A 72,089-nucleotide genomic window follows, 5' to 3' on the forward strand; every position below is an offset into this window, starting at 1 on the left:
ATCCATATAAATTGTGCCGGTGAAGTGCAACCCAAATGGACCATGTCGGGTCGGGTCAAGTACATACCAAATATAGTTATGGACTTAGACATTAATCCAACAGTCTCCCACTTGGATAAGTCTAAAACTATTATTGAGTATGACTTCAAAACCTAACTGGCAATCGTAGCTCTTAAAGCCACTGTCGAACTCTGACCTTGTCAATGACTTGTCCATTAGATAAGGGATCATATATTCCTCCATTCTAGATATCATATAGACTGAGACATGGATTATAATCATTCTCTCTGTCCATTTGTTGTTTCCCGATTTTCGATTTATGATGACCGACTGATTGAACAAATCAAATCAGTCCTGGCTTGGCCAAGCACTCACATGTGTCATCGCTAAATCATCGAGGGGCCCACAGATATCGCTTTTATCCCGAAGGTAAAAGGAATGGATAAACTTCGACTCATATGGCTTGTTCAACTACTTGTTGAATCATACACAAAGGCACGTTTTATAACATCGAGTTACCAAATGCGTTTTCGTGCAATCAATGTATAACCAACTCATAGTAACAACTCATATCTCTAGGTTTGAAGAATATAAGATATTATCGTCTCATGATCACTCGTGATAAAATCCATGAAGTGATTCAAATGAGCGCGGGTTGAATCCAACACTCAGAACTTATGAGCACTCATGAGTGTTGTAGCACCACTTTGCCCACCAACTTGGACCTCTACAAACCAACCCATGACAGTCTTGATTCATATCTACTTCCAACATATGACCGACTGTGGATGGTTTGAATAACTTAATCATTCAGGAAGAGCGACTTAGTTATTCTGGAAGTCAAAACATGCAAAGTGAAACACAAGAATAAATGAATCAAATATGGTATCAAACCCTATGAATATAAATAAACACTTTTATTTATCACCATATTAATTACTCATTATTCATTGTTTCGGTTTTATCAACTTTATACTTGAATTAAAAACACTAGTTGTCCCATGCTCCAAGCATGTACACTATGTTTTTCTTAAACAATAGCTTTGCCATACACCAAGTATGCACTCTATGTTTGTGTATGATCCTTACTTTGTGAAATAAACTAATTGAACATAATTTCAATGATTCTAATTTCACACTTCCAAATCCTTATCGAGAAATGTGAGAATTTCAAATTCCTATCATTTATCGAAACCTGTTTAGAATTTAAACTTATATGCACTGACCCTCCTGTAATGAATATGTACAAAGTCATGAAGACTTGTCAACAATCATTATAAGGTATTCCAATGGAGATCAACTCCATGGAAACTAAGTCTCATATTCAAAGTACATTGCATTGGACATGCTTCTTGCATTAAGTTTTCTAATCTTACATAGATAACTTCCACCTATGGAGACAACTCCATATTCTCATTTTGACTATCACTTCTGAATAAGAGATGCCTCTTTTCAGAATATGTCAATATGGTCCTTCCAAAATTAGCACTATACTTCCAACTGTCCCTGAGCAACCAATCTTTGGTAAACCTCAGATTGTCCTCGACAATTGCTTAATCATTTTAGTCATATCCAATTCTAGACCTTTTCCCTTCTTAATGCCTCTGGGCATTTGGAAAAATTTAGAAATGACAAATATTATAGCACATGCAATCGATCCTGTACCCAAAGAAAATGGTACACGATTCATGATGTCTCACATAAAGACATGATTCTAGACCAGTCTTTTGCTATAATATTTTTATTTGCCATGTTTTCAAAATTTGACTATGAAGAGGGATGCCGTAATCATAATCGAATTTTGAGAACGCAATATATAGAATTTCCTTAAGTTGAACCAATCCAACATGAAATTCATATATATATTCTTGACTAAAGATGATTAAGGTCTCAATCTAAGCCTTTAGAACTGAAATGAAGTATATCCTCTCCCTTAATTATAGCAAAACAACTTTTTCAATCCCTGTAGCCTCACGAATTGAAACTTTTGTTTTCTATAATTAACATTGCTAACTTGCAACACTAACAATAATTATCATGCTCCCACTAACATGATGATTATTAGCATAACACTTATGCTCCCACTAGCTTTGACATGTACTCAGAAATCAGCTGGACTTCTAAAATAAATGCTTTATTGACTTTCTTACCAAAGTTCAGATTTCTGATACGAGATGCTTTGATAAAACTTTATCAAAATCATACACCTTTCCTTAGATAGCATACATGTGTGTCTAAACAATTTCAGAACTATGAAAAGGGATGTCGTAATCATAGTCTCAATTGTTTAGACCTTTTGCCATCTGCTTCAAATCTACTTGGTGGAAGTGTTTCCTCACCATCATTTTCATGAATCAGAGAGAAACCTTATGACCCTTAGATTTTATGGTGTATGTGTTCTTATCCATGTGAATCGTCAAAACCATAGTCATAAGACAAGGATAATGACAAATCCAAACTCATATGGACTGAACTTATGCAATCTTAACTTCTTGCCACCTGGCAGTACAGGGCCTGCCATTGCTTCCAAGTTGTTATGCAACCAATTGAGAACTTTCAGAACTCCTATGCAAATCCAACTTTAACTGGAATGGGCACAGAATATGTCAACACGATAGGTTATAAACCTCAAGTCGTGTGCTAGTGAAGAACCTCAGGTTTTATTCTTGATTAGTTCTTGAAATTCTTTTTAGGATCTTTAAGACTCCCACTATCCTCTTGACATATAAGACTATCTTGCCAAATATTCAAGAGATAGTGCGAATTCTTTATCAAGACAAACACTTCACACAATTGGCCTTAGTTGGTCTTTTTTTTATCCAAAACATCACAACTTACCAATTTCAAATGTACAAGAGTAGGACACTTTTACTCTTACATTTGACAAGTGTTTAAACCTTTGTTTAAGATATATCACTCAAGTTACAATCTTGGAGTATGACTCTAAGAATTGTTTTGGAACGAAGTATGACTCATCTTCCCGATCTAACCATTTCAACAATTCATGACTCCTCTTCTTAGTCATAAGAATGCACTAAGATGACCTTTAGAGGACTAATTGTGATATGATTTCTAAATCATTAAGATGATCACAAACATGATACTAAAGTACTCTCCCATCTTTTCAGATTTGAGAAACTTTTATCTTTCTGCCTAATTTGATTCTTCCCATTCGTTCTGCCATACATTGAGACTTTTCCAATGTTTCAAAATTATACTTAAACTTGTAAGTATAACCATATTTACTAAACTTTAGTAAATCAAATAGTCTTAACGAGCTTTGTGGTGGACATGACCAGTGCACAAGAATGTGTACTCGATCCCTTTAGTCCTTCACTTGACTCACACATCCATGTGAACAAGTAATTAGTCTTGATTTTCCAATGCTTGAAAGTTCTCATTCATCATACTATTCAACTTGCATGATTCCAAGTTTCGGTCCAATTGAAACTTGGGTGATGAGGAACTATCCTGATTTGGTAAATTTAGACACTACCACAAATGAAAGAATCAAATCCATTTTCCAATATTGTTGTTAGTGGAATCATATAAGCAACAATTTTCCACAAATGCCATTGTAAGGATACTTCAAATAAATAAAATTAAACAATTTTCTTTTATTTTAAAACTTTGCGGAAAAACTTATCCTTACAATCCACATGGAAAATTGTTGTTATCTATTCCTTAGCAATATATCATAACTTCTTAAGCAACTGCTCAAAATTCTGATGCGATCGAAATCCACCTTCGCGATCAGAATCAACATATACTTCCTTTAAGATTTCTCTCTATTCTTTGATTCTTAAAACATCAACATGTGACCCAGTCACATCATGTAATGAGGATCTCATAATAAAACTTAACAGAGTTAGATAATGGGCTCTACCTGATGTAGAGTCAAACTTATTGACTTTAACATCCTTAGGTAAATTTGGAAGCTTTGCAATCAACGCCCCTTCCTTTGGCAAAATAAACATATGGACCCTTTGGTAATGGGACTATCTCAGACTTAGCCTTTCTCTTTACCATTTGGTCAACCGGGTTGACTATGGCCAATCCCTTTCCATTGGGAAGAGAATGCTTTTTCTGGATTTCCAGTGTCACCATTGTCACTGTCCATAAAGTTTTTGGGAAGTTGATCTTCTAATCAAATTTGCTTTACTATCGTTCCAAATCATTGCTGATTCAGCAGCACCAAGCAAATAGATATGATCATTAAGGTTCATGTCATAGTCTGTTTCATAGTAGTCCCAAAGGAACTCACTATGTGACTTAGAAAGTGATTGAACATCCAACTTTCTCAAGACTTTGACACCCAACTCTCCCGGCTTGTCAATATGTGACTTCATCTCTAAGATGTGATCACACATAGACCTTGCTTGCCATTAGGGCTTGAGTGACCTTGAACTTGTGGGTTAGGGAGAATAATTGGAGGAGGTGGAGGAAGAGAAGTATGACTTCCATGAGCCAAACTCGGGAAGTCATATTCATTAGGAAAGCTTGGTTTGGGAAGATCATTGTTGTCTAAACCAGACATCAACAATGGGAGAAATTCACGTAAAGTTGATTTAAGTCCTTAATATAACTCCCAATATGATATATTAAGGCTAGGACCCAACAAACTATTTTATAACTTGGAAGAGGGATGCCGTAATCCAAGCTATAAAATATTTGAAGGTAGGTGAATGACGATTCACTAATTTCCACCAAGATAAACGAAATGTATTATTAGGTTTTAATTGGTTTTGAAACTCCTAGATTCTTTTGAGATTCATTGAACTTTTCAATGGCATGTTTCAATCTCGAGTGTGCCCTTCAGGTTTTGTGACTGGGATGCCGAGGATCACAAAACAAGGTGTGAAGTAACCATGCAAATATACTTGGTACCCTTAATATTTACCCCTCAATCGATGTGCCGGTTAACCACACACGTTCCAACGATACTATGATAAACATTAAGTTACCCTTTGCCTACCTTGTTAAGTCCAGGTTAGTGTGCCGGTTAACCACACACGCTCCACTAACAGCTTAAATAAAGTGCAAAGTGTAATTTCATGGATTAGCACCTTATTCACATTTTCCTAAGTAACTAAGATTGGGAATTTATACGTGTTTAGTTACTTAGTATTTATCATTATACTTATAATGAAGTGAGAATTATAGTCCTTGTCCTACCTGTTCGGCTAACGACCATCCACCGGTCAAGGAAGCGGTGAGTGAGAGTGGACACCCATTAAACTGCCATTTTATAGGCAGTAACCTTATACCCCCCTTATAGACCGGCTTCGTGAATGAGGCCTACTAATCGTAAGACGACTTGCTCTTATACATATAATATATTAAACTTTTAATATTATAATAATATAAGGGTGTATTTTAGACATTTAAAATACTTGGTGGTTTAATCTATTAATTAAACTAGACTTTTAATTTAATTAAACTCAAACCATATATTTATGGATTTAATAATACTCTTTTAATTAAACGCTTTAATTAACTATTAATAAAGTCCATAAGAGTTAATTTGAACTATTCAACAAAACATCATAATTCCAATTATTAAACTCAAAATTAAAACCATTTAATTAATTGTTTAAGTTATGAACCCAAGAGTTTTAGAATTCAATTCTTTTTTCATAAAAAACTTTTCTCAAATTCCAAAACTTGAGGGCAAGTTTTTTAATTCTTGAAAACCTTTGGATTCCATAACTTATGGAATTAATGGTGTTTTATGATGACACTTTCCATGTTCCATAACTTAAGAACAAGTTATGGATTTCTTTAAAACATTAACACCAAATTTTGTAACTCCATAAAAACTTTGAGTCAATTTTTTTTTAAAAAAAAAACTTTCATATCCATAACTTATGGAAGTTTCAAAAACCCTTAAGATCACAACTTAAAAAAAAACTTTTGAGCTCAAAAATTTTATGACAAAATATGTAACTCCTTAAAACATTTAGATCAAACTTTTAAAACTAATAAAATAATCATATCATTTTATCTTTTACTAAATTTGACCTAATTCAACTCATATAACAAATGATTCAAATTTTACAAATAATTCGTTTTTCACAAAACAAGTAATTATCTTAAAATTTGACAAACGTCATGTTTTTTTTTCTTTTTTTTTTCAACTTGAAAATAAAACATTTGCATCAATATAACAGAAAACAACCCATGGCTCTGATACCACTGTTGGGTTTTGAGCATTCTAACACTCCTATGGTGTACATGCAACCCTATAAACCTTGGATCTATGTTTTCTCTATTATACATGCAAATATTAACTATTCCAAGGTTTCATCCTAACTAGCATATTATGAAGCACCTATACTACAACGTTCTAGTTAGATGACATACCTTTTGATGTAGCTTGATGTCTTCAAGCTTTAAGAGCTTAGCCCCAATAGTGTGGAAGCCTCAAATGGAATCACAAATCACCAAAACACCTTGGAAGAACTTGAGAGAATATGTATGCACACTAAAATCGGCCCACTCTTATTTTCACATACTTGTGCCAATTTTGTGAGCCAAGGACCCCTTTATATATTATGGAGGATTAGGGTTACATCCATGTAAACCCTAATACCCATGACCTTTCATTTACATAGGATCCATGGGTTAAAAGCTCCATGGACCATCCATGAAAGCTTAGCCCAACCTAAATGAACTTGGCCCATTCCATATATATAAGAGTCCATATTTAATTAGTTCTTTTTGATCACTTAATTAATTCTAAATTAATTCTTGATCAATACTAATTAAATAATATGATTCCATATTAATATATTAGAACTTATAATATATTAATATAAATCATAAATATACTATTCTCAAAAGACTATCCATATAAATTGTGTCGGTGAAGTGCAACCCAAATGGACCATGTCGGGTCGGGTCAAGTACATACCAAATATAGTTATGGACTTAGACATTAATCCAACAGTTATATGATGTGATTATGAGAACTGCATGCTAGACTAGGGCTAAGGATCTAGGGAGGATTCCTTGTATGTCTCTTATGTGATTATGAGAACTGCATGCTAGATTAGGGCTAAGGATCTAGGAAGGATGCCTTATATGCCTGTTGTATGAGTTTATTGAGCTATATGCTAGGGCTAGTTAGTCAGCAGTACGATAGCATGATTAGGTTATGCTTGGTAATGGTTACTCAATGCACGAATGTTGCTTGCTTTGTACTTATAGGGGTTCCAGCTGGCTTTAACTAACTAGTAAGCGAATATGTAATAGTATTCGCAAGCTAGTTAGGGAAAGATGGTAGGGAATCCTTGTGCAGATGATGGCAGAGAGTAGGTTGGAGAGTGCCCTAGGACAAGCCTAGGATGAGATTAGTTGGAAAGTTGTATTAGTAACCAGGGACTTAGGGAAGTCAAGACAATTCTTGAGGAAAGTACGGATAGATGTGGAAGGTAGTATGGGCCCGTACTACTGGAAGCAAAGGATCCGTACTCGAATCAAGGAAGGATGAGATAGAACGAGGAAACTTGGAGAGTGTGTGTGAGACCTCTTGAGAGTATGTGTGACCATGATGTTTATGTGTTTATTTCAGTATGGCGATTACGCGACATGGAGCAGGAGGTTCAGGGTCTGGATCAGGATCAGGATCAGGCTCGGGTGCGGGATCCAAGCAGGTTGATGACGGGCTACACGAGTTTATCGCGTCTGAGATCACGAGAGGTATCTTTGGACACCTCGTTAACCAGGAGGGGATTTTGGTCGATCCGGCTAAAATCGAGGCGGTTATGCAGTGGGAGGTTCCGAAATCTCCCTTGGATATCAGGAGTTTCTTGGGATTGGCTGGGTACTACTGGAGATTCATACATGATTTCTCCAAGATTGCAGTACCCCTCACTCGTCTGATGAGGAACGGGTGGATTTCTGGTGGGGCCCTGAGCAACAGAGGGCATTTGAGACACTCCGACAGCGACTTTGTGAGGCTCCAGTTTTGACTCTCCCAGAAGGAGTTGAGGATTTTGTGGTGTTCCGTGATGCATCTATCATGGGACTGGGAGTGGTCCTCATGCAGAGAGGACGGGTGATAGCCTATGCATCTCGGCAGCTGAAGCCGCACAAGACGAGATACCCTACTCATGATCTGGAGTTTGGAGCAGTGGTATTCGGTCTCAAGATTTAGAGACATTACCTCTATGGGGTCCGTTGTACCATATACACAGACCACAAGAGCATAAGATACATCATGGATCAGCTGAACCTGAACATGAGACAACGCAGGTGGCTGGATGTAGTCAAGGTCTACGACTGTGAGATCCTTTACCACCCTGGTAAAGCGAACGTGGTTGCGGACGCTCTAAGCCGCAAGTCACCTGGATCTTCTACCCTAGTGACATGTATGAGGATATCAGTGGATTACTCACTTGTGAGCTTGATCAGGGAAACTCGGGCAGAGGGTATGCATCAAGAGAACTGGAAGCTTGAGACGATTAGGGGTGAGAACACCCGGTTTGTGCAGGATAGCCAAGGATTATTGACCCGTTGCGGTCGAGTTTGGGTTTCGATGTCTGGTGGGGTCAGACAAATTGTTCTGGAGGAGGCTCATAAGTCTCTCTTCTCTATTCACCCGGGGGCCACCAAGATGTACCGGGACTTGCGATTGAGCTACTGGTGGCTGTGCATGAAGCGATAAATTGATTGGTACGTGGAGAGGTGCCCGACCTGCAGGATGGTCAAGGCCGAGCACTAGAGGCCGCATGGAAAGCTGCAGCCTCTCGAGGTTCCCATGTGGAAATGGGAGCAGATCACGATGGATTTTATCACCAAATTGTCGAAGACGGCTAAGGGCTTCGACACTATTTGGGTCATCGTGGATCGACTGACCAAGAGCGCTCACTTTCTAGCGATACGGGAGAGTTCATCGGCCGAGAAGTTGGCCGAGGTATATATCTGCGAGATCGTTGCTCACCATGGGGTGCCGGTCTCTATCGTTTGAGACCGTGATGTTCGGTTCACCTATCGTTTCTGGCAGAAGTTCCACGAGGAACTGGGCACGCGACTGCATTTCAGTATAACCTACCATCTGCAGACTGACGGCCAGATTGAGCGAACCATACATACTCTTGAGGATATGCTAAGAGCCTGCGTTATCGACTTCGGTGGGAGTTGGTACTCCTACCTACCGCTTGCAGAGTTCTCCTCAACAACAGCTTTCATTACAGCATTGGGGGCTCCGCCTTATGAGTTGTTATATGGACGAAGATGTCGCACCCAGTCTGTTGGGGCGAGGTCAGTCACAGGGTGATGGGTCGGACCGAGGTAGTTCTACAGACTACCGAGAGGATTCAGCAGATCAGACAGCAGTTGCAGACCACACAGAGTCGGCAGAAGAGTTACACTGACAGAAGCCGATCTGAGTTGGAGTTTTTAGGTCGGTGACATGGTACTCCTGAAGGTATCTCCCTGGAAGGGTGTGATCCGCTTCAGGAAGAGGGGGAAATTGGGTCCCTGATACATCGGGCCGTTCAGGATCATTGCCAGGGTTGGCAAGGTGGCGTATAGACTAGAGCTACCAGAGGAGCTTAGTAAGATCCACAACACTTTCCATGTGTCACAGTTACGAAAGTGCGTATTAGATGAGGAGGCAGTGGTGTCATTGGATGACATACATGTCGACGACCGCCTGAATTATGTAGAGAGGCCAGTGGCCGTTCTGGAGAGGAAAGTGAAGGTTCTATGGAACAAGGAAGTGCCTTTGGTAAAGGTACAATGGGAGCACCGGAGGGGATCTGAGTGGACTTGGGAGCCGGGGGCTGAGATGCGGGAGCATTACCCGAAGTTGTTCACCGCAGCTGACTTTGAGGACGAAGTCTAGTTCAAGTGGGGGAGAATTGTAACATCCCGACTCTCAGGTATAAACTTTACAACCATATATTCATTTTGAAAGGTCTACTCGACGAGTTGGATGCCCTGACTCGTCGAGTAGGAACGAACTTGGCCGTGTGTCTTAAGTGACCAACTCGACGAGTTGGAGCTGGAGAATAAAACCCTAATTTCCAGGGTTTTGCAACCTATTTAAAGGGTCATTAGCCTCCCTTAGCCTCCCTTACAGCCCCCTTGAGCTCAGAAACCCTAAATCGTATTTACTCTCCATATTTGTGTGTTATTAAGCTTGGAAGGTGGATTTTGGTGAGAAGAGCTTGAAGTCCAAGGAGCTTGGAGCAAGGAGAAGTTGTGGATCCGAATTCTACTCCATCTTAGCATCACTTTGAAGGTAACAAGTCATTACCTTGGATCTCCCTTAGCTAGATCTCTTCATACATGGGTTTAGAACCCTTTCTAGTGTATTGTTGTGGTATTTCCGGATTTAGGGCAAGATATGAGGTTGTAACTTCAGATCTGGACTCCTTTAGCCCCTTATTGTCACAAAGTTCTAGTCTTTGTCAAGCTATGGCCTTCTCCTTGCCTTAAACTTCTTCTTTAGCCTAGTTTTGGCTCTTAAGACCTTGCATGCACGTAAAGTTTGCAACTTTACGTGGTAACTAGGCCCTAGGAGGCTAGATCTACCAATTGGAGCTTTGGAGTAGCTTAATATCATCTGGACAAGAAATGGACTGCATGAACTCGACGAGTCGGATAAGCTAAATCGACGAGTTGGGAAGGGTTTTCCCGTTGTTTAGTTTCTGCATGGACTCGACGAGTCAGTAAGAGGACTCGACGAGTCAGTTAGGGTTTTCTCGACTTTTGGACACGCATGGACTCAACGAGTTGTCTGGAAACTCGACGAGTCAACTGGGGTTTCACGACTTCTCGAGTTCTGGAAGGACTCGATGAGTCAGTGAGCTTCACTCGACAAGTTGGGTCAACATGGACTGTTGACTTTGACCTTGACCAAGGATTGACCATTTTGACTTCTAGGGGTATTTTAGTAAATTGGGAATTTATGGAAGTGGTCCTATGGTGGATATAGGTGGTAGAGTTCGTGGCTGTGATTCGAGAGTTTGATCTTATCACTACAGATTCAACAGGTGTGAGGTGAGTTTTCCTCACTATACTCAAGGGTCTAAGGCACCAAGGCCAACCCTTTTGGATTGTTATCCGGATATGTTATGCTAGTATGATCCATTAGATCAGTATCCTGGTAGATAGAATGGTATTATGCTGTTATGATCTGTTAGACCAGTATCCTGGTAGATAGAATGTTATTATGCTGTCATGATCTGTTAGATCGGTTTGTTTGTCTATAGACTGTTATGTGATTATATGATATATGTGCACATGTTTGATTGATGGTTGAGGCTTATCTGCTTTGTGCGAGAGCCAATAGACCTGAGCTTTCCAACCCGATGGTTGTGGGCCGTGAGTATTCCATCTCGAGGATGATTGGACTCGTAGTATATGGGCATTCCAACCCGATGGTTGTGGGCCTGGGGTATTCCATCCTGAGGATGACTGGACCCATAGTATGTTGGCATTCCAACCTGATGGTTGAGGGCCTGGGGTATTCCAAACTGATGGTTGACTGGACCCATAGTATGCTGTTTGTGATTAAATGTGTATTGTTGTGCGTATGAGTATTTTGGGGGAACTCACTAAGCTTCGGGCTTACAGTTTCAGTTTTGGTTTCAGGTACATCAGATGATCGCGGGAAGGCGAAGGCGTGATCGTACAACTCCTCACATTTTATGATTTTGAATTTTGGAGACTCTGATGTGAAAATATTTTGAAAACACTTTGTAATAATTAATGGTTTTTAATTGGTTGAAAAGTTTTATTTTGGCTTAAATTTTATGGATGTTACAGTTACGTTCTTGTATATTTCTTATAACTTTCCATGTATCACAAATCTGATACACATATCACATGTCCTATACACATATCTATGTGTCATGTTTATTAAACATACACGTCGCGTTCTCTCGTTAACTTATGTTGACCTTTTCTTTAACCAAAACGAGTCGTGTTCTTCTTACGAATGTGTCATGTTCCAAAATTACTCCAAAGGTAACAGAATTTGGAGCGCATCATGTGTGTTCCTTCTACAGGTTGTGTGCAACTAAAGTAAGATATCTTTCTTAAAATAACAACTTACTTTAAAGTCTACACCATCGTGTATAACATAACTTCATATCTCGTAGCATATGTTGATAATAACATTCTCATCCGTCTCATCTACTCCTATTTTCAATTCTATCATACTTGCACCTATATTGTTCATTTCCTTTTTTACTTCTTATTCTTACACAAAAGAAGTAACAAATTATTAGGTCGCTACAGTTCTCTCCCCCTTAAGAAGATTTTCGTCCTTGGAATCTCTTTATAATTTCAGTGATCTTATCACAAGTCCATGATCTTCTCCATGGCTAATTTTAACATATCTTGTTTTGCACAGTATAACAACATACTTTGTCATTTCCTATGCAAAACATTCCGTATTAATTTATTGGTAATGGGTATTATATCATATCTCCCATCCTATTATAACCCATCTGGCATGCTTATATTACTGATCACATTTTGTCTTGCTTTTAAGCAACTACCAATACATGCTCGTTCTTTCTTTCACTATTCTTTCCACAATAGTGGTTATCAAAATACACTATTCATAGTAGAAAAAAACTGACGGAGTTAGCCAATATGACCAACCATTAAAAGTTTTAAAATCATAGGGACCGTCTTTGATTACCTAAAAAGTTTAGGACTAATTCAATTTTTTTAAAAACTATGTGGACCATTTATGATGTTTTTCCTAATTTTATCCTTTACAACTTCAAATATAACAAAATAAAAACCAAAACAAAATACAGGGCTCCGAATCCGTTAAATCCAAGGGTTTTAGGTATTTGAGAACAAATTGATGGCTCGATCTTGATCAAGCTCTTTCTTTTTTACGAATCTGATTGATGATTCAATCATCGTTATAGTCAATCATAAAGAGCTCGCTCGATCGGAATGTTAATAGTTTGGGTTCATGCGAAGCTAAAAAGAGAAAAGAAGAAAGGTCTACGATCTGTTCTGGTATGGAGAACACCGTAGACGGTGTTCATTTCTTCCGGCAAGGAGGCTTAACAATAGAATTCCAAATGATGATTTTGTTAACGTCGACATATCCAAGGAGGAAGAAGAATCCTTGTGTTAAAAGTGAAAAATATAAGTAAAAAAAGGCGATTCAAACAAGTAAGATTTTGGATCTGAAAATCTGAAATTTTCGATGAAGATTGACTTGAAAAATCTCCAACTAACATCAGTGAACTCCTTAGAGTGGTTTTCTTGAGGGGTTCATGGTAAAAAGGTAGATTGCTTTTTTCATAATCATTACTTGCCTCTCATGATTTTTATAGTTACCAAAACAAGAAGCTGTGTTTCTGTAAAGTAGGTTTTTAGAGAGTAATCTTTCAATGAGATTACATGTCAATTGTCATCCCAGAAGTAAATGGTTTCATGGATTTGATTTCATTAATCATTGTATACATCTTAACAACATAGGAAAACTCAAACTATCCAAAATTTGATAGTGTATGTACTATGTAGGAAAAATATTTTGGTGTTCTTATGGAAACTAGTTCCCAAAAATACTACGTTATGCTCTTCAATGTAACAGACTAATAGTTAATGGACAAGTTAGGTGCATGTTAGTTGAAAGGTATTTATGAATCTACTCTAAGAACTTTAAATGCTGACTGATTCTTGTCAAATTTCTAATGTGAACTCTTTTGAGGTTAATGAACTAAATGCCTATATCTCAAACCCAAAGATAGAATGATATATGTGGATCTAAATGAACTTTTGTTGCCATTTATGCAACTTTATATGTTCTTTGCTAATGAACACTTTATCATGTAAAACTTTGGCCTTAAGTATGAAGTATATTTTCTATATGGAGACTGAATGTGCTTGATTAGTCTCTAATATTTGATCTTTCAGTTCTTAAATAAACCATATAACCTGTAAATATTAATGTAATCATCTTGACTTGATCATTGCTGTAAATTTTACAGTTCGTTTTATTGGTTGAGGGTATTATAAATACAATGCAAGTGAGGACCTTGTGAATGCAAAGTGAGAAAGGACTGTTGGCCGTGCAATTGTGTCAATGAGGTACTATTTTTCAAGTCTTTTAGTATTATTTGGGTTCTTTGAGAAAAGTCAGAATGATTATTAGTCATGTGTGACACACACACTCTCTCTCTCTCTCTCTCATACACACACACACAAACATGACTAGTTGCTGCAATTAAAGTATTAATTTAACCTTTTCTATATCATTATTTTTGTCGCTCTTTCATCATAATGGAAATTGGAAGGTCTAATTTCCAAAGATTCTTTCCATTAGTTTCAAGATGCTACCACTTAAGATTGTTCATCATTACTGCCTGATGAATAATCTTTATTATTAAGTTTTTAATGTTAATTGTAATAGCTGTGAGGATGAACATGGAGTTGTACTTCTGGTTGGTGTAATTTCAGAAGCAAACCTTGATGGCTTGAATCAATTGCCTAAAAGAGATTATAAGTTTAAGAGCATTTTTGACATATGTACGCTTTACTATAATCGTGTAGCAGTTTAATAAAAGAACATATACCACTAACTTTTTTTGTATCTTCCCTTTTAACTTGTGTAGTGGATATCTGCAGGGCTTTTTGGGGAATTCGGATCTTTGGAATCTCCAAGGCTAAATGGAGGATTTTGAACTTTGAACTCATGGCATTTTGGAGAAGTTGGAACTTTGAACTCAACAAGGCGTTTTGGAGAATTTGGAACTTTGAAACCTGCAGGGCTTTCGGGGGGATTTGGAACTTTGAACTTTGCAGGGTGTTTTGGGAATTTGGAACATTAAAATCCACAGGGGTTATTAGGGATAAAGAACTTTGAAATCTATAGGGCTTATTGAGGAATTCGGGACTGACTTTGGCCATTAATATTATTTATCTAAAGTGTTTATGATAAAGTGTAGCAGCAGAGGACCACTTTCCATGCCTTAAAGAAAGTTTTGTCCATTCGTGAGCTTTTTCTGTCATTTATGCCACTTTATATGAACACTTCATTAAGCAAAAGTTTGACCCTAAATATGAAGTATACTTCAATATGGAGACCGAAGGTGCTAGGTTAATCTCTGATATTTTATCTTTTACTTCATAAATAAATCATATAACCTGTAAATACTAATGTAATCCTCTTGACTTGATCATTGCTGTAAATTTTGCAGTTTGTTCTGTTGGTTGAGGGTATTACGGTACAATGCAATGAGGACCTTGTGAATGCAAAGTGAAAGGACTACTGGCCTTGCAATTGTGTCAATGAGGTTATATTTCTCATGTCTTTTAGTATTATTTGGGTGCCTTGATATTATATTTTGGTGCATACTTTTATGTGTTTAAATATAAAGTTTGGTGATTTATGTTGTGTATGGTAACATGTTGTACAATATGTGCTATGTATGTTTTTATAAGCTCTAAATATCAGTCTTACCACCTCTTTGTTTTAGTTAGAATGAAAATTTGAAGCTATGTATATCAGTCTATAAGCTCTCTCTCTCTCTCTCTCTCACACACACACATGACTAGTTGCTACGCTTAGGGTATTACTATTAATTGAACATCTTCTATATCTTCATTTGTGTCACTCTACATCATAATGGAAGTTAGAAGGTCTAATTTCTAAAGATTCTTTCCATTAGTTTCTACTTTCTAGATCCTACTACTTAAGATTGCTCATCATGACTTCTTCACATGTCTATTGCACTCTCATAAATAATCTTTTATTAAGTTTTTAATGTTAATTGTAATAACATATGTCTCACCACTTCTACCCTATTTTGGAATCAAATGAGTTATAAATATGGGGTGTTATTTGGCATTTTTGCTAAACATATATACTTATTTAGCATAAGTTTTGTGCTTTAAATGTATAGAGAATTAGCAATTTCTTGTTTTGAAACATTGTTATTTCTAAAATTTGTACATCTAGAATAAGAATACATATTTTTTTTTTCATTTTGTATTTTAATTATTGATATTTAGAATTGAAAACTTACTAATTAGTTACATTTTGTTAATGATCTACAAAATATTCAAAACTCAAAGCTTGATTTAGTGATCTTATTTTTACATCATGCCTATTGAAAACTTGGGTATCAACTGGGGTAGGGACATTGTGATATACCTCCTCCATGTGGGACCTGTTCGTCGGGACGTGGACGAATGTCGTGTACCCTTTAAACAAGTTTACATTTCAAATTTCAATAATATATTTTTAACTAAAATGTGGTTGGGTTTTCAAATCCTTTTATAGACAAAACTTCATTATATATATTGAGTCATTAATAGCCATTTTCACAAAGTTGACTTTGAGTCTACCTCTCTGTCTAGGGTTTCTTTGTGTATTTAATCCACCCCCTTTTCATCTCCTCTAGCCGCTTCTCACTTCTTTGGATCATCTTTCCTCCTGCTCCATCATCTGCATCCGAGGTCTGTCTGTCGATCCCTTGTAGTCTCGATCCTAATTTTGTATCAATCATTTATTGGGAGTGTGTGTGTGTGTCCGTGTGTATGTTACATTTTTAGATTTTCTAGGATTTTTCTGATTCTAGATAAACCAATAGTTTTGAATTTGGTTATTTACTTAAGGATTTTGCATCAATGTGGCTCGATCTAGTGATTGTAGCTTTATCCACCATGCTTCGGTGTATCTTTTAAATTTTTCTACTCAAAGTAAATCGATGGATTTTGTTGCTAATTTAGTACATGCTTTTGTTAATGTATATTATTTTCTGTAAAGATCTAATGTAATTGTGGGTTTTTAATGAAAACGGTGTAGAATCGATGCGATTTCTCATACCAAGTTTAATGTTGATATTTATAAACATTTGAGGTCATTTTTTTTAGAATTTAAGTATTTTTTCTTAGGGATCTTTCATCCTTGGTAAATATCTCTCTCGATCTGGTTGATGGATTTTGTTGCAAGTATTTTTCATTGAGAAAAGAGTCATGAAAAGACAGAAGAAAATTGTATTTATTTAAGCCAACTAGTCCCTTGTTCCATTCTTTATTTATACAAGAGATTATCAAGTTTATAACTTTTTTGACACCTCTTTTTATGTGATTACGCAGTTCAATAGCACTAAAATTCTCTGAAGCAATATGGAAAGGGATTTATCTCAAGAGCAGAATCAAAGGTAGGTTGTGACAAAGTGAATTATTATTTTTTTTAAAAATTTTGAGGTAGATAATATTCATCTTTATTAATGATAATTTTATGGCATGAATGTGTAGGTCACCAAAGTCAGTTTTGAATTCCTCAAAAAACCTTATAGATTTCAAAGTTCTTTATCCTCTAATAATTCCTCTTAAACTTATAATCTCTTTTTGGCAATTGATTCAGGTTATTAAGGTCTTCTTCTGGGGTTACAACAACCACAAGTGCAGCTCAGTGTTCATCTTCATCCTCACAGATCAAGAAAAACACGAAGCTAACATCCAAGTTATTATTTAATTCTCAAATCATTTACCTCTTAAATCGCACTATAAACAAATACGTAAAAGCTAACTTTTTTTTGGTCTTTCAATCCTTTCATTTATCAAGGGATCAACAAATGAACAGATTGGTATTTCAAGAAGGCGGATTACCTAATGGAACTGAAGTAGTTTACAAGTCTCATGGAAGGGTATTGAAATTTTTATAACAAATAACAAATAATGAAAATCTTAAATCACTTTATTATATTCCAATCATCTAACATCTTCTTATTTACACTTATTTACAGGAACTTTTAAAAGGTTACAAGTGGGCCCGTGGAATATTCTGTTTTTGCTGCAGTACTGTGGTACTACTTTCTTCTTGATCCCTTAAACTTATACAATATATTTAATAAAATAACATTTTCCTTCTAATCCTTTTAATCTGTGATTATCAGGTTAGCCCCTCACAGTTTGAAGCTCATGCTGGCCAGGCCTCCCGCAAAAAACCGTGAGTTATTTATTTATTTATTTAAAGTCTGTATAATCTATTTATATTGATTTTCTTTTTTAATTATATCCAGATATGGAAACATCTTTATTGCAAATGATGTGTCACTCCATGATTATGCATCTTCTTTAAAGCTAACTGTTGGACACCTGTCAAAGAAGAATGATGAACTTTGTGGAGTTTGTAAGAAAGATGGAGACTTAGTGCTCTGTGATGGATGCCCAAGGTCATTCCATAAAGGTAAAAAGATCAATATTTTTGTTTATTATAAAATTTATAATTTATAATGAATCTGATTTTATTCTTTTTTATGACACAGAATGTGTATCTGACACAAGCCCCCCCAAAGAAAAATGGTTCTGCAAATATTGCAGAAACTCTATGAATTTGCAACATTCAGGATCTGATCAAATTGAGAAAATTGCAAAACGTTGCATTCAGATTGATAATTGTGACCTTGTTGCATGTTGTATTTGCAGGTAACCCTAATTTTATAAAATTTGCAACAATTTTTTATACACTAGAAAACTTTGCTAAATCTATTATATCAATTTCAAATCATGTAATCATGTTTGAATAACTTTGGTGTATACAGAGCATATGATTTCACCACAGATGGCTTCGATGATCGGACTGTTATTGTTTGTGATCAGGTAAATTATAATTGGAGTAAATTACATTTTTGGTCCCTGAGTTTATCTGGTTGTTTCAGTTTTGGTTAAAGGTTAAAATGGTCATTTTAGAAAAAATCCGTTATGCTTTGTTTTCTTTTATAATTGTTAGATTTATCCAGTAATCCATTTTCCATTCCTTGCAGTGTGAAAGAGAATACCACGTAGAGTGTTTGAGGGAACACAAGAAGATGTATCTGAAGGTGTGTGAATTTGAATTTGAATTTGAATTTAGTTAATTACTTAAATTTTTTACTTTTTTCACTGGATTTAATATGATGTGTTACAGGAGTTGCCATCTGGCAATTGGTTCTGCAGTGCGGACTGTGGAATACTTAATTGGGTTCTTGAGAGATTGGTGGCATGTGGGCCCGTGAAGGTCCCTCATTCTCTTACGGGTTTAATCAGGGAGACTTCAATGGTCGGTGATGCAAACGGAATCGGAATCGGAATCACCAATTCCGAGATGAAGTTGATTGTTTTGCGTGGGAAAGGAGTTTCTGATGAGAACAGAGTGTTGCTTTCTCAAGCCGTTGATATCTTCCATGTGAGTATAATCTATAAACTATAAACTGCTACTTAATACAGATTAATTAATTAATTAATAACAATTTATTTTATTTCTAACAGAAATGCTTCAATCCTATTGTTGATTCCATTACTGGAAGTGATTTTATTCCATCAATGGTGTATGGGTAAGCAACTATAAAACAAATTAGTTAAAATTTCATTTTTATTTTTAGCATCTAATTTTTTTTTTCTTTTTCTTTTTCTCCAACCAATAGGCAGACAATGGGGGATTCCGACTTCACAGGAGTTCATTGTGCAATGCTCACAATAGAGTAAGCTCACACTTGTCATTTTCTATTTATTTTTATATGCTATACAAAGTTATCATTATTATTAATATTATAAATTGTGCAGATCAAAGGTTATTACAGCCGGAATGTTTCGTGTATTTGGAGCAGATGTTGCAGAACTTCCAATAGTTGCTACCAATGAAACCAACCAAGGAAAGGTAAACATGCTTTTTTACACATTTTCAACATCAATTGTCTATTTTATTTATTTATATATAAAAAAATTGTATGAATACATTGATTGAATTCAGGGCTACTTCCAACTTTTCTTCGACTGCTTTGAGAAGCTACTTGCATATCTCACGGTTAAGAAGATGGTTGTTCCAGCTGCTGAGGATGTTGAATCCATGTGGATTCAGAAATTTGGTTTTCAAAAAGTTAACCCAACTCAGGTATTATTATTATTATTATTATTATTATTATTATTAAGTGGTTTCTTAATTCTTATTATAATGTTACAGTTATCTTATATTATATATTATATATGTGTACAGCGGAGGGAATATAGACAAACATTAACATCAATGGTGGCGTTTCAAGGAACATCTTTGTTAGAAAAGGATGTGGTGGGGCCTCATGCTGGACTTACCTTTCAAGATGGTTTCCGTTTCAGTCTTTCTACGCATAAGTAAATTAAGCAATGAATGAATGATTGAATAATAATACCGTTTTGGTGGATTTGTTAATGAATGAATGATTGAATAATAATACCGTTTTGGTGGATTTGTGTTTTGTTTATGGTTAAAACTACACACATCCATCTTGGGTAAGATGGATGTTTTTACTCTTTGTGTTGTATAAGAAATTCGAAACAAGTTTGGAATTGTTATGACTTTTGACTTATGAATGTGTGTTGACATTTAGACTCGTGCTTTGTTTCTTATGTCTTGATTGGGAATGAAATATGTTGTCTTAAAAAAATCCTTTATTTCGGTTTAAGAAAAAGAGAGTCCATTACATTAAGAAATAGATATTGAATACAAGAGGTCTTTCTCGATCATTCTCCTTGCCTCTCATCCTTTGAGAATCATAAAGATCGTTTTTAAGTTTGAATATGTTCATTTGGAATCTATTATCTTCTACTTCAGATTTATTTACTTACTTTATTGATTTTTATTTAGTGGGTGTTTGGGAGTGCTTAAATTAAATTATTAGCTTATTGCAAAAAGCCAATAAGTTAAAAAAAATGTTTGGGTTGTTCGAAAGGATTTTTCAAATGACTTTTTGGCTAAAGAAAAAAAGGGAGTTTTAAAAAGTAATAAAATTTTGAGATTAAAAATCACTCTGAAACACCCGTTTAATATCAAGATTTTAGTCTCTATTTTGTTAATGTTATTCCTTAAGTCTCATCGAGTTATATTCCTCAACCAAGTGGAGTGGAGCATGTGTTACATGTTTAACAATGGTCATGGTAATTAGTTGGTGCATAGATTTGATTGTCTAATGCATGCATCACATTAAAGTTTAACAACTTTATTAGCCTAACCTTAAGATTTTGTCTATCTCTAGTTACAATTGTTAATAGTTGTTAACAACTATGATTCAAGTCAACAAAGTTAGATTGGTTCTCTAAGCTCTGTTAACTTAGGTATATGCAAAAAAAAAAAATTATATTTTTAATAACACATATTGATCTTTAACCAAACAATCATGATAAATTAAATAAATCTAATAATCCTATTAAAAGAGATCTGTAACATCCGTTGTAAGGTATTTTCTTTTCCAGTCCCTTGTGTTTGTAAGAGTTTGCAAAAGAGGTCCTTATGTTGGGCGTACAAAGCCGTACGCTGGGCGTAAGTCAACGTATTATGACGGGTCAACATTTGAGTACGTTGGGCGTACATGTGTGTATGTCTGGCGTACTCGTGCTTTCCCAAAACCCTAATCTTTTGGGTTGTGACCCCTATTTAAGCATCATAATCCCTCTTGGACCTTCTTATGACCAACCTCCACATCCTCCAAACCCTAAAATCGACCCTTAGCTTTTGTGAGTGAGATTTGAAGCTTGAAAGTAATTCTTGAGTGTTCTTAATATTGAAGGAAGATCATTCAAGAGGTGAAGGTACATCCTAACTTTTAGATCCAGAATCTTCATCTCATTGTCCACCTTTTTGAGGTATAAAGTTCAAACCTTAGAGCTTATTTTGATAGATCTTGTTTAGTCTTGGATTTGAGTTCATTTTGTCCCATAACATTGACCTTTGTGACTATGGAATACTCCACAGCTTATAAGTTGTCCTTTCAGACGTTTTAAGATGTTTAGGGTCATAAAAATGTTAGTTTGGCCCTTTCCCTTCTCCCATGCAAGAGTTATGGAGTCTTTAGTGAAGTGAAATGTTAGGGTTTTGGGTTTTAGCTCTTTGTAGCCATGCAAAGGCTTAAAGTCAAAGACTTTATGGTTTAAGATGTCTCTTTATGGCTAGATCTAAAGTTTGAATAAGAGTCTTAATGATTAAGACCTTAAATAGTTTAATGTTGGAAACTACCGCGTACGCCGAGCGTACTTCTGCCCAACGCTCTACGCCCAACGTAGAGAAGTGTACGCCGCACGTACAGCCGCCATTGACTTTCTTTGACTTTTGACCAAATGTGTCTTTTTGGCAAGTTGTGAGGGTTTTGGATCTTAGGAGGGGCAAAATGGTGTTTTCCACAAATTATGGATTAGACTTTGGCTTGGGATTAGTGAAGTATGAAAAATTACCTTAATTATTAATTAGGGTTAATTGGTGTAATTATTAGGCGGAGTCTAGTTCCGGCAGTTCGGATATGAGTTCTATCAGTCATTTGTGCAAGGTGAGTCTCCTCATTTATTCTTATCTGTGTGGTAGTATAGATTTATACATATATGATGACCTGTTGGGTCTATGTGCTATTACTGTGATATGTGTTATCTTATGTGTACTAAGACTTTGGGTAGTCTACAGGGTTGTGAGCAACATGGCGTGCTGTTTGTCCACTGAGACTTCGAGTAGTCTCCACGGTTGCTAATAAACCATAGTTGTTATATGTGATATTTCGGGGGAACTCACTAAGCTTCGTGCTTACAATTGTTGATTAAATGTGTTTCAGGTACTTATGAGGATCGTGGGAAAGCGAAGGCTTGATTGTACACATTCGCCTGCAGTATATGATGTTGAATATTTTTGGGACGCTCTAATATTTTGATGATGATTGTAAGTGACATTATGATTTTCTTGGAATGGTTTCTATGAGAAATGTTTTTATCTACATTTAAAAATGAAAAATTTGGTTTGAAAATTTAGATGTTACAAGTTGGTATCAGAGCCCTGTTTTGAGGGATTTGGATGAACACTCGTGGGATTCCAAACTCAAACTAAGAACTTTTCAAAAAGAAACAAAGAATTTCAAAGGAGAATACCAGATGAAGTAGTGTGTACAATCAGCCAGAGCTCGAGCAATAGTTTCCCAAAATATCTCTATTTATTTTGTGTGTAATGTTGAGCTACTATCTTATGAACTGATAGAACTACATGTTGAGTGATGGTCTAAGGATCTTTCGGGAAGAGTGTGTTAGGGTTGTCTGATCTGAGATGCCTTTAGCCTAGGAGATTGCTTTTACAAGATTGAACCTATCCTTGCAATTTGCTTAGTGTATGCTGCATAATTGTATGTAGTTAGGATTTTATAGCCTTAGAATGCCTGACTTAGCCTTTCTTCCTGTTCCTTTTTTGGTTGTGGACTTGAGGTAGAATCATTTATTCGACTGTCTATTGATTCCTATTGTAACATCCATAAAATTCATGTAAAATTTAAACTTTTCAAACATTCCAAAACCATCCATTGTTTACAAACTGTTTTCAAAATAATCCAATATCAGAGTTTTCCCAGAAATCACAATGTGAAAAACGAGGAGGTGCACGATCAAGCCTTCGCCTTCCCGCGATCATCTGATGTACCTGAAACAAAATCCACAACTGTAAGCCAAAAGCTTAGTGAGTTCCCCCAAAATACCCGCACAACAATAACACACATATAATAACATCATATTATGGGCCCAATCAACCATCGGGTTGGAATGCCCCAAGCCCTCAACCATCGGGTTGTAATGCCAATATACTATGGGTCCAATCATCCTCGGGATGGTATACCCTCGACCCTCAACCATTGGGCTGGAATACCAACATACTATGAGTCCAATCATCCTCGGGATAGAATACTCTCGCCCCTCAACCATCGGGTTGGAATGCCAACATACTATGAGTCCAATCATCCTCAGGATGGAATGCTCTCGACCCTCAACCATCGGGTTGGAATGCCCCGGTCTGGTGGCTTACGCACAAAGCAGTAAAGCCTCAACCACCAATCACACATATGCATATATACCAGATAATCACATAACAATCTACAGACAGTCAAACCGATCTACAAATCACTAAGCATAGCAACATCCTATCTACGAGGATACCGATCTAACAGATCATAACAACATAGAAACATCCTATCTACCAGGATACCGATCTAACTGATCATAACAGTAACAAATCAAGATAACAATCCAAATGGCCGACCTTGGTACCTTAGACCCTTGAGTATAGTGAGGAAAACTCACCTCACAAGTAGTGCTGAATCAAGAAGATCAAATCCCAACTCTCAGCTCTGATCTCGACTGCCTACAACCACCATGTGACTCACTTCATTAAAATCCCGAATTACCAAAATACCCCCAAAAGTCAAACTTGGTCAACCATGGTCAAAGTCAAAGTCAACAGTCAAGGTCAACAGTCCATGTTGACCCAACTCGTCGAGTGCATCTAGCAACTCGTCGAGTTCCTTCAATATTCAGAAAACGGGAAAAACCCTAGCCAACTCGTCGAGTTGTGAGGACAACTCGTCGAGTTTTCCAGTCTTAACATATTCAGCCCCTTCCAGTCGAATCTAAAGCCCCAAACTACAGATCTGGTCCCCTATGGTTAAGATACCACGTAAAGTTGCTAACTTTACATCCATGCAAGGCATCCAAGAGCTAAAACACTCAAACAAAGCTTACTAAGGGACTTAGGACATGAAGGAGGGCCAAGACTTGATAAAGTTGGCAACTTTAAGTCTATGGAGGCCATGAGATGTCCAGATCTGAAGTCTTCGCTTCATGACATGCTCAAATCCAAGATTGACTCTAAAATAAGCTAATAATGGTAACAAACTCTCAAATAAAGAGATCTAGCAAAGGAATGGCGAAGGTGACGACTTTATACCTCCAAATGGCTGTAACAATACTGAAAATCCCGGATCCAAAGCTTCTCCCTTCAACTTTGAACCACCAACTTCAAACTCCTTCAAGAAAAACTCCAAATAACACTCTTTAAGCTCGTATACACTCGAAATGGGGAAAGAGGCACGATTAAGGTTTTCTCTGGACTGAGGGGACGATGAGGGAGGCCAAAAATGAGAGTTAAGGCCTTTAAATAGGGTGCAAACCCTAAAATTAGGGTTTTCATATTCATCCCTCAACTCGTCGAGTTGGGGCCTTCCAACTCGTCAAGTAGACCCTGAAAGATGCGCAACCATTAAAACTTTACACAAAGAGTTGGAGCCCTCCAACTCGTCGAGTTTCCCTTAAATGTACGTATAAAAAGCTTAAAATTCGTACCTGGAGATTGGGATGTTACACCTATATTGTGTATGATTGGCATACCCGAAGAAAACGGCGAGGATGTCAGAGATCTTTGCGAGGCGAAGTGGTGTTGGGAAAATAGTCTAGGATGAGTTCCTAGATGCTTAGTAGTGGTTCTGAGAAGGGAGTGTAGGGATACCCTTAATAGAGTTCTTGTGAATTTGGGTTTTAAGAGGACGACTTGAGGCAAATACAGATTGGTGTGGAAGGTAGAATTGGTCCCGTACTACTGGAAGCACCAGATCCGTACGCGACTCGAGGAGGAATCTTAGGGTGCTAAGGAACTTGCATGAGTGTGTAAGTGTTTTGTGTATGCGCTTTAGCCTATTTATGATAGTTTTTTTTTTGTGTATTTCAATATGGTGGTTACCCGAGGTTCAGGCTCCAACGATCCTGAGAGGCCGAGTGCTAGTGATGATGAGATCCGTAGGATCATTGCCGCCAAGGTGGCCGCGAAGATCAGAAAGGCCATACTAGAGATGTTCGGGTCTATTAAGAACATGCTGATCGAGACTTTTGACGAGCGCTATGCCGCCGTCACTGAGGTTGCTGTTGCGAGACCATATGGGGGTGATTCGTTATGGTACCGGGAGTTCAAAAACACACAGCCACCCGAGTTTGATGGGACCCATGACCCGATTGCCTCCACAAGATGAATTTATGAAGTTGAGGGTTGTTTCTACACTTGATCCTGTCCGGAGAATTTGAGGGTTCGTTTTGCGCTGAACTTACTTCGCTTGGGAGCGAAGGATTGGTGGAAGTTTGTGACAGTTGACTATTCTCTAGCGGAGCGTTCTACGGTAACTTGGGAGAGATTTGCTGAGATGTTCAGAGATGAGTTTGTGCCGGTGCTAGAGAGAGAAATTATGAAGTAAAATGTTGATGAACATTTGGTTTAGGAGGGTACGAATTGAGTGTGAATCGGCTTTAGAAGTAAATGAGAGTTTTTTTTTGTACGAATTGATCCCGAACTTATTTTTTGGCTTTTATAGAGGCACAATGTGAGTTTTTTTTGGTCTAAAAGGTCACTAAATCGGCTATTACAGGGTTGCCAACATGGACTAAAAGAGCAGTTCGTATCCTAGTTTAGGGACCCATAAAGCCCGACAAAAGCTTTAGGGACTCAATGGGTAAACCCTAGAAAGTTCGTAGTGCATTTGTGTCATTTCCTTTTAATTATAAAAACATGCAGTTTTTTTTTTTTTTTTATAAATAATGTTGTTATTTACACATAACAGCTGTTAAAGTGCAATTTTTTTATTAACAATATTGTTTTTATTGTTAAAACATGCATTTTTTTTAATAAAATGTGCAGTTTTTATGCTAAATAGCATAGTTTTTATTTGTTCCAAATGTTAATAACGTTTGTAATTTTCTTTTTGTAGACACCTCATTTGCACGTGATCTAAGTAAAGTCCCGTAGTGTGCCGATTTCAAAGCCTAATTCGGTCCAAAATCCGAAACTCAGTTTAGTACCTGGAACCGGACCGGACCAGACCAGACCGAACCCGATACACCCAAAACCGGTCCGGTTTTCGGGTAAGAAAATTCACGATTTTCGGTCTTCGAACTTGGCCAAACCGGGTTTGGCCTGTTGCTCATCCCTATATCGAAGTATGATATTTTTGCATTGAATTTTATTTTTGAGCACGTATTATAAAGGAAATTGGGAGTCTCACAATTAGGAGTTTTTAATGGACTTTAGTTCCATGAAGATAAAAGAGTTGCGAACTAAGTCGTAAACCCTTTGTCAAATTGTCTAACAATTTTATTTAGTCCAAAAATATTCCACCAAAATCACATTGTTCATGATTAATGATAAAATTATGAACACACCATAAATAAGAAATAAGAAGACACTTTTATTAAAACTTTTACACAAGAAATCATCATTCTAATCCTATACAAATCAATCTAACCTAACAAAGAACACTCATACGTTTCTGTGTTTATATAACTAACAAAAAGGAAACATACCTCACAATATTACACAATAAGCCTATGAATATTCAAAGGAAAATAATCAAAGACACAAAAGTTTGAAGCTGATGATAATTACTTTGTAGGGTTTCCGATATGATAAGGTTCTAAATAATGGTGGACGTAACTTGGCGGCAATGTCAAACATCAAGTTTTTACGAGCCATGCTGAGTCACATCGTTTGTAAGGCGTGACTTAAGGTAGCAATTTCATATATAATTAATAAGTTTGTATATATTTTCTACTATAATTCATTTTCTACTATAATTCATTTTTACATACATATAACATGGCGGCAATGTCAAACATCAAGTTTTTACGAGCCATGCTGAGTCACATGGTGGACGTAATTAATAAGTTTGTATATATTTTCTACTGAAGGCGACATTTTGTTAAAGTGTGACGGCAAACAAAGCCTTGGATCCATGATGAACTTTTTAGAACCTTGGTTATGATAGATAACGTGTATGATGCTTATTATCTCAATGTAATAAGCTCTAAATATATAGTAGGCGACATAGTAGAGAAATTGCATCTGTACTCGACGTGGGACAAATCCAACTGTAGATAGTTTGTGGAGCTTCATATCCTTTAATGTATCCGTACATTGCTTAGTTGTACTTGCAATATATCCTGCTCAGCTATATATCATCTTCAAGACAACCCATGAACCTCTACCTTATTCCACTTCAGTCCCTCAACAAATCTGCATTAACCAAAATAACATAGTAGTAGCACCCATTCATGAGTTTCAGTAATTAGGATTGTAGGAAATCTACAACCTTTAACATAACACATTTTTAACAAATTTTTGCAAGGTAATCATACCGAGTTAAATATAAGCATCAATAAATAATTCATTGTTCTGATTGAATAATTCGTGAATCATGTTGTTTTTAGATGCCCTGATGTCTAGGTGTTGAGACTTTCCATTATAAACCTAGTTATATTTCTTAGTCAAAGTTGCACCATTATCACAACGGATACGGTTGCAATCACAATGAAATCTATATTCTCTATCCATTTTGTCTCTTTACTACAACTACTAATGCTACAAATTTGGATGCAATTGTTGAATTTGTAATGCATGTTTTCTTTGGAGGCCTACAAAATGGCATTTCCCTCGATATATAATTTCCAACCACTTGTGGAACATCATCTTTTACATTGGTTATCCAACATTCATCAAACTATCATGTGTAGGAAAGTAGGGTTTGTGGTGGAGATGTGGATACCAACTTGGATCGTGATATCACTTTCCGAACTGATATTTCTACCCTATGCCTGGGTTACAAGAAATTCAGTATAGGATAATCCAAATGGACACTTACGTTTCTAGGCACAGAAAACGTAAGCCAATATGCTAGAGGATTCTGTGAAAGTATGATGAAAAACGGGAGCTTAAGATCGTGACCCTCTTCTGTAGAGGAAGAGCTGTTTATATATTAAACAAGATTAGGGTATCATTAAGGTTGGGCCGTCATTAGTTGCTTTGGAAGCAAGTAATATTAATCCAGATTTAATGAGGATTTAGGGTTACCAAAACTAACGAGTTTCGTTAGTTTTACCATAATCACCCTCAAGAAATTGAATTTTCCACTATGTTCCCATATGTAAAATTCGGTGAGGTTTTGGGGCGCTGCCCCTTGGACCCCAGTCAGGGGCTCTGCCTTATGGACCCCGCTAGGGGCGCTGCCCCTAGACCCCGCCAAAGGGGCTCTGTCCCTGGACCCCCGACTAGTCGTCGAACCGGCTTCTAATTTGATCTTATACATGCGTGCACTCCGCACAACCCTGTACATATATTAGAGTACAAATTATGAAGCCCCTTAGTTCACATGTTAGTTCCAGTTACTTAAAATGACATGGTGACACTAAAATCACCAACATCATGCATAACTTAGGGATATCCAAAAATACGACAAATCATAATCTCTGGCTTCTTTTAAAGATTTGAATACCATTTTGATTGCTTTCCAATGGAGTACTAGGATTCTATCATACCTACTCAACATAAGCAATATATGGACTAGTATTTGTCATGATACACATCAAGCAACCTATAACCATGTGGTATTTCAAATGTAAAATTGATTTGCCCATATTGGGCATAATCTTCACAATCATATCCATGGGAGCGCTAATCGGAAAGCAATCTCTATAATTATATTTATTGAGAATTTTCTCAATGTAATGTAATCGGGATGTCATAATCACTTTCTTCTCACGTCTAATCCTTATATCAAGGATGACATTAGCCCCCCCCCATGTTTTTGTTGGAAAAACTTGATAACAAGAAAACTGTTAGGTCATTGCTCAAAAATTCATTGGGTGAATTCCGACTACCTAAAATACTTGATAACACTAAAATTACCAACTTATGAGATTATCATACCCATGAAAGAGCATGGTTCATACATGGAACTTGAGGAAATTGAACAGAATCTTATAATTTCCTACTAGTGGCTTGTTGCATGATATCTTCGATTAATCGTGTTATATTCCCGTGAGAAGATCCTCCCTCTTCTATTGCTTTAGATGCCATCTCACTTAGTTCTTTAGCTCTCTTTCTTCTCTCTTCTCCTTCTTTCCCTTCTTCCATCACCATCTCTATAGCCTTCCTCAGCTCCTCCCTCTTTACTCCCACTCCCGACTTGTCTTCATCACCCAAATGGACAACATCTCGAGCACCAACACTAACTCCAATCCTCAACATTTGTACAACCAACTTCTCATTCAAGAACTGCTCTTGAAACTGAGGCCATGTCACCATGGGAACACCAGCACACACTCCTTCTAGAGTCGAATTCCACCCACAGTGTGTCAAGAACCCTCCAATCGCAGAGTGGGACAAAACCAACACTTGTGGAGCCCACCCACGGATCAATAGACCTCTCTCTTTTGTTCTCTCTTCAAACCCCTCTTCATCTATCCATTCTTCTATCTTTTGCGTCTTATGACCTGCCCGTACTACCCAAATAAATGGCCTTCTAGTTGCTTCTAGAGCTAAAGCAAGCTCAATTAGTTGTGTAGGTTCAACACGACTAACACTTCCTAAACATGCATAGATCACCGAACCATTTTCTTGAGAATCTAGCCACTTGAGGCATTCGTTTTTGTTAATCGACGACTTGTTACCTCTTTGGGCTTTCTCTGATACATCTTTGTAACATAACGATAATGGCCCTATGCACCAAACTTTACCTCCTTTGAGTTTCTGATATTCATCCGCGTATCCTTGTTCTAACTCCTGGAAACTGTTTATGATTACTCCATATGCTTCGGATTCAGATATCCGAAGCTTTTCATGAAAAATATCTAAATTTTTTGAGCCTGAATTGAATACGATAGGTAGTTGGGATCTTGTTAGTTCGATACGATCAGGCAAACCAGGTAAAACAAATGATTCCAACTCACCCACAGTTTCATATACCTTAGTGAGGTACAAAACATGGTTACACATCTGTGTGAAGCAATTCATTCCATCGAATATAATCCTTGGAATCTGAAACTTTTTTGCTGTTTCAGCTGGCCATAGGAGAAACGAGTCGGATACTATGCAACTTGGTTTAGGATTCAGGTTTTCTATATATTGTTCGACTCTTTCTTGTAGTGTATTATAGGCTTGAAAAAGTGATCCAATCAAGTTGAAACTAGGGAGAGTATCTAAGCTCTCACAGCCTTCTGGTAATCCAAATTCCATAGATGGAAATGGGAATTCAAGAAAGTGGATGGGAAGTCCTGATTTGATTGCTTGATCAAGAATGGATCCGAATCTTAGGGCGTTTACAGGGGTGGTGATGAAGGTGACTCGGACACCATGTTGAGATAGTAGCTTGGCTATGTCAATGGTGGGAATATAATGGCCTGGGGATGCCATGGGTATAACAAGAAAGTGAAGCTGGTTATGTTCTTGTGATTCTTCTAAAGCCATTTTTGAGGGATTGAATCTATGTGGGATAATGGAATTGCATTTGCATTCTAAATAAAGGGTTTCATTCTCTTCTCCTTCCCCTCCCCTCTTTAATTTATTAGACAAATCCATGATGATGTAAGCGTATACATAAGCGATTATTTGCTTACAGAATAAAAAAAAAACATAACTTTGTAGAGAAAGGTGGAGGTTGCTACAACTTTTGTCTAATTGGGAAAAATCCAAAGGCGGATAATTAAATTAAAGAATATAATATATTTATTAGAAAGACAGAAAGCCGGCTAAGATGCTAAATAAAAAGATATTTTTATATACCTTGTGTTTTGATAAGTTTGTTGGACTATAGTCTTTGTTTACAAGGTTGTGTTTTATCCCGTTTGTGTTTTGCTTTTGTCAAATACTATGTTATGCCTGTTGTGCTCCAACTGTATGCTTGTTGTGCTTCAAGAAAATCACACAAAATATGCTTAATACAACCAAACGATTGTGTGGTTTTGTGAAATAAACATTGATTAAACATATCATTTGGCAGTGATTATTTTTTGTTAAGTTTCATATGCCTCAAAAACAACCTCTTTACCTCGACTTATAAATTTATATGTTCCCTTATATCTTGTATTAGTAGTCTCAAGTTCATGTAAGAAGATCCTCCTTCCATCACTCTATTTGCTATCTTCCCAAGTTCCTTCACTTTCTTTCTTCTCTCAATCCCTTCAAATCCATCATCCATTACCTTCAATATACTCTTCTTCACATCCTCACTCTTCACTTTCACTCCAAACTTCTCTTCCTCCCCCCAATGCACAACACCCTCAGCCCCAACACCCACCCCAACCCCCAACACTTCCACAACCAACTTCTCATTCAAAAACTGATCTGCAAACTGAGGCCATGTGATCATGGCTACACCACCACATATTCCTTCAAGTATGGAGTTCCATCCGCAGTGTGTCAAGAACCCTCCAACTGAAGGGTGGGACAAGATCAACACTTGTGGGGCCCAACCTCGAATCAAGAAACCCCTATCTTTTATCCTCTCTTCAAACCCACTTTCTGTTACCCACTTCTCAACTTCATTGTCTCTAATCACCCAAATGAAAGGATGATTTGATGCTTCTAGGCCTAAACCAAGCTCGATAAGTTGCTGAGGTGTAACATGACTCACACTACCAAGACAAGCATAGATGGTTGACCCATGTGGGAATGAATCAAGCCATTCCAAGCATTGTTGCTCAAAAACTGTGGAATTTTTTCCTCTTTGAAGCTTATCTTTTTCACTATCATTGCGTAGTGACAATGGACCTATGCACCAGACCTTACCTTCTTTAACTTTCTTGTACTCATTGACATATTCTTGTTCCAGTTCTTCAAAACTATTGATCACCATTCCATAGGATCCCAAATCGGTTTTCCTCACCAGTTCAAGACGCTCACTTGAGGTTCGTGAGCTTGGGTTGAACTCAACTGGAAGCTGTGCTCTTGTTAACTCAATCCGATCAGGCAATCCAGGCACCACAAACTTCTCTGACTCAGGCAAACCATGGAAGACCTTGGATGCATACAAACTGTGATCGCATAACTGTTTGAAACAACTCATTCCATCAAAAGTAATTCTGGGTATATGATATTTAGCCGCAGTATCAGCAGTCCAAGCTAGGTACTTATCAGATATAATACAGCTTGGTCGAGGTTCTAAAGTCTGGAAATTTTGCTCGAGTTTCCATTGAAGCATGTCAACTGCAGCCGAAAACTTCAGCGCTAGATCGGGAGTAGGGAGAGCGTCTAGACTTTCGCATCCATCTGGTAATCCGACCTCCGTGGATGGAAACGGAAGTTGAAGGAAACCCACCGGGAGTCCGGGTTTGTTGAGGATGGGACTGTATCGAATGGCGTTGAGGGGTGTGGTGACGACTGTGACAGTAATATTTGGTTGCTGTGCGAGTAATTTGGCCATGTCAATCATGGGGATGGTGTGGCCAGGGGCTAGAAATGGAATCAAGAGGAAGTGAAGCTCAGAGGTGGATTCGGATGCCATGGCAAGTTTTGGAGATTAGGGTTGATAATTGGTGATTTGGAATTCGTATTTTTTAGAAATTTTGTTTCAGTTTTTTCATGTTCACGTGGAATGATCAGTCTTGAATCTTCTATCTAAATGGACAGCTTCTGAAAAGTCGTTGCCGTAAGAAACATGGAATTCATGGCAACAAAACACGAAAATAATATATTTATTTAATTATATATTGACTTTTTTAATAAAGATAATTACATTTTTTTTTGTCTTTTTTATAAAAGATGAGTTTAACTTTAATGTACTCGTAAAAGTTGATGAATTTTAATTTCATTTTTAAGAAATCACGAGTAGGGGTGAGCAAAAACCGCATCGCAACTAAAATTAACCGCATAAACCGCAACCGATTAACCGCAACCGCAATAAAAACCGATGGTGAAGTTTTCTGTTTTTCAAAAACCGCAAATTTGCGGTGCGGTGCGGTTATTAGTTTTCAAAAAACCGCAAAAAAACCGCACCGCACCGCATATATTATATACAAGTTTTTTTATTAATTATTAATATATTAAATATTAAAAATAAGACAAGTTTCATGGATGAAAGATTGATAAAATACTAGAAGACAAAAGTGTTGGTTTTTTGTGATGTTTAACTTTGAAAAATGGTGAAATTAGACAATTTTAAGATATTTATTGTTAATTACTATTGATTTGACGTTTTTAAGATATTAGTTGTTTGTGATTTAAGTTAATTGTCTAATACCTTATGGTTTTTTTTATTATTACAAGTAATATGTTTGAACTCTTAAAGCCGTTTGAGCTCCAAACTGTGGTTAAAAACCACACAAAATAACCACACCAAATCCATGCGGTTAATAACCGCAACACGGAAAAAACAAAACCACACCAAACAGTTTTGAAAATGGATTAACCGCATTTGCGATTAGTGGTGAGGTTTTGGCTATTAACCGCACCGAACCGTACCGCGCTCACCCCTAGTCACGAGTTTTAAAAACTAGATAATAAACGTAAAACTAATAACAAAAGGTAAATTTCAGAATAACATAGCTTATTATATGTCTGTTATAAGAAATTATTATATTAATTTTATTTATAAAATCTCTCTTATTATTGAAACAGTTGATTGTATTGATAAGGGTTTTACAGTTAATATGTTTATAGTAACTTCATATATTAGTAACAATGAAAGGGTTTGAATAGTTATAATTTTTGTGGATGGTAACTAAACAAATTATTATGAACAAGATTTTTACAAAAATTATTAACTTTTTTGTGTTTGAAAAAAATGATCGGTTTGTCTTAAATTCAGTAAATTGATCATTCCAAACCTGAATGGATATGATGCATCATAAAACTCATGAACACATATCAGCCCATGCTGAAACTCAAGACAGTCCCTTCCAAATCACGTTGATTCAACGAATACTGTGAATTTGGGACTCACGGAATTTGGGGAAAAACTCAACTTTCATAAAACTTATCAATGACCATCCATATTACAACATCATTACTTAAATATGTAGCATAACTTTAAACAAGTTTGAAAAAAGTTATCGATTGAACACAAACCCAAAAACACAACCCAATTCCGGTTTGTAGGTAAATGGTGTGACATTAGTGTCCGTAGATTTTTTGTGTCGGAAGAAGTGATGCAATTGATTGACTCAATTCCGGTTTCGTCAATGAAACGTATGACTTTGGAAGCTATAATAACAACGATGTGGTGGATCATCTGAAACTTTCAGAATGATATACTTTTTATTGATCATACAGTTACTAGGAATTTATTAATCGATAGGTTGATTGATTATTCATAAAATTGGTTTGTGTTTCATAATAGGAAGATAAGTGTTAGCCAGCCTTTGTGATTGCAAAACCCTATTTTTAGCTATTCATTTGTATCTGTCATTAAATCATGTGTGTTTGTGTGTTCGTAAAAATGTTATCTATATGTTTTTTCATGAGTGTCCATATGGTATGTGTGTACTAGAGAGAGATGATAACAATTTTGATAAATTACATTAATAGTCCTTGTAATATAAGAATATATTTAATGTCTCTCTAGTTAGATTTAATGGAAGAGGGATGGGCGTTGTAATTAACACATACAATAGGGACAGACCGTATAACAAAGTAAAAAGTCGGATCAAAGATGCATATTATTCCAAATCACAGGGACCATTCATGTAATTTAGTCTAAAATTAATATTCAAATAAATATTGTCTTTTTTTATTTTTTTTCAAATATTAGAATTTTATTTTTTTATTTTTTTATTTTATATTTCTTATTCTAGCGAGGGACTACCACGTTGTCTTCCGTCAGGCTCACTTGAGAAGGGGCTAGGGTTTATGCGAGCTGCAAAATGGAGACGATAAAGAAAGGGTTTAGGATTTCAAAATTAATTTCTTTCAGCATCTCGGATTATTCTCATCATCACCAATCTCATTTTCGAACTCATCGTCGTGTAGATTCGCCATTGTTAAGTAGATTTTTCTCCTCGTCGTCATACAATAACAGGTCTAACGATGGTTACAGTGGTGGTAGATCACCACCACCAAGACGACGCTCCGGCGATGGATTCAGCACATCAGATCGAACTCCTACTTCGTCACGGCTTTCTGGATTCAACCACGGTAACGATGACCGCGACGCCGGCGATAATAGGGATCGAAGACACGCAGGAGGAAGAAGGGATTTCGACAGCAATAGAAGACCTAAGTACGATGATGATAGTAGGTATAGACCGAGTAACAGAGCATCATCGGAAGTAAACAGAACCGATAGTCGGAAATCTGAAACTAACAGCTCTTATGTCCCATTTGATGATGATGACGAACAAAAGCCCCAATTTTCTCCTAGCCCACGAGTTAAGGATACTAAGATTCAGGACGTTGATGGATTCCTCGATAGATTCAAGCTTGGATTCGATGAAGAAAAAGGTAATCCCATTTCTGACAAATCGGATACCAGCAATAGTGCCGGAGAGGGAGAAGTAGTGGCCGAGGAGCCTCAACCACCACCACCACCACCACCAGAAGACGCTGATGAGCTATTTAGGAAAATGAAAGAAACAGGGCTGATCCCAAATGCAGTAGCGATGCTCCATGGTCTGTGTAGTGATGGATTGGTTCAAGAAGCAATGAAGCTGTTTGGTGTAATGCGTGAAAGAGGATCCATCCCTGAGGTGGTGATATACACAGCAGTAGTTGAAGGGTTTTGCAAATCTCAGAAGCCAGATGAAGCTATCAGGATCTTCAGGAAAATGCAGAACAATGGTATTGTACCCAATGCATTTAGTTATGGTGTTCTTGTTCAGGGTTTGGTTAAAGGGAAGAGGTTAGATGAAGCTCTTGAATATTGTTTGGAGATGGTGGAAGCTGGTCATTCACCAAATCTGGCTACTTTTACAGGTTTGGTGAATGGGTTTTGTAGGGAAAGAGGTTTGGAAGCTGCTGAAATGATGATTAAGAGTTTGAAAGAGAAAGGGTTTGGATTTGATGAGAAAGGCATTAGAGATTTCATGGAGAAGAAAGGTCCATTTTCGCCTTTGGTTTGGGAGGCAATCTTTGGGAAGAAACGTTCACAAATGTTTTGATCATTTTCTATGTTTGAAAACTTCAGTTTTTCTAGAAAGAGGTTGGTGGTTTCTTGTTATTTATGGTGGATAAATAGTTGAAATTGAAATTGAACTTTGATTACAATACATGATGTTAGCCTGAGATCTGGTGTTTTAAACTCAAGATTGAATGATGTTAGCCTGAGATCTGGTGTTTTAAACTCAAGATTGAATGATGCTAGCCTGAGATCTGGTGTTTTAAACTCAAGATTGAATGATGTTAGCCTGAGATCTGGTGTTTTAAACTCAAGATTGAATGACCAAGTATACTTACAATTCATGTTTTAAACTTAAAAACTCATTTAAAGTGCAAGTTTTAAACTTGCACTTTAAATGAGTTTTTAAGTTTTGTAAGTATACTTATATTCCAAGTATACCAAGTATTCCAACATTTCATATTGAATTTATTTTGTTGATACGATTTAGCAAGTATTCCAATAGTATATGAAGATGCCTTTGAGGGAAGATTTTGTGGTTGATAGGTGTTGATTAAGCATTGATCTGAGTGAGGCAGCATGGGTTATGTTTAGGACCGAACCAGAAGCTTCTAATTGTGGTATCAAATAGTTTGAATCTAACACAGCAAGTCTCAACCTCTTACCAAACCAAGGAAGAGGCATACCAAACAACCCTATGTAAATAAAAGTGTGTTAGCATACAAATAGAAACATTGCTTCACTACTGATGGAGACATTTGTCTTGTTTGACTAAAACTTATGTTTTGGTTTTTATGTTCTACCATTTTTAAAAATATGAAATCTTAATACAAAACAACTTGTGGGCAAACGTGTTACTCCATCCGTCCCAAAATTATTGTCTACACTCTAGACAAAAAACACAAACAGATTAAAAAAACATTAATTACCATTAACTTTATTAAATAAAATGACAGTTTTACATTTTTGTTGCATTTAATTTCCAGGTATGTTAACTAATAATGAAATGTATTTTAGTAAAAGGATATTTATTTTTAGAAATAGGTTATTACTTTGGGACAAACCAAAAATGAAACATGAACTATTAGTATGAGACGGAGGGAGTATTTGATTTTAAAAAAAAATGCCAATTAACAATTTTTTTTCTTGAAAATCATTTACAAATTATGTTGGTATTCTGAGGGCAGAGTCGGGCATAGCATGTGTGTGTCCCGAGGTAGCACATGCAACCCTTTGATTTCGTCCTAGAAGTGTAAAATTCTATAAATCTTTCATGAATCCCTTTTATTTCTTCTTATCAGAATTATTTTACAAATACATGCCATAGTAAGTTAAGAAAGGGAGACAGACACAAAAACCTAAGGGGCAGAGACGTCCATAGCAGTTGTCCCGAGGTAGCATGTGCAACCCGTCGATTTCGTCCTAGAAGTGTAAAATTCTATAAATCTTTCACAAATCTATTGGAAATCCATCAAAAAATCTGATAAGCATAATGTAACATCCAGAATCTAGAAAGTTAATTATGGAAATAAACCTCACTTCTAAAGGTCAACTCGTCGAGTTTAAGGCATAAACTCGACGTGTTGGAAGTGTTGGTCACACATGTTTTTGAAGACCAACTCGACGAGTTGGAGAGGCTCAACTCGACGAGTTGGACGTGGTTTGGAAAGCCCTAATTTCGGAATTTTGCACCCTATTTAAACAACTTAAACCCCATAAATTGGCCTCATTTCCAGCCTCTATTGTCCTAAACCCTAACCTCGAAACCCTAAGGCATCTTTGAGTGATTGTGAACCATTTTGAGTGTTTTGTGTGTGTTTGAAGCCATTGGAAGTAAAGGAAAGCTTGGTGATACAAGAAGGAGCTGCTAGATCCTGAATTCTTGCTTCATTTTCGTCATCTTTCTGGTAAAAAGTTTCAACATTGCTTTGTGATTTCTTAGATCTTCTTCTTGGGGTTCTTTTGCTTGTTTTGGTCCAAATGATGTGGTTTTGGGAGTTGGAGATCCCATTTGGACAAACCCTTTCGGATCTAGGGTCCTAGGGAGCTTTTATGGCATAAATGTGCCAACTTTATGGCCCTAAGAGCTCCATGCATCCATTAAGCCCTTGTTATGGCCTTTTAAGCTCCTATTAGCCTTGCGTGTGAGTAAAGTTGAAGACTTTGCGGGACCTTTTAGCCTTTAAGGTCCAGATCTGTGTTCATGAGATCTATCTTGAAGACTTGGTGGTTTTTGGATTAAGACATACGCTTCTTAAGGCTAGGGTTTGAGTTTAAGCCCATTATGATGGTTCTTAATGGGTAAAGTCGGAAACTTTACCCTTCTAGACACCTTTTCAGTCTAGATCTGGAAGATAGGGCTTTGGTTTGAAGAATAGTGGCTTAATGCATTAAGTGAGTTGGCTGACTGAAGAACTCGACGAGTTCATAGGGGAACTCGTCGAGTTGGTTTGGGATTTTCCCGATTTTGTCGAAAAAGGAAGAACTCGACGAGTTAAAGGGGAAACTCGATGAGTTGGAACGAGATATCACAATTCTATGATTGATGGAAACTCGACGATTTAAAGGATAACTCGACGAGTTGAGTCAACTCGGAGCGTTGACTTTGACTTTAACTATGATGTTGACTTCCACCAACTTGTCCGGGGGGGGGGGGGGGTTGAGGTAATCTGAATTGCATTCAAGGAAAAGTTGGGCCTAGGATAAGACCCACATGGGATTGGGCCCAATTTGGAAATTAGGCCATTAGTGAGCCTTTGTGGATCTTTTGGTGTTGGGCCTCTGTTTTGGTTCATGTTGTGGGCCAGGGGTAAAATGGTCACATTTTACCCCAAGTTTGGATTATGGATCATGGTTTGGATTTTAGTTGTTGATTGGATGTTGTTTTGGTAATGGTTAGTTTGGGATACCGTCAGGGCAACAACTAGGGATTTCTTTCAGGGAGCTTCTGCATTCGAGGTGAGTCTCCTCACTGTCCTATGGGTCGAAGGCACCAATGCTGGCCCATTTGGTTTGTCTATTGTAGGAAGACCAAGGGGTGACCCTTGGGAATCTGTATGCAAGACCAGAGTCTGAACTCTGACAATTAATTGGTTAGTAATGGTAGAATTGTATGCTAGTTGTCTTTGTGATGCTTGCATGGAAGTCTCGGAGGTGGCTCCTGGCACTTGTCTGTTAGACCTAGGGTTGTGGGCCCCGGCCTGGCAAGAAAGACCACGAGGTGGCTCGTGACATAATGGCAAGACTATGCATGACACATATAACCTTTATTGATTATGATATATGAATGATATGTATGGCTCGTTGTTATATATGGCATGTATGGATCGTTTGATTTGTATAGTATGTGGTATTTGGGGAACTCACTAAGCTTTGTGCTTACAGTTTTCAGTTTTTGTTTCAGATCCTCCAATTTTCAAATGAAAGAGTTCGGGACGATCGCAGCACATACACCCGTGGTTTCCGCAATATGTGATCTTTGGGACTAGACTCTGATATTTGTTTTAATTAAAATGTTTCTTTTAATGTTTTAAACAAGATACAATAGTGCTGTGGTTATAATAAAAATGAAAATTTGACCTTGGATTTTTGGGTCGTTACATGTAAATTTGTCGGTAAAACCTTTTAGTGACGAAAACTACCTTAGGGAAGTAACTCCTAAAAAGTTTATGCAACCCCTGATTTTTCTTTCTGTGTGCCACTAAGTGTTGTAATGGTTATTATGTTCTTTTCTATATAACGAAAATCAAAGTTTTAAAAAGGATCTAAGAATGTCTAGGGTTATGCCAAGTGGGTTTCTTAACGCCTTTTTCTTCTTCTTATGAGAAGTATTTCACAAATATTTTTCTTCTTAATGCCTTTTAAAAAGGATCTAAGAATGTCTAGGGTTATGCCAAGAGGGTTTCTTAATGCCTTTTTTCTTCTTATCAGAATTATTTCACAAATACCTGCCATAGTAAGTTAAAAAAAGGGAGACAAACACACTTGGAGAGCGCATTACAACGAAGAGTTGTATGTTGCGTACGGGAAGAATGAGTTAATCGCTCCTTAAAAGAAATCTATCAATTCAAGTCTCAGATGATGCAGTTGTGTCAAGGAAAACAATAAAAGAAGCGTCTAACTCCTTCATGCATGTTACACTTGGATTGGGGATATAGCTCAATGCGACTTAAGGAATAATATAAAAAGATAGAGGCAAAAATGTTATTATTTAATAAAGATCAATAAAGTAAATAAATAAAAATGAAGTAGAAGAACTTATATTCTAAATAAACAAATTCAAACTTGAAAATGATCTTTATGAGTCTCAAAGGATGAGAGGCAAGGAGATTGATCGAGAAAGATCACTTGTTAAATTAAATGTTTATTCCATAATGTAACACACTGTCTTTTTTTCATAAACCGAAATAAAGGATTATATATATATATATATATATATATATATATATATATATATATATATATATATATATATATATATATATATATATATATATATATATATATATAGGGAAAAGATCAAATGAGAACACCTAAAATGTTAAGAACGCGAGAACAGTTGTGGACCAATTATTTTATAAGGGCATTAGAGGCATTTTACAATTTAATTAAATATGGATAAATGGAAAGTAATTAATCAATTCCGAAAATCATGGGAATTTTTTTCCCAATTATTAAGAATACTCAAAATCTTCCTTTTAATTAATAAATTAATAAAAATATCATTTAACATGAATACGTTTATTTGTTTTATATTTTTATTTTTACTAACAACATTTGATAATGAATAATTTATCGGTTTACCTCATTTATTTAAAAAAAAAATATCTTCATAAATAATGATTTATACATTACATTTAAAAATGAATAAAATTGTAAATTATAAATGAATTAACTCAGTTGTATTTATGAATACACTTGTAAAATCATAAATGAATAAAACCCGAAAAAAAGATTATAAAATCAACTAAAATGGTACTCATATATAAATAAATAAAACACATTTCTATTCATATAAGAATATAATTATAATAGTAAATGAATAAGTTACAATATATATATTTTTTTGACACGGAAACTAGTGCTACAATTACAATCATAAATGAATAAAACACATTTTTTCTCCTTCCAAAAGAGGTATTGGTGTCGGTGTTTCATTTGGTAAATCTCCCACCTCCCACTATATGCATGTTTATTCATTGTATCTGCAAAAATGTTAATGAAACAATTATGTATAATTATATAGTCATTCACACATAAATACACTGAGATTCACAAATGAATACCCTGTTCTTCATAAATAAATATAGTCATTCAAACATAAATTCACACATAAATATACTGGTTGTGGTTGCTTGCCTTGCTCCTCTTGGACCAGCCTCATGGAGTATTCATTGATGATTAACTGCAAAATGAGACATCTAACATTATATTCATATAAGATTACAACTACAAGCATTCAAGTTCCATTTTTCTGAATTCGGGCATTTCATCGAGCACCTTATGTGCATAACTTATCTTCTTCCCCTATTAGCCAATTTAAATGAGTAAAGTACCATACCTGAGAAACATTTTCAAGCAAAAGAATTGCGAAGCTTTGGTGCATACAATAAAATAGACAACATTTAAAGATAGGGGTGTGTTTTAATTAAAATAAATACAAGTTTGGTTGCCTGTTCAAATTCCAGATCGGGTGTTTAATTTTCCAGATCGTGAAGAGGAACATCGAGACCCACTTCGATGTCTCGTGTTCGACTGATAATTAACGAAGGAACGAGAATGGAATTTTTCAAGGTGGTGATGGTCGACTACTCACAGTGACAGCCAGCGGTGGTGATGACGGTTCAGCGAAGTGGCGCAGGGGGAGGTCGACGAGACCGAATGAAGAACGAAAGTCATCGCTGGGGTCTGCCACTGTTCGCCGCCAACATAACTCCATCACCGCTGCTTCCCCCTCCTCCTTCTCGATCTCACTCTGAATCCTCGTGTACTCTCTCATCTGTTTCACATTTTTAGATGCTCTGGTGGTGTATAGATGAGGGAGGCGACGAAGCGTGCCCTAGGTATAGAGAGAGAGACGGCAAATTAAAAGGAAAGATATCAGTGTGTGAGAAGTTATAGAAATTAAATAAACATTCAATTACTATTATACCCTTTTCACCATTTAAAGTTACACTTTAATACCAATAATTTCCAGAATTTACATAAATGGTCTGTCTGAAAATAGCCTTAGATTTGAATATTTAGATGGTCTAGATCTGTTCTCGCGTTCTCAACCTTTTAAGTGTTCTCATTTGATCCTACTCATATATATATATATATATATATATATATACATATATATATATATATATATATATATATATATATACACATCTGCCTTGGTCTTCCTTGGTTCATTTCAGGAAGTTCAGTTGTATGAGTTGCTATGAATGAAACTTATATGAGTTGCTCTATCATGTCCTTTTGAATTAAAGGCTACAAATTGACCGGTCGAGCAACCGACAATGTTCCAACCACTTATTAAAAGGAGGTAATCATTTTGGGTCTTGAAGTTGTTTTAGAGAAGTTGTTTGGTTTAACATTGTTTGGAGGGTTAAAAAACTGCTAAAGTGGAATATGTCTTTTTGAGATAATGTACAAAGTCCGATGCTATTGTTTGCTCATATATAGAGTTAATATTCAGAAGATAGTTTTGACTAGTACACATTCTCATTTTATGTGTTTGTATTTGCTTGCTCCATGTTAGCCCTTTAATATATAAAATCTTTGGATGTTTTCTGAATTTTGTGGGCCCTCATTTTTGCTTGGACCGGCCCTGGTCATAACAAATCCAAACATGTTTCAAAATTCTACATACAACAAACCATTTATAATCATATAACATAAAAAGTAAAAACATCCATCTTACCCTAGATGGATATTTGTAGTTTTAATCATAAATAAAACACAAATTCACCAAAAGGGTATTATTCATTCATTGCTTAATTTACTTCTGCATAGAAAGACTGAAACAGAAACCATCTTGAAAAGTAACTCCACCATGAGGCCCCACCACCTCCTTTTCTAAGAAGCATGTTCCTTGAAATGCGACCATTGAGGTCAATGTTTGTCTATATTCCCTCCGCTGTACACACATATAATATAACATAATATAAGTTATCTGTAATAATGAAAATGACTGAAACATTATAATAAGTATTAAGAAACCACTTAATAATAATAAAAACAATACCTGAGTTGGGGTTACTTTTTCAAAACCAAATTTCTGAATCCACATGGACTTAACATCCTCAGCAGCTGGAACCACCATCTTCTTAACCTTAAGATATGCAAGTAGCTTCTCAAAGAGTTCAAAGTACCCCTGAATTCAATCAATTTATTCATAAGTTTTTTTTACATATAAATAAATTAAAACATACAATTGATGTTGAGAATGTGTAAAAAAGCGTATTTACCTTTCCTTGGTTGGTTTCATTAGTAGCAACTATTGGAAGCTCTACAACATCTGCCCCAAATACACGAAACATTCCAGCCGTAATAACCTTTGACCTGCACAATTTATAATTATAAGGGAGGAGGGAGTCGTTCCCTCCCAACCCACCGAACCCAATGAACCCAATGACACATTAGCTTTTCTCTTTGATTTTTCTTCATCTTTCCCAACCCACAACACACGGAAATTCTATCTTTCTTAACCCACTCAATTAAAAAAAAACACTAAACAACTAAGGTACAAATCTTAAAACACACGGTACAAGAGAAAATGAGAGAGAGAAAGTAGAGAGAGAGGATGAAGTGAGTTCGTGAAACCAATTAAACAACCGGCTAAAGAGGGAGTGGTACCGGCGATAACTCTATTGCTAATTAAGATTTTACCTTGATTATTTTGTATATATTTTTTTAATTGAGTGGGTTGAGAAAGATAAGATTTCCGTGTGTTGTGGGTTGGGAAAGATGAAGAAAAATCAAAGAGAAAATCTGATGTGGCAGTGGGTTCATTGGGTTCGGTGGGTTGGGAGGGAACGACTCCCTCCTCCCTAATAATGATAACTTTGTATAGCATATAAAAATAAATAGAAAATGACAAGTGTGAGCTTACTCTATTGTCAGCATTGCACAATGAACTCTTGTGAAGTCGGAATCTCCCATTGTCTGCCAATTGGCTGGAGAAAAAGAAAAAGAAAAAAAAATTTAGATGCTAAAAATAAAAATGAAAGTTTAACTAATTTGTTTTATATTTGCTTACCCATATGCCATTGATGGAATAAATCCACTTCCAGTAATGGAATCAACAATAGGATTGAAGCATTTCTGTTGCAATCAATGAAAACAGCCAATATGATATTCCCTCTCACACTGCAAGGTATGGAAAATGGATTAGGGGGATAAATCTAACAACCAGAAATGAAAACAGCATAACTTAATTTTTTAAAATGACCATTTTAACCTTGGACAAAACCTGAAACAAAGGATATATCACACTACCACGTACAGGGACCAAATTTGTGATTTTCTTCATTCTTAGTTAAGCTTTATAACATTTTATATCATACACATGCTCTTTTAATTTTATAATATTTTTAGTTTGTATCGTAAATTGAATTATTTTTTAATATACTAACTATAAATCATTTATACATCAATATAAGTTCCTATTTAATGTATTACATAATCTGTTTAAAAATGTTATATCTTATTTTGTTAAAAACTTCATATAGTTAACAACGTCATATCTGTACGAATCGCAAAGTGTTTTAGCAAACAAGAGAAAATTTACAAATTTGATCCCTATGGTATACTGTTTTTTTTCATTTTTGGTCCAAAGGCATTTCAAAACAATTTAACAGCTAGGTTGTTAACTTATACAATCCAGGCACCAAAATCATTATGAAATAGTAATATAAGAAGTAAAATTGCGACCTGACACCTTTAGGGACCAAAACTGAAAAACCGGCATAAACTCAGGGACCAAAAATGTAATTTACTCCAATTACAAATTATAATTACCTGATCACAAACAATAACAATCTGATCATTGAAGCCGACCGTGTTGAAATCATAGGCTCTGTATACACCAAAGTTATTCAAACATGATTACATGATTTGAAATTGATATAGATGTAGCAAAGTTTTGTAGTGCATAAAAAATTGTAGCAAATTGTATAAAATTAGGATTACCTGCAAATAGAACATGCAACCAGGTCACATTTATCAGGATTATAAACAATCTGAATGCAACGTTTTGCAATTTGCTCAATTGGATCAAATTCTGAATGTTGAACCACACATTTCATAGAGTTTCTGCAATATTTGCAGAACCATTTTTCTTCATGGGCACTTGAGTCAGATATACATTCTGTGTCATCAAAAGGAATGAAATTCAGATTCATTATAATTATAAATTTTATAATAAACAAAAATATTAATCTTTTTACCTTCATGGAATGACCTTGGGCATCCATCAGAGAGCACTAAGTCTCCACCTTTCTTACAAACTCCACAAAGTTCATCATTCTTCTTTAAATTGTGTCCAACAGTTAGCTTTAAAGAAGATGCATACTCATGGAGTGACACACCATTTGAAAGAAAGATGTTTCCATATCTGGATATAATTAAAAAATAAAATCAATATAAAAATATTATACAGAACTATGAAAAAAAACTCACGGTTTTTTGCGAGAAGCCTGGCCAGCATGAGCTTCAAATTGTGAGGGGCTAACCTGATAATAGATTAAAAATAAAAGGTTATTTTATTAAATATATTAAAAGTTGAAGGGGTCAAGAAGAAACAAGTACCTCAGGTTGGGTTTAGTTACGGAAAAACAGTTTTCATTTTCCGTTTTTCGTTTTCCCTTTTCAGTTTTTGTTTTCCATTTTCAGTTTTCATTGGAAAATTTAGAAATCGTGTTTAGATGTGTATTTTTCTATCCGTTTTCATTTTTAGAAAACGGTAGCGGTGGTAGGGTGACGGTGGGGGATGCGGTGGCTGGCAGTGGTGGTGTAAATAATGGAGACGGTGGTGGTGGTGACAGCGGCAGCAGGGTGGCGGCGATGGTGGTGATGACAAGCGGTTGTGGTGGCGACGACAATTTTGTCAGTGGTGGTGATGGAGGCAACGGTGATGGTGGTGACGGTGATGGGGTAGTGGTGGTGGTGATGGTGATGGTAGGTCGGTGATTGTGTAGTTATGTTGGGTGGGTGTGGGGGTGGGGATGGGTGTGGGGGTGGATGTGTGTTTGTGGATGTGGGGGTGGGTGTGGGTGTGAGTGTGTGTTTGTGGGTGTGTATGTGTGTTGTGGATTTGTGTTTGTGGGTGTGGGTGTGGGTGTATGTTTGTGGGGGTGGGTAGGTCTGTGTTTGTGTGTATGTTTGTGGGGATGGGTGTGGGTGTGTGTGTTTGGGGGTGGGTATGTGTTTGTGGGGTGGATGTGTGTGTGTGTGTGTGTTTGTAGGAGTGTGTGTTTGTCTGTGGGGGTTGGGTGGGTTTGGGAGTGCGTAGGTGTGGTAGGTAGGGGTGTGGTGGGTTAGGGGTGTTATGGTGGGGGTAGGTAGAGGTGGGAGTGGGGGTGTGTTTATATTTTAGAAAAATTTTGGAATTAGAAAAATATGGAAAACAATGATTATTGGTTTTCCAAAAATTTCAAATTTCTTTGTAATTTTAGAAAACGGAAAATTTTTATTTTCTGTGAAAAATTTAGAAAAAATAGACGCACTAAACATGTTTTCAAAATTCTCATTTTTCTTGGAAATTTTTTGTCGGATAACGGCCAATTTTTCCGCATCTAAACACAACCTCAGTGTTGCAGCAAAAACAGAATATTCCATGACCCCACTTGTAACCTTTTAAGAGTTCCTGTAAATAAGTGTAAATAAGAGGATGTTAGATGATTGGAATATAATAAAGTGATTTAAGATTTTCATTATTTGTTAGTTATAAAAATTTCAATACCCTTCTATGAGACTTGTAAACTACTTTAGTTCCATCAGGTAACCCGCCTCCTTGAAATACCAACCGGTTCATTTGCTGATCCCTTGAGAAATGAAAGCAATGAAAGACCAAAAAAATAAAAAGGTTAATTTTTATATATGTTTTTGGTATTATGTAAGAGGTAAATTACTAAATTATTAGAACTAAGGATCAACTTGAATGTTAGCTTTGTGTTTTTCTTGATCTGTGAGGATGAAGATGAACATTGAGCTTCACTTGTTGTTGGTGTAATTCTAGAAGAAGACCTTAATGACCTGAATCAATCAACCAAAAGAGATTAAAAATTTAAAAGTATTTTTGACATATATAACTTTTACTATAATGATGTAGAAATTTAAGAAAGAACATATATCTGATAGTAATTCATCTTCATTAAACAATGGTGATGTGTCACTGTAATCATGACCGTCGTCACCCAAAACCATTGGAAATGCCGACAATGTATATCTAGAAGCATCACCGGATCTGAAATAATACTAATATCTGAAAACTGTCAACTATGGGTCCTGTTCCTTCATCCAAGCCATCATAACTTTCCGGAATTCTCTATGTTCTTCCTGTTCCCGAGCCATCATTGTGTGAAACTCATTGATATCAAATTCATGTTGATCTAAATGGAATGTTGGAGATCGAGTTTCAATTTGAAGAATGGTAAAACAAAGGAAGATTGTAGCAGGTCGGACCAATTATGAAGAATCAAGCTTAGGGTTTAAAGAAATTGAAGAACAACCAAGAATTAAAGTAGAAGATGATGCAATAGAAGTAATAGATTGAACGATTACACAATCAATCGATTGTTCCAACCAAGGATTTACCATCTCTCACAGCTTACAAAGCTTAGAGCTGATACAAACGTATCATCATACCAAAATATCTTAATGGTCCCCACTGTGTCTTTTCTCTCTATTGTAATCCTAACATGTGACAACCCAGAACTTCTATCTTGTACATCTAGTCGATTCAATCAATGTTAAACTCGTTTTTGTTAACTTCTGGAACTGTTTAAGGATTCATTTAAGTGTTCTAAGCTTGAGTACAATCGAGGTTGAGGTTAGGAATGAGTCAACAAGTCGTATAGTGACAAAACCATGCGATACATACCTTTAGGAGGAGTGTATGGCCGTACACATTAGTGTGCGGCCGCACACCCACCTCATGGCAGCACACCCCCTCTTATATAAAGGGTAGACCCCTTTCCTTTCATTCCTTTCACTCCTTGGCCACACACCACACCATTCTCTCAAGCTTCTTCAACCGCGAACCCTCCAAAGCTTCAAGAACGTGAGTAATTCATCCTCTAACTTGTTAACCATGAAAGACCACTCTATCTAAGCCTTAAGCCCGCAATATTCGTCATGTTCTTCATGTTTAGAAGAGAGTGCGGCCGCACACCCCCATTAGGTGGCCGTACACTCCTAAAAGACCCTCCAAAGTGAGAGTTTGTCTTCTATCTTCGAGTTGGACATGACCCTAGCCTTGTTGCACCTTAAAGTTGACATTTTGGGAATAAACATGAAGTGTGTACGGCCACACACCCTTTGTACTGCCACACACACATCTCATGACCATACACCCACTTTGATGAACATTTCGGACTTCAAACTTGCACTACAACGAAGCATGGACCTAGAACACTTCATGGATGCTAGCATGAACCTTGAAAACACCTCAAGGGAACACTCCATCATGAGTGTGCGGCCGCACACCTCATGGGTCGCACACCCATGGCCGTACACCCCCTCACTCAAGCCTGTAAGGTTCTAACACTTAGTACAAGTGGTTCCAAGTCCCTAGAGTGGTTCTCTATCATGTCTAGTAGTGAAATACCTTCATTTAACTCCTATATGTGTCATTACATGTTAATTAGGATCAAATTGAGTTCGAGGTTTCACTTGACACTCAACATCTCGTACCGATCTTTCATACGAACCACTTGCTCGAGGTGAGTTCATACCCCTACATTTTCCGAGTTTTTATGTTTTCAGGGGGGAATACAAGCCATACATACATGATTTTATGAAACTTATACAAAAGGATTTCAATAAACTTAAACCAGACGCTATCGGTACGAATATACCATTTCTATACTTTTATACAGTATTTAGATGTTTTATCCCTCTTACAACATGCTGAGCATAAAGGACTTTTTCAACTTATAAACATAACCATGTAGTTTTCAGATTAATACATAAAACAAGGTTATACATACATACACACAAACTATAGTAAGTATAGTTTGGGAATTCATACAAGGTTATACATACATACACAAAAACTATAGTAAATATAGTTTGGGAATTCATACAAGGTTATACATACATACACACAAATTATAGTTTGATATAGTTTGGGAATTCATACAAGGTTATACATACATACACACAAACTATAGTTCAATATAGTTTGGGAATTCATACAAGGTTATACATACATACGCACAAACTATAGTAGGTATAGTTTGGGGAACCATTAGACAGTTTACAAACTCATAATTTATACACCTTTCAGTTAATTACAAAAAGGGTTTTCAGCATTGTTACTTGTAAATTTGTTAGTCTAGTTGGAGACACGTCCTTGGTAACACTCACAAACTTAACTGAGTGTAGGACTAGCACTTACGATCAGAATCTCCCCTAAGGAGAGCGTGACTGTTGTGTATAGATCTATACGGGACTGACTATCTCGCACCTTGCTGCTAGCTACACTAGGACCGGCAGGTCTACGGGTGACAAAGTCATAAAGGATACTGGCCCCGATACGTGCCATATCAAGTTAATGTATGGTCATAAAAACTTACAATGTAGATGGCAGCGATTTACTTACGTAATAATAACACATGAACAATACTTGTTTAGCACAAGTATGAGCAAATACATGGTTTTTCAAGGAAAACTAAAACTACTATACGTACTGACAATAACCAGGGTTTTCAAACAAAACATTTCATACATAGGTTTTTCATACAAAGTTCTTACAACATTTTACTAAGAGTATCTCACCTTTACTAAAGGAAATATTGGATTTTCTTGGAGTCATGCAAACATTTTTCAGAACTATCAACCGGTTTTCAATACACAAACATCGCTTATGAACTCACCAGCTTTATGCTGATACTCTTTCAAAACTGCTTGTATTCTCAGGAAATCAGTAGACAGGTACCTTTCTGGAGTGTTGGGAGAAGTCGAAGCGAATAAAGTCATGACTTTATATTTATCTATGCTTTCGATGTATTCATACAAGACTTAAACAAATGTAAACTTCTTTTTCATACATGTATTCAATGTTTGGTTGTGTTTACTATGATTGCTATGATACAATTGTTGTGATACTACGCATGACGTCCTCCACCCCAGAACATTTCCGCCGTTCCGGTTTTGGGGTGTGACATAACAACCTACGTTAATTTCCTATTTTACCATTTATTGGGACTTCTAGACAAAACCTATAAGGCCCCGTTTGATAGATGCTGACTGAAAAAGTGCTGAATAAGAAATGTCTGTATGGGTAAGAACTTCTGACTGAGTAAGAAATCATGTTGTTTGATTGTACATCTGACTGAATGTGTTGACTAATGAAAAATGACCATTTTACACTGCTTCTGTATATAGTGATGGATGAACTTGCTGAATAATTATAAAAACATACAAATTGTCATACAAAATGTGAATTACACACAAGTCATTTAAAAATCCAAATAAAAATTGTTATACAAAATGTAAATTAAACATAAATAATTTAATATCCAAATAAAAACATAATGAAATTTAAAATAACATCATAATTTAATGTAAAGTAGGTGAAAGTAGTTGATTTTCAATCTGATCACGCAAAACACGCATATATTGAACGACTTCTGGACCCCATTCTACGCCTTGTATGTTTTCTCTATCAATTCCCCCACCTTAGACGTCTGGAGTAACCATAGTGTTCTCCTCAAAATTTGTAAACAAGTCATCTTCTATATTGTATTTCCTTATAAAATTATGGACCGCGACACAAGCAATGACTATGTCTCTTTGCACTGTAAAAGGATAAGGAGCCATTTGTTTTAAGATAGGGAATCTCGCCTTCAATACACCATAAGCACGGTCAATAACATTTCTAAGTTGTGCATAAGCATAATTGAACCTTTCTTCTCTAGTTAAAGGTCTGCCTCTTCGAAAATCGGCTAACCAATACCTAGTATTGTGGTATGGAACCATAAACCCACGAGTGTTTGTATATGCGGCATCACAAAGGTAATATTTATCCGCAAATGAGTGTGCCACATATTATATAAAGAAGATAGATAATAAAAGTTATGTAAAGATTACAAACCTGGTGGAGGAAATGGAAATCCAGAAGTCGGATCGAATGCAACTTCTTTCAAAACTCTTGAATCATGTGCTATACCCTCCCATCCAGCCCAAACAAAGGTGAATATCATATCAAAATCACAAATTCCTATTACATTTTGAAAACATTCTCCTTTTCCTCTTCCCCTGTAACAAGTTTGTTGATCAACGGGTACAACCGCATATACAAGAGTTCCATCTAATTAACCGTCTATGTCGTTCTGAGTTATGTCTTGTTGGATTAGGAGTTGTTGGTACTATAATTTCGTTTGCAAACACATCATTGCAGTTAGGACCTCGTGAAAACATTGATGAATTGTTTGTGTGGAGTGATGAAATCTTCCCTTAACCGCGTGAAAATGTTCATTATGTCCTATAACATGTAAGAAAATAGTCATCTTCTCTTCAATGCTTATTGTCCTACTAGGTTGCAACCAATTTTTTTGGGTAAAATGGTTGCATAATAATGCAAATGCCTCTTGTGTAAGACGCATCATCTCGTAACATTGTGTAGGGTCTCCGTACATCAAATCTTGCGTATACGCATACCCGCTTGAATCGTTATCTCTAATTCTATGAATTCTGATTAGCCTGCGCCGGTTTGACCTCAACCAATAAATCATAAGTAAAAGAAAAGCTACAACTTCACCATCAGAAACCATATTTGACCTTTTACAAGCAATTATGTAACATGTTAAAGTAAAACATATTCATGCACCAAAAAAGTCATCAAACATCACCAGAGTAACAAAAAAATTCATCAAACATATTCAAAGTAACAAATATCATATAATAAAAAAAGTCAACAAACATAGCATCCAAAGTACCATCCAATATAACAAAAAAGTCATCAAACATAGCATCCAAATGTCATGCAAGTAACAAAAAATTATTCAACAAAAAAACTAGTAAACATCATCAAAGGTAACCATACTTCCTACCCGTACCCATCACCCACGACTCACAACTAGTATGTGAAAGTCGTAACCAAACTTTCCTAACATCAACACTTTCACCAAAGAGCAAAAGAGCGGTCTTGTGTCTTTCATCTTCTTCTCCCCATTCCATTTTGTTCAATTCTCCATACATGCATCAACATCCTTATCCATTTCACTTTTTCATTTCTTTCATTTTTTTCCACTAACGACCTTGCAAGCTTGACAATCTCATCCTCAACTTCTAATGCCCTTGCATCTTTTTTTTCCACCAACTCTTTTATTTCCACCAACTTCCTTATTTTTTGAACACCCCGAAGATTCTTCACTTGCACCTACATGTTGTGTTGAGGTTTTCATTGGAACATCATCATCAAAATCATGGGCACTAAACTCTTCTACATGACGAGGGAGTGTAGAAGATGGCCCCCAACTTTGAAAGCCGGTTGAGGTCGACCCTTCAAATAGTTGGGTGCAAAGATCAGGGTACATAAGAGGTCTAGTTTTTAATGACATCACGAACTTGTTCAACTGTTTACAATTTTTGTAAATATTAGTATTTGTTATAAAAATAATCATACTAGTATTTGTTCTAAAAGTATTACCTTTCCCTCTTCCTTCCATTGTTCATCGGTCAAATTAAGTTTATTTTTTATAGGATCATATATATTGCCGGTTTTGTTTTTCAATTTCACCCAAGCAACATATTTTGATTTGTAGTAGTCAAAGTGGTTTCTCATTTGCTTCTCATCAACCTCTTTACCGTGTTCGTTTATCATTTTTTTTGCGTATTGTCTTCCATGAACTTGCCTTAAGCCCAGAACCCTCACGACCTTAGTTCATGGATACATGCATCAAGAAAGGTTTTATCCTCACTCTCGCTCCAAACCAACATCCTAAAACATAAATAACAAGCTAACATAAATATCTAAACATAAACAATTTTCTACCAATGAGATCAACATAATCCTAAATAACAATAGCACAATCAAAGTCAACAACTTTCTACCAATTTCATAGCTTATGCATAGAAAAAAAAATTCTGATTTCATAGCTTATACATATACAATTTGAGATTTCATAACATTAGAACATAAGATTATACACAAAAAAAAAAGATTTTGATTTCATAACATTGGAGCATAGATTATGCATAGAAAAAAAATTCTGATTTCATAGCTTATACATATACAATTTGAGATTTCATAACATTAGAACATAAGATTATACACAAAAAAAAAAGATTTTGATTTCATAACATTGGAGCATAGATTATATACAAAAGGAATTCTGATTTCATAGAATTAGAGCATAGATTATATACCAAAAAAAATTCTGATTTAATAACATTAGAGCAAATTTATACACCAAAAAAAAATCTGATTTCATAGATTATACAATGAAAAAAATTCTGGTTTCATAATCTATACATACATTATACACAATTAATATTTCAGAGATTATACACAATTTTTTTTTTCTGATTTCATACATTATACACAATTCCCGTTTTCAGAGATTATACATACACAATTCCCGTTTTCATAACATTAAAGCAAAAAGGATTTGGATTTGAGATGTTATACCCTAGCATTTTCTGATTTTCTAAACTATTTAAAAGATTTTCAGATTTCAGAGCTTACCTGTGTTGAAGATTCTAGCCGGAGAAGATGGGACGATTCTGGCCGGAGAAGACGGACGGAGCTTGGATGGAAGGAGGGCAGCTGTCCGGCTGAAGGAAGAAGACGACGATTGAAGGAAGAATTTGGTGATCTTACGGTGATTGAAACCTGTCGAAGGGGAGAAGAGTAGATGAGGCTGCCGCTTTTCTGTTTAGGTCACGAAGGGAACAATAGACGGGGGTAAGGTCTTTTTTCCCAGTCAGATGGATCTTCCAAGCTGACCTATTTAGCCGATTCACCCAGACCCGCTGACCGAAACAACACATATTAAACAACATCTGGCTGACCGAGTTAGCCAGAATCGCTGACTCAGACCGGTCAGACGGGTTTCAAACAACCCCTAAGACTTTTGCTTTAATAATATTTGGGCCCAACAATACTCAATTCGCATCAATATACCACAACCTTTTCTGTAACTTCCCTTTTAAATTGTGTAGTAACAAGTCGGTATCTGCAGAGCTTTTGGGGTAAATTGGAGCTTTGGAATCTGCAGAGCTTTTTGAAGGATATGAAACTATGAACTTTGTAAGACATATTGGAAAATTTGGATCTTCGAACCCAACAACACGTTGTGGGGAACTTGGAACTTTGAAACTTGCAGAGTTTTCGGGGGGATACGAACTTTAAACTCTACAGGGTGTTTTAGGAAATTTGAAACTTTGAAATCTATAGGATATTTTGGAAGATTTGGAACTTTGAATTCGGCAAGGCGTTTTGGGGAAATTAAAAATTTGAAACCTGCAGGGCTTTTGGGGGGGGGGGGATTCAGAACTTTGAACTTTGCAGGGTGTTTTACGAAATTTGGTACATTGAAATCTGTGATGATTATTAGGGATACAAAATGTTGAGATCTATAGGATTTTTTTGATGAATTCATGTCACACCCCGAAACCGATGACGGAAACGTTCCGGGGCGGAGGACGTCATGCGTAGTATCACAACAGTTGTATCATAGTAAGCGAAGTAAACACAACCATTACATTATAATATGAATATTTACATTGTTCAAAAACATGATTTATACATAACAGCATATAGCAAAAGTAAAAGACGTGACTTCAGAATGTTCCATCTTCTCCAAAAGTCGGCAAGAGTACCTGTCTATTGATGCCCTGAGAATACAAGCAGTTTTGAAAGAATATCAGCATAAAGCTGGTGAGTTCATAAGCATTTGGTTTTAGTGAGAAAATGCTCTTTGAATCCATTTGAAAAGTGTTCTTCAAGAAAATCCTGTATTTTCTTATGGAAAGCGGTCTTGAAAGAGTGTCTATTAGTAGAAAATAAACCATCCATTTTAGAGAACATGTTATCCGTCCTAGAGGTAGAGATGCCAGTTTAGAAGTCCTTGATTACTAACAGCATATATAAAAAGTAGTTTTATTACTTAAAATAAAACAAATGAAGAAGAGAGTCCGTAAACAAAGTTAGTTTATACTTATTTGCGAGTCGTATAACCATACTTGATATGACCGAGAGACCTTTATAACGTTCTTCAGGCGTTAAGCTAAATGACATTTGTTCACCCCAGGCGTGCCCGCCCAACTGTAGCTAGCAGTTCAGGTGTGGGATTGTCAGTCCCGAATAGATCTATTCACAAATCTCACGCTCTCCCTCCAGGAGACTCTGGTTATACTAAAAGGATTTATCACTATACACCTAAGGGTATAGTATTGAAGTAGCGCCTCACAATTATGTATAATCTAGTTTACTAGCGAGAAATCAGTATAAAACAGTAATTATCCTTGAATAAATGTACTTTATACTTATGAGAAAACATATAACATAAACTAAATCTGCCATAGTTTATATATATTCATTTATGAAATCTGATTAAGTAGAGACTGCCTAGAGGGTTATCCCAAACTATACCCATTATAGTTTATTAGAGTTGATATAGAGCTGCTTTGTAAAAACCTTTCTGAAAGCTATGAAGTTAGATTTCCAAAATAGTAGTTTCCCTTATGCTCAACATATTACAAAAAGAGATAAAATATCCGAATATGTTATTAAACGTGGAAATCGTTGGACTGCCTTAATAAGTTTAAAACTTAATAAAATACTTTGAATTTGGCTTGTATTCCCCCCTGAAAACATTAAAAACATGGAAAATGTAGGGGTATGAACTCACAGTTTATCGTAGGATCCGAAAGCACAATTGGTTACGAGTGTTGAGTGTCAACCGATGTTTCGAACACGAGTGGATCCTATTAACATATGATAACACATATGTGTGTTAGAATTTGGGTGTTTCATGGCTAAACATGACGGGAAATCACCCTAAAGACTTGGAAATGCTTGTCGGGACCCTATATGATCAAATAAGGGAGGTGTACGGCCATTTGAGTGGGTGTGCGGCCAGGGTGTGCGGCCAGGTTGTGTGTGCGGTTGCACACAGGAGTGTGCGGCCGTACAGAGGGTGTGTGCGGCCGTACACAGGAGTGTGCGGCCATACACTCCTCATTTGAGCCCGGAAATGTCGATTTTGAGGTGTTCTAGTGCTAATACCAAGTCCAACTAGCAAATGGAGGCCAAACTCTTCACCTTGGAGAGTCTTTAAGGCGTGTGCGGCCACCTTATGAAGGTGTGCGGCCATACACCTTCAAAGGATGAAGAACATGAAGAACACTATGAGTTTTAAGCTTAGATTCAGGTGTCTTACTAATATAGCAAGCTGAATGATGGAGTGCTTCACGTTTTTGAGGTCCTTAGAGTGTTCTTGGATGATGTTTCTAGAGAGAGAAAGTAGAGAGAGAGAGAGAGTAGGGTGCAGCCAAAAGGGGAAAAGAGTGAATGAAGGGGGTCTCCTCCAATATATAGGGTCGGGTGTGAGGCTGGAGGGTGTGTGCGGTTGGGTGTGCGGCTGGCTGGCCGCACACACCTTCTTTGATGTGTTTGGCCTGATTTTGTGAAGCTACACACTTTCTAACCCTTCCTAAGACTCATATCCATGTTATACTAAACCTAGAACACTCATATAGACCCATAATTTTCGTTATAAGATAGTAAAATGAAGGCTAACTTTGATAAAATGAAAAATGTACAAGTTAGAAATTTCGGGTTGTCACAATTCAAAACGAATTTTGGTGACATACACATTCATGCCATAAAATTGTCATAATAAAGATGAATATTATCTACATCAAGTTTTAAAAAAATAATAATAACTCACTTTGTCACAACCTACCTTTGATTTTTCTCTTGAGATAAATCGCCTACCAATCTGTAACATCCCAACATTTACGACCAAAAATTTCAATTTTTAATTTAATAATTATAAAACATTTGTCTGAAAACATCATAGTACTACTCATATCAAAAACCACTGTATCCATAATCAAAACATGTAATGAAAAAAATATATCAGAGTACAAAATCCCAAGAATCCACAGCGCGGAAAAATCATGTGTGATGCGCTGTAGTCAAGCCGGCTCCTTTCCCTTCGAAGATGAAGTACCTGAAACCAAAAATGAAAACCGTAAGAACAAAGCTTAGTGAGTTCCCCCATCATACCACATACCATATAATACACATACTGCCTAATATATCTGGGTGCTGGCCTACCCCTTCGGTCTCTTTCAACCGGTAACTGCCTAACAAATCTGGGTGTTGGCCTACCCCTTCGTTCTCTTTCAAACGGTAACTGCCTAGCATATTTGGGTGCTGGCATACCTATTCGGTCTCTTTCAACCGGTAACCGGGGACTATTTCACCCCTACCACTACCACATAATACTCTAGCATATACATATATCACATACTACCTAACATATTTGGGTGCTGGCCTCCCCTTCGGTCTCTTTCAACCGGGAACAGGGTCTATCCTACCCTTCCTGCCACTATCGCATAATAACATAACATACTAAGACATAAAACATAACGGTTAGTGGCATACTAGACAATTATCACAAAGAAAGTCATCTCAACTATAATCAAATACTAGTGGGTCGGCATTGGTGCCTTCGACCCACTCTTACTGGAAGGTAACTCACCTCGATGATTGGGAATAGCTACAAAGACTCTTGCTCTGAAATCAATCTCTCTCAGACTCCTACACATTAACATTTCCTTTAATTATCATTCCATACTCATGACCCCTTAAGGGTCAACTTTGGTCAAAGTCAAAGTCAACACCCTGGTCAAAGTCAACATCTCGTCAAAGTCAGCATCCTGGTTGACTCAACTCGCCGAGTTGGTCCATCAACTCGTCGAGTTCCATGAATCATAAAACCTTGAAATCACGATCCAACTCGTTGAGTTCTTGCATGAACTCGTCGAGTTTTTCTCTTTACATACTCGAGACACTTTGACCCTACTCGTCGAGTTCTTCTATGGACTCGACGAGTTCTTCAGTCTGTTAAGCCATCTTAATAGATTAAGCTCTTATCCTTCAGATGTAAGCCCACTACTTCGTCTACATGCTGAAAATGTTCTCTTAAGGGTAAAGTTTCCAACTTTACCCGTTAGTAGCCCTTCTTAATGGGTTTAGCCCAATCCCTAATTCTTTAAGACTTAGATCTTGATCCAAAAACCATAATACTTCAAACTAAAGCATAAAAACTGAGACCTAGACCCTATACATCATATGAACATGTAAAGTCCCTGACTTTCCCTCCATGCATGGCCTTTTGGAGCTTAAAAGGCCAAAATGACACCTTAAAGCTTTCATGGGACTTCCATGGCCATAAAGTTTGCACCTTTATGTCATGAAACCCCTTCTAGACCCTAGATCTGAAAGAGTAATCACTTGGGACGTCCAAGTCTCAAAAACTAGCAATATTGGACTAAAACATGGAGAAATCACTCCAAAACTAGATCTAAACATCGAATAGACAAGATAGGAACTTTATACCTCCAATGAACCAGAAATGGAGCTCAACATCTAGATCTACTCTTCTCCATCACTTCCTTGCTCCTTCTTCAAGTCTCTTCTTCTTCAAAACCTCAAGAAAGCACCAAGAATGGCTCAAAATTCTCAAAAACGTATTAGGGTTTCGTGGTTAGGGTTTGGAACGATGGAGGCTGCAAATGAGGCCAGCCTTTGGAGGTTAAGGTGTTTAAATAGGGTGCTAAACCCTGAAAATTAGGGTTTCAATCTGGCAGCCCTACTCGTCGAGTTGGGGTCCCTCAACTCATCGAGTAGACTTAAAGTTTCGCGTCCAAATTCTGTTCCTACTCGACGAGTTTGGGGCCTCCAACTCGTCGAGTTCCTGTACAAAAATGGAATAATTGATTTAAAGTACATACCAGGAACCGGGCGTTACAAATCTCCCCCACTTATTTTAGACTTCATCCTCGAAGTCTGCTACGTCTGGAAATAGCTCAGGGTAGTGCTCCCTCATCTCATCCTCCTGCTCCCAAGTCCATTCTGAGCCCCTGCGGTGCTGCCATTGCACCTTCACTAACTCTACCCTCTTGTTCCTCAGATCCTTCGTCTTCCTGCCGAGGATGGCTACTGGTCACTCGATGTGGTTCAGGCTGTCGTCTACCTGAATATCCTCTAGAGGCACCACTGCAGAGTCATCTACCAGGCACTTATGTAGCTGGGAGACATGAAATGTGTTGTGGATCAGACTAAGCTCGGCTGTCAGATCCAGCCTATACGCCACCTTGCCCACCCGGGCTATAACCCTAAAAGGTACGATATACCTGGGGCCCAGCTTGCCCCGTTTTCTGAAGCGGATGACACCTTTCCAAGGTGACACCTTCAGAAGGACCATATCCCCGACCTGGAACTCCAGGTTCGATCGGCGTCTGTCGGCGTAACTCTTCTGCCGACTCTGGGCCGTCTGGAGTCTACTTCGGACCTGCTGGATCCTCTCTGTCGTCTTGAGTAACACTTCGGTACTCCCCATGACCCTCTGCCCAACTTCACCCCAGCATATCGAGGTTCTGCACTTCCTCCCATAAATCATCTCGAAGGGAGGACGGTCGATGCTGGCAAGGTAGCTATTATTGTAGGAGAACTCTGCCAAGGGAAGGTAGGTATCCCAGCTACCACCGAAGTCTAAGACACACGCCCGTAGCATATCCTCCAAGGTCTAGATGGTCCACTCGATCTGACCATCCGTATGCAGGTGAAAAGCCGTGCTAAAGTGCAGACGAGTATCCAACTCGTCATGGAATTTTTTCCAGAATCTGGAAGTGAACCGTACATCTCGGTCCGAAATCACTGAAACTGGAACCCCGTGCCGAGCTACTACCTCCCTGATGTAGATGTCAGCCAACTTCTCGGCCGGAATGCTCTCTTCGATTTGAATGAAATGGGCACTCTTGGTCAACCGATCCACGATGACCCAAATCGAATCCACTCCCCGTGCGGTCCTGGGAAGCTTCGTGATGAAATCCATAGTAATGTCCTCCCATTTCCACACAGGGATATCCAACGGCTGCGTCTTGCCGTGTGGTCTCTGGTGGTCGGCCTTGACCTTCCTGCAGGTTAAGCACCACTCCACATACCAAGCTATGTCCCGCTTCATGCAGGGCCACCAATAATCAGGGTGAAGATCCCTATACATGTTCGTCGCCTCGGGATGGATGGAGAACCTCGACTTATGGGCCTCATCCATCAGTACCTGGTGTACCCCGCCCCAGTAAGGAACCCAGACCATCCGATGCAGGGTAAGCAGCCCACGACTATCATAGTCAAACAAGGCCACCTGGCCTATGATCCGCTCACACTTCTGGCGCTCTTCTTTCATACCCTCGACCTGCACCTCTCGGATCCGCTCCAAAAGTGGAGTCACTACCGTCATCCTCAAGCAGATGTCTCTGATCGGGGCTGCCTTGCGGTTAAGTGCATCAGCCACCACATTGGCCTTCCCCAGGTGGTAAAGGATCTCACAGCGTAATCATTCACCACATCTAACCACCGACGCTGCCTCATGTTCAGATTCGGCTGATCCATGAGGTACCTCAAACTCTTGTGGTCCGTGTAAATGGTACAATGAATCCCATAGAGGTAATGCCGCCAAATCTTGAGGGCGAAAACAACGGCCCCCAACTCCAGATTGTGCGTCGGGTAGTTCGCCTTGTGAGGCTTCATCTGCCTTGAGGCGTAGGCAATGATGTGCCCTCTCTGCATCAACACTGCACCCAAACCCGAGATGGACGCATCGTAGTATACTATAAAATCCTCCACGCCCTCTGGAAGGGCTAAGATCGGCGCCTCGTACAGTCTCTGTGTCAAGGTCTCAAATTCTGCCTGCTGCTCAGGCCCCCAGCGAAATATAACAACCTTCTTTGTCAGTCGGGTCAGTAGTACCGCTATCTTGGAGAAATCCTGTATGAATCTCCGGTAATAGCCTGCTAAACCAAGGAAACTCCAAAGATCGGATGGAGACTTCGGAACCTCCCATCTCATCACGGCCTCCACCTTGGCCGGGTCGACCAGAATACCATTCTGGTTGACAAGGTGCCCCAGACACTGCACCTCGCATAACCAGAACTCGCACTTGGAGAACTTGGCGTACAAGCTCTCCCTCCTCAGGATATCCAACACCTCTACCAAGTGCTCCTTGTGCCGCTCCTACGTCTTGGAGTAAACCAAGATGTCATCAATAAAAACTATCACAGACCGATCCAGCATCGGTCTGCATACGCGGTTCATGAGGTCATGAACGCGGAAGGGGCATTGGTGAGCCCAAAGGGTATCACCACGAACTCGTAATGACCATAGCGAGTCCGGAAAGCAGTCTTCTGCACATCCTCGTCCCTGAATCTCATCTGATGGTAGCCTGAACTCAAATCAATCATGGAAAACCAAGATGCTCCCTGAAGCTGGTTGAAAAGATCGTCAATCCTCGGGAGTAAGTAACGGTTCTTCACCGTTACCTTGTTCAGCTCTCGGTAATCTATACACATCCGATGCGACTCGTCCTTCTTCTTCACAAACAGGATCGGGGCTCCCTAAGGCGAACTGATCTGCCTAATGAATCCCTTGTCTAACAACTCCTGCAACTGTGTAGACAACTCCTGCATCCCAGGAGGAGCCAACCGATATGGTGCCTTGGCTATCAGAGCCGCACCAGGGACTAGGTCGATCCTGAACTCCACTGTCGCTTTGGAGGTATCCCAGGCAACTCCTATGGAAATACGTCCGGGTACTCTTGCACAACTGGCACATCACTCACGGTTGCCTTACCCGCCTCTCGGGTATCCATCACGTAGGCGACATACCCTATGCAACCCTGCTGGAGGTAGCGTCTAGCCCTTGCTGCCGAACACAAAGCTGGTCTACGCTGTGGCCTCTCGCCCTGAGTCACCAACTCTCCCCCACTTGGGGTCCTAACACGTACCAACTGTTACGCACAGTTAATCACCGCCACATTAGGGCTTAGCCAATCCATGCCGATGATGACCTTGTTCCCACACAACAGAATGTGAACCAAATCCACGAGGTAACGCTCGTCATACATCCTCAAGACACAATCCATGTAGAACTCTGAGGCTCGGACAGATCGTTCATCAGCAATCTCGACCTCTAGAGGACAATCCAACACGCCCGAAGACTCAGCAAACCTCTTGCCGAGCGCAAGAGATACTAATGATCGGGTAGATCACGAGTCAAATAACACCTGTACTGGGATACTGTTCACATGGAATGATCCTAAAAAAACACATAAAACATACATATCATAACTGACATGTAATAAAAGTTAGGGAGAAGAAAATATTCCCGTCACCACCTTCGGTACGGCACGCGCCTCCTCGGCGGTCAACTGGAAGGCTCGACTCCTCACCACTGGAGCATTTGTCTTGCCCTGTTGGCCATCCGTGATCAGCAGGGTCGCTGGAGCTGGCGTCGCTACTGGCGCTCCTGATGTCAGTCTCGAGCAGTTGGCCTTCTTGTGGCCCTTCTGATTGCAATGGAAGCAAATCAGGTATGACGTCTGAAGGGTGGGGGTAGAGGCAGTACAATCCCTACCAAAGTGCCCAAGCTTGCCGCACTTATAGCAGTTCGATGATCCCAGTCTACAAAATCCCTCATGAGTCTTGCCACATTTCCCACAGCGGCTCCGACCCTGCTGGCCCTTCGAACTAGTGTCAGATCCCTTGGGTTTCTTCGCAGAAACCCCAGTCGCCTGTCCAGTCTCTGTCTTCCTCTTCCCGAGGTGCTCTATGTCAATCTCCCCCCTCCTATCTCGCCCTCGCAATCATGTCATCCAAATTCGGGCATGCCGAGTAGCTGACATGTTTCCGGATGTCAGCCCTCAACATGTCGTGGTACCAGGTGTTCCTCATCTCCTCATCCCCCGCGTACTGAGGCACCAATAAGGCCCTCTCCCTGAACTTGGCGGTAATCTCCACTGCCGACTCAGTAGTCTGCCTCATATCCATAAACTCCCTGGCCAGCTGCTGAAGCTCCACAGCCGACGCAAACTCAACCCTAAACCTGATCACGAAGTCCGACCAGGTCATAGCCTCAATGTTTGGGCTCCCAACGAATCAATGACTGTCTCCTATCAGTCTCTAGTTCTGTCTCTCAGACATCCCGCAACATACCAAACCTTCGACCCCTCAGGGCAGAAGCTCGTCAACTGTGCAGACTCAATGTTTACAATCCATCTCCTGGCCACAATGGGGTCCTTTACCCCGTGAAATTATGGCGCACCACATCCCCTGAAGTTCTTGAAGGAGAGTGTGTGCGTCCCTGACTGGCTAGATGCCATGTCACTCCAGAATGCCCTAAGGCGCTCCTCCATCAGCTCGACGATCCCTTCCTTGATCGACCCAAAAATCATTGGGGTCGCCTCAAGGATGCCTCTCGTAATCTCAGATGCGATGAAATCGCGCAATCCGTCGTCAATCATCTCGGAATCTATACCCGATCCTGAACCAGACCCTGAACCTCCCACTCCGTGATGTGTCACCACCATTCTAAAACAAAACACATAATTTTCAGGGTCATACATAATCTTGAGAGGTCTCATACACTCTACAAGTCCCCTGGTTCTATCTCAACCCTCGTTGACTCGAGTACGGATCCTCTGCTTTCAGTAGTACGGGCCCATACTACCTTCAACATCTATCCGTACTTTCCTCAAGGATTACCTTGACTTCACCAAGTCCCCTTCACTACTACTGCTCACTGTACTAATCTCATCCTAGGCTTACCCTAGGGTAATCTCCATCTCACTCTCCGCCATCAACTGCATAAGAAGTCCCTGCTACCTCCCCCTAAATAGCTCGCGAATACCATTACATATTACTAAGAACAGATAATTCTTAGAATGAGAGACTCTGCCCTACAAAGGTTGGACTTAGACAAGAGCTGCGAAATAGGGCTAGACCTAACCTTCTGAAATTATTTAGTCCTCATAATATGTAACTTAACATATTCGTTTACTAGTTAGCTAAAGATAACTTGGATTCCTAAAGCACAAGGCAAGCAGCATTCGGGCATTGAGTAACCCAAACCAAGCATATCATATCCAGGTTATCATATCACTGACTAGTCAGTACTATCATGCAGTTCAATAAGCACATACATCAGGCACATAAGGCATCTTCCTAGATCCTTAGCCCTAATCTAGCATGCAGTTCTCATACAAGAGGCAAATAAAGCATCCTTCCTAGATCCTTATCCCTAATCTAGCATGCAATTCTCATAATCATATCATATATCATAGCAAACATGTATAGGTATCTTGGGGAAAACTTACTTGAGCTCGGCCGATTGCACGCATCACACTCCTTGTTATTTCTCAAAACTCTTTATTTTAATTTTTGAAAAATTATTTTCTTTGTAAAAACTTTCAAACCCTCGATTTGAGTTCAGACACCCCCGAAGGTGTGTCCGAATCCCTCAAACCAAGGCTCTGATACCAACTTGTAACATCCCAAAATTACGACCAAAAATTTCATTTTTAATTTAATAATTATAAAACATTTGTCTGAAAACATCATAGTACTACTCATATAAAAAACCAATGTATCCATAATCAAAACATGTAATGACAAAATAATATCAGAGTATAAAATCCCAAGAATCCATAGTGCGGAAAAATCATGTGTGAGCAGTCAAGCCGACTCCTTTCCCTTCGAAGAGGAAGTACCTGAAACCAAAACTGAAAAACGTAAGCACAAAGCTTAGTGAGTTCCCCATCATACAACATACCATATAATACACATAATGCCTAGCATATATGGGTGCTGGCCTACCCCTTCGGTCTCTTTCAACCGGTAACTGCCTAGCAAATCTGGGTGCTGGCCTACCCCTTCGGTCTCTTTCAACCGATAGCTGCAAAGCATATCTGGGTGCTGGCATACCCCTTCGGTCTCTTTCAACCAGTAACCGGGGACTACGTAACCCATACCACTACCACATAATACTATAGCATATACATATATCACATACTACCTAGCATATCTGGGTGCTGGCCTCCCATTCGGTCTCTTTCAACTGGTAACAGGGTGTATCCTACCCTTCCTACCACTATCACATAATAACATAACATACTAACACATAAAACATAACAGGTAGTGGCATACCAGAAAATTATCACAAAGAAAATCATCTCAACTATAATCAAATACTAGTGGGCCGGTAAAATCAATCTCTCTCAGACTCCTACACATAAACATTTCCTTTAAATATCCTTCTATACTCATGACCCCTTAAGGGTCAACTTTGGTCAAAGTCAAAGTCAACACCCTAGTCAAAGTCAACATCTGGTCAAAGTCAGCATCCTGGTTGACTCAACTCGCCGAGTTGGTCCATCAACTCGTCGAGTACCTTGAATCATAAAAGCTTGAAATTGCGATCCAACTCGTCAAGTTCTTTCATGAACTCGTCAAGTTTATCCCTATAACAGAGTCGGGACTTCTCTAATCAACTCGTCGAGTCACCCTTAAACTCGTCGAGTTTTGCCCTTTACAGACTCGGGACACTTCGACCCTACTTGTCGAGTTCTTCTATAGACTCGACGAGTTCTTCAGTCTGTTGAGACATCTTAATAGATTAAGCTCTTATCCTTCAGATCTAAGCCCCTATACTTCGTCTACATGCTGAAAATGTTCTCTTAAGGGTAAAGTTTCGAATGTCCATTTTACACGTAAAGTTCCAAACTTGGTGCACATGCATGGGGTCTTTGGCTCAAAAAGCCATAAAAGATGGTCTACAAGATGCATGGGGTGTTTATGGCAACAACGTAGGCACCTTTATGCCATAAAAACCCCCAATAGCCCCAGATCTGAAGCACAAACTGACTTCCAACACTCAATCCCGAATACAACCTCTCTAAGGCTTAGAAAATGGACCAAAATCAAGATCTAAATAAAGAATAGCTAAGGTTCCAGCTTTATACCTCTAATAAGCTGGAAATGTGCCCAAAACTCTGGATCTTCCTGATTCCCCTTGATCTCACAAGCCTCCTCCTTCTTTTCAAGCTTCAAACACACAAAGTAACACCTCAAGGCTCAAAAACACACTAATAACGGCTAGGGTTTCGAGATAATGCTTTCTGGGAGTAATAAGGATGATGGAGGCTGAGATAAGTTTTTTAAATAGGGTGCAAACCCTCAAATTTAGGGTTTCACTCAAACAGCACCTACTCGCCGAGTCGGTCTCCGTCTCGTCGAGTAGGTCACTTAAACTTCCCGCGGATCACGACTCTACTCGACGAGTTGGGCCACCAACTCGTCGAGTCCTAGAGGAAATACATGAAATTCTTGAATTACATACGTACCAGGAATCAGGTGTTACAAATCTCCCCCACTTATTCTAGACTTCGTCCTCGAAGTCTGCTACTGGGTCCTGAAAAAGCTCAGGGTAATGCTCCCTCATCTCGTCCTCTGGCTCCTAGGTCCATTCCGAGCCCTTGCGGTGCTGCCACTGCACCTTTACCAACTCCACTCTTTTGTTCCTCAGATCCTTTGACTTCCTGTCAAGGATCGCCACTGGCCGCTCGATGTAGTTCAGGCTGTCATCAACCTAAATATCCTCTAAAGGCACCACTGCCGACTCGTCCACCAGACATTTCCGTAACTGGGGGACGTGAAATGTGCTATGAATCTGAATGAGTTCGGCTGGCAGATCCAGCCTATATGCCACCTTGCCCACCCGGGCCACAACCCTGAAGGGTCCAATATACTTGGGGCCCAGCTTGCCCCGCTTCCTGAATCGAATGACGCCCTTCTAAGGCGACACCTTCAGGAGTACCATATCCCGACCTGAAATTCCAGGTCTGACCGAGGCCTGTCGGCATAACTCTTATGCCGACTCTGAGCAGTCTGAAGCCTACTCCGAACCTGCTGGATCCTCTCGGTAGTCTTGAGTACCACTTCGGTACTCCCCATGACCCTCTGCCCAACCTCTCCCCAGCACATCAGGGTCTTGCACTTCCTCCCATACAACATCTCGAAAGGAGGACGGTCGATACTCGCATGATAGCTGTTATCATAAGAGAACTCCGCCAACGGAAGGTAAGTATCCCAACTACCTCCAAAATCTAAAACACACGCCCGCAGCATGTCCTCCATAGTCTGGATGGTCCGCTCGCTCTGACCATCCGTCTGCGGGTGAAAGGCAGTGCTAAAGTGCAGACGAGTACCCAGCTCGTCATGAAACTTCTTCCAAAATCTGGAAGTGAACCACACGTCCCTGTCGGAAATCACTGAAACTGGCATCCGGTGCCGCGCCACTACCTCCCTGATGTAGATGTCGGCTAACTTTTCAGCCGAAATGCTTTCCTGAATCGGAATGAAATGGGCGCTCTTAGCCAATCGATCAACGATGAACCAAATCGAATCTACCCCTCGCGCGGTCCTGGGAAGCTTCGTGATAAAATCCATAATAATATCCTCCCATTTCCACAGCGGGATATCCAGCGGCTGGACCTTTCCGTGAGGTCTCTGGTGCTCAGGCTTGACCTTCCTGCAGGTCAGGCACCTCTTCACGAACCAAGCTACATCCCTCTTCATACAGGGCCACCAATAATCAGGACGAATATCCTTGTACATCTTCGTCGCCCCGGGATGGATAGAGAACCTGGATTTGTGTGCCTCCTCCATCAATACCTGGTGCACACCTCCATGATACGGGACCCACACCCTACGGTGAAGAGTCAACAATCCTCAACTATCATAGTCGAAGGAGGAAACCTGACCCACAATTCGCTCGCTCTTCTGATGTTCCTCCTTCATGGCCTCCTGCTGTGCCTCCCGAATCTTCTCCAACAGTGGAGTCACAACTGTCATCCTCATACAGATATCTCTGATTGGCGCTGCCTTGCGGCTAAGCACGTCGGCCACGACATTGGCCTTCCCCGGGTGGTAGAGGATCTCACAATCATAATCCTTTACCACATCGAGCCACCGACGCTGCCTCATATTCAGATTTGGACGATCCATGAGATACCTCATGCTCTTGTGGTCCGTGTAAATGGTACAGCGAACCCCATAGAGGTAATGACGCCAAATCTTGAGGGCGAAAACCTCAGCCCCCAACTCCAAATCATGCGTCGGATAATTCGCCTCGTGAGGCTTCAGCTGCCTCGAAGCGTAAGCAATAACATGCCCTCTCTGCATCAATACCACGCCCAAACCTGAGATGGACGCATCGCAATATACCACAAAGTCCTCCATGCCCTCCGGCAGGGCTAAGATTGGCGTCTCGCACAATCTCTGTCTCAACGTCTCAAACGCGGCCTGCTGCTCAGGCCCCCAACAAAAGACCACGATTTTCCTCGTTAACCGGGTCAGGGGCACGACTATCTTGGAGAAATCCTGAATGAATCTCCGATAGTAGCCTGCCAGTCCCAGAAAGCTCCGAATCTCAGATGGAGACCTCGGAGCCTCCCATCTCATCACGGCCTCCACCTTGGCCGGGTAAACCGAAATCCCATTCTGGTTGACAAGGTGCCTAAGAAACTGCACCTCGCGCAACCAGAACTCACACTTGGAGAACTTGGCATACAAGCTCTCCCTCCTCAATGTATCCAGAACCTCCCGCAAGTGCTCCTCATGTTGCTCTCGCGTCTTGGAAAAAACCAAGATGTCGTCGATGAAAACTATCACAGACCAATCCAGCATCGGTCTGCACACGCGGTTCATGAGATCCATGAACGCGACAGGAGCATTGGTGACCCCAAAGGCATCACCACGAACTCATAGTGACCATAACGCGTCCGAAACGCAGTCTTCTACATATCCTCCTCTCTGACCCTCATCTGATGATAACCAGAACGCAAATCAATCTTGGAAAACCAAGATGCTCCCTGTAGCTGGTCAAAGAGGTCATAAATCCTCGGGAGTGGGTAACGGTACTTCACCATTACCTTATTTAGCTTTCGATAATCTATACACATCCGATGCGACCCATCCTTCTTCTTCACAAATAAAATCGGGGCTCCCCAGGGTGAACTTCTCGGTCTAATGAATCCCTTGTCTAACAGCTCCTGCAGCTGTGTAGACAACTCCTGCATCTCAGGAGGTACCAACCGATACGGTGCCGCACCAGGGACTAGGTCGATCCTGAACTCTACCTGCCTCTCTGGAGGTATCCCAGGCAACTCCTCGGGGAATACATCCGTAAACTCTCGCACTACTGGCACATCGCCCAACATCGCCTTACCCGCCTCCCGGGTATCCATAACATAGGCGACATATCCTGCGCAACCCTGCTGAAGGTAGCGCCTAGCCCTCGCTGCTGAACATAAGGCTGGTCCTCGCTGTGGCCTCTCGCCGTGACTCACCAGCTCTCCCCCACTTGGGGTTCTGATCCTCACCAACTGCTGCGCGCAGTCGATCACTGCCTCATTGGGGCTTAGCCAATCCATACCTATAATAATCTTGTTCCCCTGCAAAGGTATGGGAACCAAGTCTACCAGGTAATGCTCCTCGAACAATCTCAAAACACAATCCCTGAAAACCTCTGATGCTCGCACGGACCGGTCGTCCGCAATCTCGACCTCTAGAGGGCAATGCAACATGCCCGAGGACTCAGGAAGCTTCTTGCTAAGTGCAAGATAGACAAACGATTAGGTAGCACCCGAATCAAACAACACCTGAACTGGGATACCGTTCACATGGAATGATCCTAAACAGAGCATACATATCATATATCAAAATTACAGCGACATAATATAAAAGAATAAGGAGAAAAAATCATACCCGTCACCACATCGGGTGCGGCGCGTGCCTCCTCGGTTGTCAGCTGAAATACTCGGTTGCGCTCCACTGGAGCCTCTGGCTTGACCTTCCGGCCATCCGCAACCTGTGCTATCGCTAGAATCGGCGCCACCACTGGCGCTGCTGCTGTCAATCTAGGGCAGGTAACCTTTTTATGGCCCCTCTGATTGCAATGGAAGCAAATCAGGTCTGATGTCTGAACTGTGGGGGCAGGGGCAGTACAATCCCTGCCATAGTGCCCCATCTTGCCGCACTTGTAGCAGCCCGATGATCCTTCTGTACAAGCTCCCTCATGCGGCCTGCCGGATTTCCTGCAGTGGCTCTAGCCCGGCTGGCCCTTCGACCTAACGTCGGATCCCTTGGGTTTCTTCCCTGAAACCCCCGTAACCTGCTCAGTCTCTGCCTTCCTCTTCCCGAGGTGCTCCAAATCAATCTCCCTCTCCCGCGCCCTGGCAATCATGGACTCCAGGGTAGGGCAAGCCGAAAAGCTGACATGCTCCCGGATATCAGCCCTCAACATATCATGATAGCGGGTCTTCCGCATCTCCTCATCCCCGTCATACTGAGGTACCAACAATGCCCTCTCCCCGAACTTGGCGGTGATCTCCACCACTGTCTCAGGCGTCTTCCTCATATCAAGAAACTCTCTGGCCAGCTGGTGCAGCTCCACAGCTGGCGCAAACTCAACCCTGAACCGGGTCACAAAATCTGACCAAGTCATAGCGTCGATGGCGGGGGCTCCCAGCGAGTCACCAACTGACTCCCACCAATCTCTAGCTCTATCCCTCAAACATCCCGCAGCAAAGAGGACCTTCGACCCTTCTGGGCAGAAGCTCGTCAACTGCGCAGACTCAATGTCTACGATCCATCTCCTGGCAGCGATGGGGTCCTTCACCCCGTGAAAGTCCGACGCACCACTCCCCCTGAAGTCCTTGAAGGACAGTGTGTACGTACCCGACTGGCTAGACGCCGAGTCCCTCCTAAACGCCTGGAGGCGATCCTCCATCAACTCAATAGTCCCTTCCTTGATCGACCCGAAAATGATAGGGGTCGACTCAAGGATACCTCTAGTGATCTCTGACGCGATGAACTCGCGTAGCCCGTCATCAACCTGCTCGGATCCCGCACCCGAGCCTGATCTTGATCCAGACCCGGAACCTCCTGCTCCATGTCCCATGGTCACCATACTGAAAATAAACACGTAAACGTCAGGATCATACATACTCCCGAGAGGTCTCCACTCCCCAAGTGTCCTGGTTCCATCTCGGCTCTCCCTGACTCGAGTACGAATCCTCTGCTTTCAGTAGTACGGGCCCATACTGTTGGGTTTTGAGCATTCTAACACTTCCTAAGTGTACATGCAACCCTATTAAACCTTGGATCTATGTTTGTCTAAGATACATGCAAAATATTATTTTCCAA

At 38.9% G+C, this 72,089-nt stretch overlaps 3 protein-coding genes and 2 pseudogenes across 8 annotated transcripts; 2 read left to right on the top strand and 3 right to left on the bottom strand.

The window, feature by feature from the left end:
- The first annotated feature begins 12,785 nt into the window (after positions 1-12,785).
- On the top strand, positions 12,786-20,339 carry LOC145121181 (increased DNA methylation 1-like). 2 transcript variants are annotated; one of them, XM_079056964.1, is made up of 19 exons: positions 12,786-13,267; positions 13,974-14,073; positions 14,611-15,081; positions 15,183-15,278; positions 17,086-17,150; positions 17,357-17,455; positions 17,558-17,639; positions 17,739-17,798; positions 17,889-17,941; positions 18,015-18,181; positions 18,261-18,420; positions 18,537-18,594; positions 18,759-18,815; positions 18,902-19,159; positions 19,243-19,307; positions 19,398-19,454; positions 19,537-19,630; positions 19,724-19,864; positions 19,967-20,339. In XM_079056964.1, the coding sequence occupies exons 5-19, from the start codon at positions 17,116-17,118 to the stop codon at positions 20,102-20,104; spliced, it is 1,524 nt and encodes a 507-aa protein (XP_078913090.1). In that variant the 5' UTR covers positions 12,786-13,267; positions 13,974-14,073; positions 14,611-15,081; positions 15,183-15,278; positions 17,086-17,115; the 3' UTR covers positions 20,105-20,339. The 2 variants fall into 2 exon arrangements, with proteins under 2 accessions (XP_078913090.1, XP_078913091.1); XM_079056965.1 differs by having other exon boundaries at positions 14,611-15,074.
- A 6,833-nt stretch (positions 20,340-27,172) lies between these two features.
- Positions 27,173-33,191, bottom strand: LOC145118942 (UDP-glycosyltransferase 73C3 pseudogene; annotated as a pseudogene). 3 transcript variants are annotated; one of them, XR_013713554.1, is made up of 3 exons: positions 31,599-33,191; positions 31,334-31,459; positions 27,173-27,790 (listed from the first exon to the last, which is right to left on the bottom strand). The product of XR_013713554.1 is annotated as a UDP-glycosyltransferase 73C3 pseudogene, transcript variant X2 (transcript). The 3 variants fall into 3 exon arrangements; XR_013713555.1 differs by lacking the exon at positions 31,334-31,459; XR_013713553.1 differs by having other exon boundaries at positions 31,334-33,190.
- Positions 29,232-31,116, bottom strand: LOC145118941 (UDP-glycosyltransferase 73C11 pseudogene; annotated as a pseudogene).
- A 2,154-nt stretch (positions 33,192-35,345) lies between the features above and the next one.
- Positions 35,346-40,109, top strand: LOC145121603 (uncharacterized). Of its 2 annotated transcripts, none has more exons than XM_079057321.1 (2): positions 35,346-36,683; positions 40,003-40,109. In XM_079057321.1, exon 1 carries the CDS (start codon positions 35,410-35,412, stop codon positions 36,640-36,642), a length of 1,233 nt encoding a protein of 410 aa, XP_078913447.1. In that variant the 5' UTR covers positions 35,346-35,409; the 3' UTR covers positions 36,643-36,683; positions 40,003-40,109. The 2 variants fall into 2 exon arrangements, with proteins under 2 accessions (XP_078913447.1, XP_078913448.1); XM_079057322.1 differs by lacking the exon at positions 40,003-40,109 and adding an exon at positions 37,146-37,382.
- Positions 40,110-43,587: 3,478 nt separating this feature from the next.
- Positions 43,588-52,991, bottom strand: LOC145121528 (increased DNA methylation 1-like). The gene is made up of 15 exons (XM_079057259.1): positions 52,912-52,991; positions 52,400-52,592; positions 52,220-52,296; positions 47,745-47,843; positions 47,551-47,632; positions 47,395-47,454; positions 46,269-46,321; positions 46,037-46,203; positions 45,780-45,957; positions 45,609-45,666; positions 44,848-44,992; positions 44,701-44,764; positions 44,057-44,150; positions 43,834-43,962; positions 43,588-43,725 (listed from the first exon to the last, which is right to left on the bottom strand). Exons 1-15 carry the CDS (start codon positions 52,989-52,991, stop codon positions 43,588-43,590), a joined length of 1,617 nt encoding a protein of 538 aa, XP_078913385.1.
- Positions 52,992-72,089: the final 19,098 nt, after the last annotated feature.

The sequence above is a fragment of the Lactuca virosa genome, chromosome 6 (genome assembly GCF_052849685.1).
Source record: "Lactuca virosa cultivar CGN04683 chromosome 6, Lactuca_virosa_CGN04683_v6, whole genome shotgun sequence".
Taxonomy (NCBI): domain Eukaryota; kingdom Viridiplantae; phylum Streptophyta; class Magnoliopsida; order Asterales; family Asteraceae; genus Lactuca; species Lactuca virosa.

Coding starts and splice junctions, on each gene's coding strand:
- LOC145121181 (XM_079056964.1), top strand. CDS start 17,116: ATGGAAAGGGATTTATCTCAAGAGCAGAATCAAAG. Junction 17,456..17,557: donor AACACGAAGCTAACATCCAA/GTTATTATTTAA, acceptor TCATTTATCAAG/GGATCAACAAATGAACAGAT. Junction 19,865..19,966: donor AAAAAGTTAACCCAACTCAG/GTATTATTATTA, acceptor ATATGTGTACAG/CGGAGGGAATATAGACAAAC.
- LOC145121528 (XM_079057259.1), bottom strand. CDS start 52,991: ATGGAATGGGGAGAAGAAGATGAAAGACACAAGACCGCTCTTTTGCTC. Junction 46,204..46,268: donor CAGGCTTCTCGCAAAAAACC/GTGAGTTTTTTT, acceptor AATTATATCCAG/ATATGGAAACATCTTTCTTT. Junction 43,726..43,833: donor AAAAAGTAACCCCAACTCAG/GTATTGTTTTTA, acceptor ATGTGTGTACAG/CGGAGGGAATATAGACAAAC.
- LOC145121603 (XM_079057321.1), top strand. CDS start 35,410: ATGGAGACGATAAAGAAAGGGTTTAGGATTTCAAAATTAATTTCTTTC.